Source organism: Eschrichtius robustus, chromosome 20, assembly GCF_028021215.1.
Source record: "Eschrichtius robustus isolate mEscRob2 chromosome 20, mEscRob2.pri, whole genome shotgun sequence".
Classification (NCBI taxonomy): Eukaryota; Metazoa; Chordata; class Mammalia; order Artiodactyla; family Eschrichtiidae; genus Eschrichtius; species Eschrichtius robustus.
In genome coordinates, this window is record NC_090843.1 from 64875680 (window position 1) to 64930898 (window position 55219).

General features: G+C 41.4%; 1 protein-coding gene across 3 annotated transcripts; it reads left to right on the forward strand.

Moving 5' to 3' along the window:
* The first annotated feature begins 1769 nt into the window (after positions 1 to 1769).
* On the forward strand, positions 1770 to 54553 carry AKAP10 (A-kinase anchoring protein 10). Of its 3 annotated transcripts, none has more exons than XM_068529690.1 (15): positions 1770 to 1806; positions 9485 to 9532; positions 14790 to 14972; positions 17460 to 17999; positions 25922 to 26020; positions 30272 to 30356; positions 31170 to 31293; positions 32418 to 32554; positions 34809 to 34953; positions 36710 to 36883; positions 41873 to 41982; positions 44828 to 44910; positions 49211 to 49263; positions 49888 to 49983; positions 53159 to 54553. In XM_068529690.1, the coding sequence occupies exons 1-15, from the start codon at positions 1785 to 1787 to the stop codon at positions 53162 to 53164; spliced, it is 1905 nt and encodes a 634-aa protein (XP_068385791.1). In that variant the 5' UTR covers positions 1770 to 1784; the 3' UTR covers positions 53165 to 54553. The 3 variants fall into 3 exon arrangements, with proteins under 3 accessions (XP_068385791.1, XP_068385790.1, XP_068385792.1); XM_068529689.1 differs by lacking the exon at positions 1770 to 1806 and adding an exon at positions 2286 to 2505; XM_068529691.1 differs by lacking the exons at positions 1770 to 1806; positions 49888 to 49983 and adding an exon at positions 2286 to 2505.
* The last annotated feature ends 666 nt before the right edge of the window (positions 54554 to 55219 follow it).

Sequence of the window (55219 nt, forward strand, 5' to 3'; positions counted from 1 at the left end):
GGCTAATGGAATCTTCTTGCTTATTTTGATGTTGTTGTTTTATTTTACCTCTATTCATACGTGGATTATCACATTCCAAAAGATTAAATAATTCTCTTAAGGCTTCCCTAAGCATATAAACACTTTAACAGGTGGTGATTCAGAAGGCGTCTGCACTGCTAAATATCTCTCATCCCCTCATTCTTGCCCAATAAATAGACATCTCACGCTGGAACATGGGATAAATGGGAATTAGCAGCAGGTGGAGGGAAAGACAGGAGGAAGTGGTACAAGCAAATGGCCTTGAAGTCAGACTGATGGTGATTGAAATCCTGTCCCTACCCCTTACTAAGCTTTGTGATCCTGGGTAAGTTACCCTGAGCCTCGGAGTCATCAGCTGTAAATTGGGGGTAATGATGGTAGCCACCTCACAAGGGCTTTTGTGGGGGAGGTGAAGGATTACCTAAGATTGCGGTTCTAAATCACTCAGTCCCTTGAGAGCATGTGATAAGTACTGTATAAATAATGACGGCTATTATTAGCTGACTGGGATGCATTTAGCTGTCTCGGGAATAAAGGCAGCTGCAGAATTTCTGCTAGGAGGGGCTCCGGAACAGAGATCGCGCTGGAAGGCGCGATAGGACCCTGCTTTTAAGTTGATTCTTTGCGTAGTTGAAGAAAAGAGGAAGGAGATTTAGAGGGACTGGAGCGCTTCTCCCCGCCCCCCCCCCCCCGCACCCCTTGTGCGCTGCTCCCATCCCGGAGATGTTCGGGGCTTGTCTTGCACTCCTCTGTCCCGTCCCATTCGTTCCAACCAATCAACCAGTCAACAAACACGAAACAGCCCTACCAAGGGGTTGTGGACTCTGGAGAGAGGGCGCCGCACTTCTAGCTTGGAGGGTAGCCGCCCCTGCGCTCAGGCCCCCGCTAGATGCCCCTGACCCCTTACACCGACCCAGTGGGAACCCACCGAGACCCACCCCAGCCCCGCTCGCCCTGGACGTCAGCTCCATCTCCCTTTCCAAGGAGCAGGGGCAGGATCCGGGGTTTCACCGGCTACAGACCGCAGAGAGTGGTCCCCCTGAGCCAGGCTGCTGTCAGCGCACTGCTGACCCGGGGGCGCCGCTCGGACCCGCTGCAGCCTCCGCCGTCAGACAGAGGTCCATTCCCAGCACCTGCTCAGGTCGGGGACACACTCGGGCATCCACAGCCGCGGCCGGTCTCCTGTTCCCGCCCGGACACTCTCCCCACCCAGGGAGAGGCTTGACCTTGGCTCTGGAGCCGACTCTGAGGTCCAGGCTTCGCCTCCAGTTAGGACGTGACCTTGGGCAGGTTATGTTTGTGTGTCCGGTTTCCCCCATACCAAGATCACCCCCAAGGACTATCATCAATCTGGAGGGTTTGGCACCTGCGCTCAGAGAACTTTCAATACGCATCAGCTGTGATTACCTTACATGCCCCGAACCCAGACAAATCTATCAACCTGCTCTGATTGTATGGTGAAGACACCCCGGGTTCTGGTTACAATCTCAACTGCAGTCTCAGCAGAGACACGCTGAATAATCTGGGACCAGTTGCCCCTTCCCTCTGGACCTCTGCTGCTCCGTCCGTCACCTGATCGACGTCATTGATTTGAAAAACCCATTTATTGATCTTACAGGCTCCTCCCTGGCAGGAGCGCCCAGCTACAGGGATTACGCAGTCCTGTGGGAGGGGCCCCACGGGTGGGAGGCTGGTCACTCTGCTTTAGGGGCGAGGGCGGTCAGAGGTTCATAGGAAAATGGCATTCGAACGAGGCTGGAAGGATGACCCACTGGAGTCCGCCCGGTAAATAATGGCGAGGCTTTTATGTCGCTGCCCTTTCAGAGCTGAGCGTTCGCAGGGATCGCGTCCTGTAGTAGGCCCACGCTCCTCCTCCACGGCTGAGGTCGCGGGGACCGCGGAGCCGCACAGAGCAGGTGGTGCCCGGACTCCGCATCCCGGGACCTGGCCCGCATCTCGAGGCCCGCTCCGGGGTCCGCTGGCTGGGAGCGCGGGGGTGCGGCCGCTCTGGCCGCCAGTGCCCTGGCCACACTCGGCTGTGGCAGGGGCCCCGCTTCCGGGAGGGTTGGCTCGGCTCGGGCAGCGCCCGCGCAGTCCCAGCGCGCGAGAGCCTGGGGGTCCCGAGCCGAGCGCAGGCCGCGCGCGCGTCACGTGGGCGGCGCGGGCGCGCCCCGCCGCGGGAGGGGGCGGGGTGGGGGCGGGGTCGGCGCGCGGCCTCCCGTGAAGCCCCGCGCGAGGAAGGACCGGAATTCCGGGTGGGCGGCTTGTTGTTAACATGGCGGCGGGAGCTACCGGCACGTCTCCAGGAGGCGGCGGGGCCCACACCCGGAAGACGGGTCTCTTTTCGGCCTAGCGCGGCGGCCGCTGTAGACCCGGAAGTCCGGGCAGGTTGCTGAATGAGGGGAGCCGGGTCCTCTCCGCGCCAGTCCCCCCGCGCCCTCCGCCCCGACCCGGGCCCCGCCATGTCCTTCTTCCGGCGGAAAGGTAACGAGGGGCGCGGGGCCGGGCCTGGGGCGGCGGGTGGCGGCGAGGCCGAGGCCGAGGCGCGGAAGGACGCTCTGTGCGCCGGATCCGCGGTCTTGCGAGAGGGAGCGGGGCCTCCGCGCGGGCGGGCGGGCACCCAGCCGGTTCCGAAGTCTGTGCCGGGACCCGCGCGGGGTGGTGCGTTTTGCGGACACACAGCTTTTCGGGGGCGGGGCGGGGCGTGTGTGTGAGTTTGTGCCAGAAGAAGGGAATTCCTTCCGTACTTTCTTTACGGAAGTCTCGGACTTGTCAGAATATTGAGGGGTTTATGTCTAAAAGTAACACGTGAAAAAATTGGTTTCTTCAACTAGTGCTCTTTTCCAGTTTCCCCTTTTTTCGGGGGGTGGGGTGGGGGAGCGGGATTCTGCTGTCCCTAAAGTGACAGTGCTTAACTTATGGCTAAAAGTCCCCTGACGAAAACGACTCCTTTTGATGAATTAGCAAGTTTACTAAGTACTGGAACCCAAACTTCAGAAACAAACTGCTTATATTTCTGATTTTCAGTAGTAGCTGCCCATTTTTTGAGTAGAGGCAGCTTGATTTTGAGCCTGGGTAAGGTTGTTGGCGTTTCGTTACCGGTACGTATCCAGAGTGGACAAGTGTGGGCCTTCTGGGTTGATTAGTGGTTCTTGTATCGATTCTCGTTGCTTCCGGGAAAATTTACCAGGCAAAAACGGGTTTTTGGGAAAGCACTAAACTAAATCAGGGACTTGGGTTCACGTGACAGCTCTGCTACTAACTCTGTCACCTGGGACAGAAAAATGTTAACCCACTTTCCTCTCTCACCTGAGAATTCAATGATTCCTAAAGGCCCCATTCAACTCTATAAATTAAAGAATTCCTTTTAAGTACGCACAGAGTTTTAATAACTGATGCCACGTGATGAGTGAATGAAACCATGATGAGTGAATGAAAACCACTCTGAATGAATGAAAGCGGTAAAATGGTACAAGGAAGCTTTATTGGTAAGGTACCTTGGTATAGTTAATAGCTCTCTAATTTGTTTGACTGTTGGAATGGTTAGTTGTAGTGTTTTTTTTCGGGGGGCAGAGCATTCTGTGTATAATGAGGCAAATTGCATGTTGCACAATAGACTGTTGTCTCTATTCAACAAATACTTTTGAACGTCCACTGTTTGCCAGGCACTGTGCTAGGCCCTCAGTATTAAGCACTGAACAAGACAAAATCCTTATATCCATGGAGCTTGTTGTCTGCTGGGGTAGATGGACAATAAATCTCTCTCTCTCTGTCTCCCTCTCACTCTCTGTCTCCCTCTCTCTGTTTACAAATTGAATACAGTGTTATGAAAGAGCTTGAGAGAAGAAACATATTTCAGTTTGATGTTAGTCAGAGGCCTCAGCAGGTGACCTTGAAACTTAGAGCTGAAGGAACAGCAGGAGGTAACGTATAGATGCCAGGGAAGAGCATTCTAGGCTCGGGGAATAACGTGTTCAGAGGCTGGGAGGCAAGAGTTTGGTGCCCTTCAAGAGAGAAGAGAAGCCCACTGTGGCTCGGGCTTAGAGAGGTAAACAAGGATCAGATGATTCAGAGCTTTGTAGGTCACGGTTAGGTGTTATTCCAAGTGCAGAAACAATCTTACTTTTAAAATTTTAAAGAGGGGTGATTTGATCTCTTTTTATGTTTTAAAAAGATCATTCTAGATGCTTTTTGGAAACTGGATGTGGCAAGAATAGGAACTGGAGATGGTCTTATTTAGGGATCCCATCCAGTCTCTGAATACCATTTTTAAATACCACCTATCTGTTGATGACTCCCAAATTTACATCCCCAGCTTGGATTCTCTGCCCTGAATCCAGACTGTGTATCCAACCGGTGGTCCACTTTATACCTCTACCTAATAGATAAATCTTTAGCCTACTGTATCTAAAATTTCCCCTTAGATTTAGTCCTCCTAAACCTGTACATCACTTTTTCTCATCTTAACAAATTACATTTCTGGCCTTTTAATTGCTCAGGCTAAAACTTTAATACCTTCTTGAACCTCTTTCTCTCCTACTGTATATCTGATCTGTTAGGTCTACCCCAGAATATACCCAAATCCAACCACTTCTCACCATCCCTGACCATTAACACCCTGGTCTAGGGAGTCATCTCTATTTAGGTTGGGTGGTTAAGGAAGTCCTCTGAGGGATGTCATTCAGATCTCAGGTTAAATGTCAAGAGGAAGCCGGTTTTATGAAGATCAAGGAAGCAGCATTATTTTGCTATAGGCTTCAATTTGGTTTCCCTTCTTCCATTCTTGACGCCTCTGGTGTATTTTCGAAATGCATTCTGCCGCACCTCTGTTCAGATTCCCTCAGTGGCTTCCTGTACATGGCCCTCCATAATCTAGGTCCCATTTCTTCTCTGTGTTCATCTCCTGCTTTCTTTCTCCATCATTCTTCCATTTATATTGGCCTCCTCAGGGCCTTTGCACTTATTCTCTCTGCCTGGAAACCTCTTCCCACAGATGTGTGCCTATTTTGTCCCCCATCTTCTTCAGGTTTTTGATTAATTGACATCTTAGTGAAGCTTTCTCTGACCAGCTTGCGTAAGATTGTAGTTCCCAGGCCCTGCACTCCCATCCCGTCACCCTACTTTATTTTTTCTGTAGCATTTGTCACCATCTGCTGTACTGTGTGTTTTATTAGGATGGAAGATGATTTCTGTTCATGGCTGTATCCCCATGTCTAGATTAGTGCCTGGGATATAGTTAGGAAATTAGTAAATATTTATTGAATAATTAAACTAAGAAAAATATTAGGAAGTAATAAGTGCTGTGCAGGGAATTTAAACAGTGATGTGGGAGCAGATCACCAGATGACAGTTTGTGTTTGGATAGTGAGGGGAGGCTTCTCTGAGCAGATGGTATTTAAATTGAGGTGTCAATGAGGAAGGAGAGCCAGCCTTGCAAAGGTAAAAGGAACTGCATTCTGGCTGGCAAGAACTGGTAATACAAACATCCTGAGGCAGGAAAGAGCGGGGTTTGTTCAAGGACAGAAAGAAGGCTGAAACGTGCTGGGAGTGGAGGGCAATGGGGCATGTTTTAGAGATAGAGATAGCATGACTTGAGTAATGATTGGAGTGAAGGAAAACTGGGAAAGCTTTGGAAAGCTTAGACATGGGGTAGGAGGAGTCCAGAGCTCTCTTCCGGCAGTTGTGAGTTTCCGGAAACTCTTGGACGTCCGTGTGGATATGTCAAGGAGGCAGTTGGATGTACAGGTCTGTAGTTCTGGGAGGGGATCAGAATTTGAGTTCTGAATCTGGACTTAGAAGTATTTTGCATAAATGATGGTTAAAGACACAGGCCTAAATGAGCTCATCTGTGGAGTACATATGGGATATGAATTAGTTGTGTTGAAAGGCTATGGTACCGTAACAAAGAGACACTAAGTACAATGGCTCAAACAAGGTAGGCCTTTATTTCTGTCATGTGTAACCGTCCAAGTCCCTGGTCATCAGGTGGCTTTGCTTCACGATCATTCAGGAATCATTTTCCTCCCATTGTGTTACTCCTCTTTCTCTTAGGGTATAGTCTATGTTATCAAAGCCAGATCATGGTCCCTTCTGTCAGCTTTCTGACTCCTGATAAGGGGAAAGAGAAGCTTTGGCCAGAAATGGCACATACCTCTTCTGTTCACATTTCATTGCTGAGGACCGAGTCATATGGTCACAGTTAATTAACTCAGGGGCTTCTGGGAAATGGACAGAAGCTAGCCAGTTGTGTGCCAGGATACAGCCCTCTTACTAGGAAGGCCAGGTAGAACCCTCTACAACCCTCTACAGTGGCCAGGTAGAATCTCCTGCCATGCTGTAGACAAGGAGAGAGCTCTGGGGTTAATCCAGCTTTTAGAAGTTGAGGAACATGAGTCATTGGCAAAGGAGAATCGACAAGAAAACGCCAGTGATACAGGAGTACAATATCATGGAAGCTAAGAGAAGATAATACTTCAAAAAGGAGGGGTAAACGGGGAAGGGGCTGGAAGGGGCCATTGGGGTAAGGGTGGGGGGTTGTTGTTTTTAAGATAAAAGATGCTAAGCACGTTTGTTCTAGGAAGGATCCAGTAGAGAGGGAGAAAATGATACTGAAGAGAGGTGTTACTTGCAGGAGTGAAGTTCTTGAAAAGACCTTAGGAGCTGGGATTAAAGCCTGGCTGTATCAAGATTTGATTAGGATACACTGCAGCTGGAAATGGCAATCGATACAACCACTTGTTTAAAAGTTTAAAAACTTTCAAACAATGCTATAACTTGTTTATGAATATGTAAATATATTAAAGAGTAAAAATGATGGAAACCATAAACATTCAATTTCTGAAATTTTTCTCTAGGAAGAGGGGGAATGAGTTGAGGGAGGGACTTTAGTTGTAACTGCAGTGTTTTATTTCTTTTAAAAATTCTTCTGAAGCAAATATGGCATAATGTTAAGATTTGCTAAACCTGAGTGTTCCTCATATTAAGGTCTAGTCTTGCCTTTGTCTTAAATGTTTCATACTAATAAGAAATTATTATTTCTTATAGAAGAAATAGTAGTGCAAAATAGGATGACAAATAAACCATGATAAATGTAAACAGAATAAAATCTCTATGGCTAAAAAATCTTACAAAAGTCCATATAAAGATGGACTAAAAGATAAAGACTCAAGTTGGGTAATAAACCAAAATGCAGCTATTTACCAGAGACACAACCAAAACATAAGGACATAGAGAAATTGAAAATAAATGGATGCAAAGATATATCAGGCAAATGTTAACTAGAAGAAAGTTTGTGTGGTAGATGAAATACTTTAAAGCATAAAATACCATTAGGGATAAGAGGGCCTGTAAATTATGATAAAATGAAAAAGTTACTAAGAAGATAAAATTTTGAACTTGTTTGTACCTAAATCAGTTTCAAAATGTATAAAACAAAATGTACAGAATTACCAGGAGAAGTCAACAAATTCGTCATCATAGAGTTTTAAGAATGTTCTTTTTTAGAAATAAAGAGCAGTAATCACAATAAAAAGAAATGGGTTAACCCAGACAATAAAAAGATGGTGATCTTCAGATTGGTTTCCTGTTCTGTACTGTTTAAATGTTAAAAAGGTCATGGGAAAGTTAAAAGTAAAAGGCTGGAGAAGCATATCAGGGATATACAAACAGAAGGAAAGCTAGCATAGTCTTCACAATAGCACACACATGAAAAAAAGATGGAAAAGTTAAGTTTTGTGAGGGAAAGGGAACAAGAGTCATTATTCACAGATAATATGATTGCATACATAGAATATTCAAGAAAATCTAGGCTTCCCTGGTGGCACAATGGTTATGAACCTGCCTGCCAGTGCAGGGGACACGGGTTGGAGCCCTGGTCCAGGAAGATCCCACATGCCGCGGAGCGACTAAGCCCGTGAGCCACAGTTGCTGAGCCTGCGCGTCTGGAGCCTGTGCCCCACAGCAAGAGAGGCCGAGATAGTGAGAGGCCCGCGCACCGCGATGAAGAGTGGCCCCCGCTCGCCGCAACTAGAGAAAGCCCTCGCACAGAAACGAAGACCCAATACAGCCATACATTAATTAATTAATTAATTAATTAATTAATTAATTTTAAAAAATTAAAAAAGAAAAAACATAAGAAAAGTAAAGTGGGCTGTGTCAGATCCCGTAAGTTTCTCACTTGGCTTGAGCTGCCATGCTCCTTCCTTCTTGCATGTGATCTTGCTAGTGTATCTGCATTAGAATTTCCAGTGTTTTGTGTAATAGAGGAGAAATGGTGTAATTTTTTTTAAAACTTATTTATTTTATTTATTTTTGGCTGCGTTGGGTCTTCCTTGCTGCGTGCGTGCTTTCTCTAGTTGCAGAGAGCGGGGGTTACTCTTCGTTGTGGTGCGTGGGCTTCTCATTGTGTTGGCTTCTCTTGTTGCGGAGCACGGGCTCTAGGCACACGGGCGTCCGTAGTTGTGGCTCGCGGGCTCTAGAGCGCAGGCTCAGTAGTTGTGGCGCACGGGCTTCGTTGCTCCGCGGCATGTGGGAACTTTCTGGACCAGGGCTTGAACCCTTGTCCCCTGCATTGGCAGGCGAATTCTTAACCACTGCGCCACCAGGGAAGCCCGAAATGGTATAATTTTTTAAGAGACAGTTGTTAAAGCTTGAGTAGTAGAAGTTTTAGAATGTTTGTAAGTTTAGAATATTTGTATTTGATGCTGTGGCAGGGATACACAGGAAGTCAGAGATGTTACACAACCAGAGAACTCTGTCTTTTTCTTCAGGTTGCATCTAGTAGTGAGTGGCACATGGTAATAATGTTAACTAGCGTCTTAAGTTTACTGTGTCCTAGCTCCTCTTGTAAGACCTTTACAAGTACTTATGTTTTCATCCACAACCCTCTCAGGTAGTCTCCACTGTGGCTGGTGGAGAACCACACTGGGCAAGTACATGTTCGGTTTTGCTATGCTGGCTGGGAGGTGCTCTTGAGATGTCCATTTACACACGTTATCTTAACCACACAGTAATTCTACAGTCCGAGTTTTTAACCAGAGGTAAAAGAGTGATTTTTTTAGGGTCTGGCAGACCAGGGTTGAAATCCTGCCTGTTGAAATGACTCTTGACTAGCTCATAACAGTGACCTAGTTTTGTAAATGAAGGAAATTGAGGCCCAGAGAATTAAAGTAACTTGTCCAGCATCACATGGCTATTGAATGGCAGAGCCCAAATTTGAACCCAGGTGTTCTGATCTTGTCTCTCCTTAAGCTCTGAGCGTACTTGACCAACTGCTGTTCAAAGATCACTTCCTGAGAGAAACTTCCCCTGACAACTGCCCTGCCCCGCCCTGCTCCAGGGCAGCTCGCCCGTTGTTGGGGAACTTTGAACACAGCTGTCAGAATAGAGCTGGTGTGATTTTTACAAGGCCTGGAAGGGGGTTTCTGGTTGTAGAAGTTGGTCATGGTGCTCTCTTCTCTTCCAGTGAAAGGCAAAGAGCAAGAGAAGACCTCAGATGTCAAGTCAGTTAAAGGTGAGTCAGCGTGTTGCAGTGATGCACTCTTTCATCCTGTTACGTTCACCCTTCTTTTGCCATTAATCGTCTCTGCCTTCTTTTATAATTACTGATGACTGTGCCTTAACTTATATACTCTTCAACACCCGCCATGTAATAGGCTGTTACTAAGCGTTTATTGGTTGTCCTAGTGATTCCGGTGAACCAGTGTCATCCGTACTAATCACACATTTGGTTGTTCCCCACAAGCAATTAGTTGACTGTATTTAAAAAAAACAAAAAGCAGAAAATACTCTTTACTGAGCAGTCTGACCACTGACTTAACGAAGCCTGGTTTTCTGTGGTTTATCTGGAAGTATGATTGCTTACAGTTTTCACTTCCTTATTACTTTGGATGAATGGCCTTAGCCTAAAATTTATTTGGAGTCCTGTATTGGAATCAGTATATTGTCCTTATTTATAGGTAAGAGCATGTTTTTTTTAGATTGTAATCTCTGCTGTAGTTTTGACTGATTTCATTATGTCAATGTACAAAAATTGAAATGGGAAAATTATAATGAAAATTACTTTCATAACCATTACGTACAAATTTCATAGATGTAATTTATTTACGTGAATTCTAAAGATTGCCACTTATTTAGATTTTCCTTTTAAATGTTTGTATGTTGTGTGGCTAGTAACTCCCTATGCTCAAATTGCCAGGGGGACACTAATTATAACTTAGAGGTTTGTAAGATTAGGGAAGAAGTAGGGTAGCTTACAGCCTTATTTTCTGCTTATTTCTGATAATTTAAAGCCAGTTGGTTCATGTTGCCTTTTTTAAGGAGAATTTGATTGATGTTGGTAAAGACTTCAAGCCCTCAGGGAGCAGAGGCTTGTGAAGACTAGCCTTGATTGTAGTAGCAAGAGGGACTTTGATGTCCGAGGCACACCAGCCTCCGACAGTGTGACCTGGGGGTACTTTCCTCATTTGTACAACGAGGGGATTGGCCTACCTAACTCCTCAATCTGTCCCAGGCTAAAACACTCCATGCTTGTACTCCATTTATGACAGTACATAGTCTGTGCTCACATTCACTGCCTTAACTTTAGAATAACACAGACGCAGCAGGGAAACAGGCCCTCAAGAAGTTTGCAGTCTGATTAGAAGGACAAACTCAGACCCAGAACAGTAGCAAATAAACCAGAATCATAATAACTATAGTTTATTGAGCACCTGTTCTGTTCTAGGTGTTAGACAAAAACTGTGGCTGTAATGGTGAACAAAAAAGACTTGGATCCACATCCTGCCCTCGTTGAACTTACAAATTGGTGGTAGGAAGAGGAGCATGAGTCAGATGATGCACAGATGGCTTGGGCTAGATCAGCAGTGATGGAGATAAAGAGACCTGGACAGAGCTGTGTGGGAGGTGGAATAGACAGAGCTTTGTTCTCGATCAGGTGTGAGGGCGAGGAAGCTGAGGCTGGCACCCAGCTTTCTGGCAGGCCTAACACTGCGGCTGGTGGAGAATCACACTGGGCCAGTACCTGCTCCTTTTTGCTATGGTGGCTGGGAGGTGCTCTTGAGACGTCCATTTACACACGTTATCTTAACCACACAATAGTTCTACAGTCCGAGTAACCAGATAAAAGTGTGATTTTCTAGAGTCTAGCAGACCGAGGTTGAAATCCTGCCTGTTGAAATGCCTCTTTACTACCTCATTGACTTAGGGCAAAGCACTTAACTTTGTTCTGTTTGTGTATTCATCCCCCAATTAGGTAAATACTGGTCTTGCAGCATTGTTGTGAGAGATAAATGAAATAATGTACCCCAAAAAAAGTACATCAAGAAACCAGTACAGGGCTTCCCTGGTGGCGCAGTGGTTAAGAACCCACCTGCCAATGCAGAGGACACGGGTTCGAGCCCTGGTCCGGGAAGATCCCACGTGCCGCGGAGCAACTAAGCCCGTGCGCCACAACTACTGAGCCTGTGCTCTAGAGCCCATGAGCCACAACTACCGAGCCCATGTGCTGCAACTACTGAAGCCCGCACGCCTAGAGCCCGTGCTCCACAACAAGAGAAGCCACCGCAATGAGAAGCCTGCCTACTGCAACAAGAGTAGCCCCCTCTCTCCGCAACTAGAGGAAGCCCGCGTGTAGCAGCGAAGACCCAACACGGCCAAAAATAAATACATTTATTTTTAAAAAAAGAAAAGAAACCAGTACAGTGCCTTGTACATAGTAGGTTTTATATTGGTAGCTATTACCATTTTAACAGAGTAGGCCCTTGATATGTTGGATTAGTTGTTAGTTATTAGTATTACAGGGAGTTCAGAGGAATTTGAGATCAGCAGATGGTTTCTGGAGCATAGGGAAGCCTTCATAGAAATGAGACTTAATGTGTATGAAATTTGAATGATAAGGATTTGAATGAAAGAGTCAGTTCTTCCTCTTTCCCCTACCAGCCCAGCTGCTTATTTATTTGAGTATATACTGGGCAGAAGGACCTTCAGACTACTAAAAGGAAATTTTTAAGATAGATTGAGGTCAGATAGTAGGGGGTCTTAAAGACCAGAAAAGAGTTGAGACAGAGAAAACAGGGAACCACTATGGGCTTTTGAGCAGGATGTTGATGCTTTACATATGGCATTTATAGAGGTTAGCCTGGAAGAGTCATATAGGATGGAGACCCTAGATGTGCTTTGCTGTGATACAAGAAGACCTGTACTAAGGGTGTGGTGTTGAAAATAAACAGGTCAGTATCTTGAAGGAAAAGTCAACAGATCTTGACAAGTAAACACGTATAGTGAGGAAGAATGGGTCCAAGATCTTGAGCTTTAGGGACTGGTGGATTGACAGAGATAGGAAAATTAGAGATAGGAGAATTAGTCTGGAAGAAGATGTTTTAAGTTTGACGTTTGGAAAAATTGGTCTTGAGATGGTAAAGATGACAAATGAGAGGTTGGTTAGTAGCAAATAATTAGAGCCACAGGCTGGAAGCCGAGCTCAGAGGTCAGCCTGAGATCAGGTCAGGGTCCCGTCTGCCTCCAGCTCTGCAGGGGTGAGCCCTTGGAGCTGGCGCTGGGAGGGCCCGAATCAAGCGCATGTGTGAGACTTTCCCCTTGAATCAGCCAGAGTTACAGTTAACTCTGTTCTGTCTATTTTAGATAACAATTTAGATTTTAGATATCTGTTTTAGCTAAAGTTTTATCTATTTTACAGACATATCAAGGTCCCACTTAAGTTTATTTGGGTGGGGGGAGCTTACAGCTAAAAAAAAAAAGTTTGGAAAAGATTGCTCTCGGGCTTCCCTGGTGGCGCAGTGGTTGAGAATCTGCCTGCCAATGCAGGGGACACGGGTTCAAGCCCTGGTCTGGGAAGATCCCACATGCCGCGGAGCAACTAGGCCCGTGTGCCACAACTACTGAGCCTGCGCGTCTGGAGCCTGTGCCCCACAGCAAGAGAGGCCGAGATAGTGAGAGGCACGCGCACCGCGATGAAGAGTGGCCCCCACTTGCCACAACTAGAGAAAGCCCTCGCACAGAAACGAAGACCCAACACAGCCATAAATAAACATAAATAAATTAATTAATTAAAAAAAAAGATTGCTCTAGTAATAACTGAAGGTTTGAGAATAAATGTGCTTTCTAGCAGAAGGATTAAAAGAAGAACAGAGAACCTTGGGAAGCAGAGGAGTGATGGATGGGCGTTGATATGTGCATTAAAGAGAAGGGGAGGGAGGAGCACTTGAGAGAGGAGAAGAGAGGAGAGTGCGGGACCACAGAGGCCTCAGGGAGATGGGATGTGAGGAAGGAGCATGTGAGGGAAGTTGTTCTAACAGAGAAGTTAAGAAAGAGAGAAGAAGGCTTGCACAAATGAGTTAGTATTATTTCACATCATCATACACGTCTAATTAGGAAACAATCAGAAAGTCTTACTGTTTTGTTTTTTTTTTTAAACATCTTTATTGGAGTATAATTGCTTTACAATGGTGCGCCAGTTTCTGCTTCATAACAAAGTGAATCAGTCATACATATAGTCTCACTGTTCTTGATGCATGGTATTTGTAGCTTGTCTATACAAAAAACTAGATATTATTGTTTATAAACCTACCAAAATGATTCTGCTCCCTTCAATTTATCCTAAAAATAAAAACAAAAAACAGCTTCCTTCTAAAATTGAAAAAATCATTTGAAGACAACTCCATTGCATAATTCTCCCAACTCTTATTGAATGACTGATAAATACATTTTCCTCAGATAAACATTCTCATCTGCTTTATCATGTAAACACATCTCACAGTAATAGATTGAATTACAGTACTATGTATTCTTCATAGGAGGTATTACGTGGTGTCACTCAGATTCTGTGTCCAGGAACCGTTTGCTAAGATTGAGAGCACTTATCTGTTGACCAATTTATCATAAATTGACTGCTCAATAAAATAAGTGGTGCTAGTAGACAGAAGTTTAGTCATCTGAGAGTATATTGAGGGTGTGGAATGCTCAGTGACCTGTATGTTTCTAGCCTTCTTGCTATAGCAATGCACTAAACCAAAACTTCTTAAAAACCTTTCATGAGAGTCTTTGATATTTGTGTAGAATAAATGGGATAGGTGGAATGTTAATTCAGCTGCAGCAACAAGTTCATAGGGTTACCTTGACCATATTATAATATGGAGTTGATGATTTCCTATTAACACATTTGTGACTAACCTCTTTATTCTGAAGTCAAAAGGATGATATTAATATTTCTTCAGACTACTAAAGAAAATATATTTTGTGAATTTTTAAGTATGCTTCATCTTTAGGCAGCTTGAACTTTAATCAGTTTTTATTAGATGGTGGAATTTTGTTACTCAATTAAAAAGTAAAATAAGGATCCTGAAGAGTATTTTTCTAATTTTTTTCCCATAAGCTTTTATTTTGGAATTTTAATTTTGTTCCTTCAGCAAGCAAGTATTAAGGAATTGAAAAGGGTCCATGTTTCAGAATGTTTGCTACCTTTGGTACTTTCTGTCTTCAGAAGAGTTCTCGAAGAGAACTCAAAGATCTCTCTTTTAAGTTACATTTTTGGCACAGTATTTTGAGAATTACAAATAATAGTAGGACATTTCTTTCCAATTTTCTGCTGCTTGGTTAACTTACCGTTTCCCCAAGTATTTTTGTTGAGTGTATATACTTAAGAGAGGTGTTACAAAATCTAATTTTTAAAGTTCCCTTAAAGTCCTCTTAGGAGACAGTTTTTAGACTATCAAATTGTGTTTAATTTTTAACAATTTTTTGAAAAATTATAGCTTCAGTATCCGTACATTCCCCACAAAAAAGCACTAAAAATCATGCCTTGCTGGAGGCTGCAGGACCAAGTCACGTTGCAATCAATGCCATTTCTGCCAACATGGACTCCTTTTCAAGTAGTAGGACGGCAACACTTAAGAAGCAGCCCAGCCACATGGAGGCCGCTCATTTTGGTGACCTGGGTAAGTGACTTTCAGTTTTTGTTGACTTCCTAGGAGGAGGGAATGAGTATAACATGTGAAATTCCTGCCAAAGGATACCGAACTGTGTAATTGGATGGGATTTTGAAAAAAATGTTTTAACTGAAATAACAGCTATAAGTGTAATTAATGGATGACTCCATGTTGTGTTTCTGTGAATATAAAAAGCATGCCCAGTAGAAAAATGGGCCATTTCCAGAAGAAGAAATACATTTGGCCACTAAATATATGAAAAGGATGCCTCACTGCAGTAATACTAGTGAAATGCAAATTAAAATAATGAGTTAATGTTCCCCCTAACACACTGGCAAATATTTAAAGTTTGATAATTGGAATGTTAATGTAGAAGCAGAGAAATAACCACTCCTGTAGAGCGGAAGTATAAATTGGTAAAGATTTTTTGGAAGGCAGTTTGCAAGTATTTATCAAAAGATAAAGTATAAGATGTAGCCCTCAGATATGCTCCCATATGTGCACAAAAATGTATGTACAAGTATGTGTGAGGCTATTCATTGCAGTAATGTTTATGATAGCAAAAAATTAGGAGCAACATACAAATATCCATTAATAGAGAAGTAATCCAATTGTGATATACCCATACTCTGGAATACTGTGTAGCTATATGAAAGCCTGCAGAAGACATTGAGAAATGTCTAAGATATGTTAAAGTGAAAAAAAGTGGTCACATAGTGGTATATATAGTAGGATCTCTGTTATGTTAAAATAATTCCTCCCTCTCCCCACAAAAAATGAAAAGATGTGCAGGAGATCCTTGTTTTATGAATATTTGTTGCCCAAAATTCTGTATTATAAAAATTGTATGTCAGTTTATCATAAATTGAAAAAAATCTGTGAATGGATTGACTACTAAAATTAGTCCCTCTTTTGATACCTCTCTCTGCTTAACATTTGTGTGTATTCAGAGCTGAGGTGTCAAAGTCTTTGTGGGTCACCCTCAACAGTGCACTGCAAATGACATTTGTGTTGGTCACAAAGTAAAATTGTAAGTTTCACTGGATTACTCGTACGTCTGGTGGGAATGTAAAATGGTAGAGCCACTCTGGAAAACAGTTTGGCAGTTTCGTATAAAGCTAATCATGCAATTACCATATGATCCAGCCGTTGCAGTTTTAGGCATTTATCCCAGAGAAATGGAAACTTATGTCCACAAAAAACCTGTACACCAGTGTTCATAGCAGCTTAAAAACCAAAAACTGGATGTCCTTCAACAGGTGAATGGTAAACAAACCGGTACATCCATTACCACAGAACACTACTCAGCAGTAAAAAAAAAAAAAGAACAAACTCTTGATACATATAACAGCTTGGGCGAATCTCAAGGGGATTATGCTGAGAGAGAAATGTTACTCCGTTCTGGGGATGGCGGAGAGGTAGAATGGGAGACAGAAGAGCGCTTGCCATTGCCTGGGGTGGAGGAGGCAGCTGTGAGAGGCCGCATGAGGCACCTTTGTGTCACGCGGCTGTTCCGTGTCTTGGTGGTGTTTACACGAATCTACACATGGGACAAAATTGCACAGGACTAAATACACAAGTGAGTGCTGGTAAAACGGGGGAAATCTGAATACGGTTGGTGGATTGTGTCAGCGTCAGTATCTTGGTGTGATATATTGAACTACAGTTTGAAAGGTGCTACCATAGGGGAAACTGGGTAGAGGGTGCACAGGTTCTTTCTGTGTTACTTCTTCTACCTGCACGTGAATCTGCCAGTATCTCAAAATCGGAAGTTTAATTTAAAAAAGTGCTTTATGTCTTACAATGGATTGGGATTTCCTGAAGTTCATGAAAAGAGATGTTGGCAGAGATGGACTAGTTAACATTGCCAGTAGGATAGTTAGCAAGGATGGTGATACACGAAGTGCTTCAGAAGAAACATCAAAGGGTCAAGAAAAGCCCTTTTGAAAAACTGATGAAGCCCTCAGTGAATTTTATGAAAATGAGCCTCTTTATGTCATGCTGTGAAAGTTAAAATTTTTTTATTTTTTTCTTTATTCTGATAATTAGCTTGTGGTTGTAATCAACCTAAATTTAGTTAACTATAAAATAAACTTCTACTAAGTTTTATTAAGTTTGGTTTTATTTTTCAAGATAAAATCGCAGAGCTAGCTCTTTATTTTGTTATAAATAATGCTAAGAGTTCATAACATCTTTCTAGCTATATCCACACATCCACAATTTTTCCTCAGGATAAGTTCCTAGAAATGGAGTTACTGGATTGAAAATCCAAAGAGGTCTTGCCATTTTACATTCTCATCATCCGTTTTGCTATGCCCTGGTTAGTGCTTGTTATTTTTTAAAAAAAGCATCTTTCAGTTTGACAGGCAAAAATGTTATCTTCTATTAATTTGCTTTTCTGAGATTTTTAATGAGGTTGAGTTTTTAAATATTTTTATTGTGAGTTTTGGCGGTTGTTGTCTGTTACTGAACTGCTAACTCTCCTGCTTCTTTTAGGCAGATCTTGTCTGGACTACCAGACTCCAGAGACCAAATCGAGTCTTTCAAAGACCCTTGAACAAGTCTTGCATGACACTGTTGTCCTCCCTTATTTCATTCAATTCATGGAACTTCGGAGAATGGAGCATTTGGTTAAGTTTTGGTTAGAGGCTGAAAGTTTTCACTCTACAACTTGGTCCCGAATAAGAGCACACAGTCTGAACACGGTGAAGCAGAGCTCACTGGCTGAACCTGTCTCTCCTTCTAAAAAGCACGAAACTACAGCAGCTTTTGTAACCGACTCTCTTGACAAGAGATTGGAGGATTCTAGCTCAGCCCAGTTGGAAGGAATTGACCTGAATAATAGAACTAGCAATACGCAGAATCACTTGCTGCTTTCCCAGGAATGTGACAGTGCCCATTCTCTCCGCCTGGAAACGGCCAGAACAGGAGCTCATCGGGGTTCCGTGGAAACCCAGGAATCCTCCAGATTTATAGTAGCCGGTAGAAGTAGTCCCTCTTCTCCACTAAAGGAACTATCAGGAAAACTAATGAGAAGTAAGTGTGTGATTTCTGTCTCTCTTTATCCTGTTTTGTTGTGTGTTTTTTTTTAATTTTTTTGTATCTGTTTACAGAGTGAAACTTGAGATGGGGAATAAAAGGGTTGGAATACTTTTCTCCCACACTCACTTGCAGATTTGGGAGTATTTGGGTAGTGCCCTGGAGTAGGGTCGGTGTATGAAAAAGGAACAGAAGGGCTGTCGACAGTGATTGGTTCCTCTAAGAAAGACGTTGGCAGAATTAACAAATGAAGAAGGGTCGGGGTCATCCTGCGTTTTCCCTTCCACAGAGTTTGAAATCAGATCCTTACCCAGATAGGCTGATTTCAGCCCTGTCTCAGTCTTAGTTTTATTACTATTTTACAGTAGTGTGCAGATAAAATTATTTTTTAATTGCCAGCAGGTGACATTGAATTGAGTTCTGTGCTAGGGGTGTACTTGGATTTCATGGAATAATCACAGCATCCCTGTGAGGTAGGCAGTTACCCTGTTTTACATGTGAGAAAGCCATGGTTTAGGAAGGTGGAGGAGCCTTCCGGGGTTACACATCGAGTGGGAGCTGGGATTAAAGCCCTGGCATCTCGGCAGCAGCACCTCTTTCTCTTTTCCGTTAGTTTGGAAATTACAGGCTCTTCACTTTTCAATTCTCACCTCCTGGAATTCTGATTAGACAGCTTCCAATCCATGCTTGTCCTCTTCTCTTTTATCTTTTCTTTTCTCAGAGGTCTAGATGATTTCTTTTCTGGTTTTTCCTTGTGCGTTTTTTTCTTTTCTCTTTTCTACGAAGACTTTATGAGGGCAGTTTTAAGGTCCACAGCGTAATTGAGGGGAAGGTACAGAAACTTCCTGTATGCCCTTCTGCCCCCGCACATGCGTCGCCTCCCCCGCTGTGAATAACCCCCACCAGGGTGGAGCACTTGTTGGCATCAGTGAACCTGCCTGGGCACATCGTAATTACCCAAAGTCCGTAGTTTACTTTAGGGTTCACTCCTGGTATTGTATGTTCTCTGGGTTTGGGCAAATGTATAACAACATGTAACTGTCATTATGGTGTCACACAGAACATTTTCACTGCCCTAAAAATCCTCTGTGCTCTACTTGTTCATCTCTGTATACCTGCTAATTTGACCCTGGCAACCACTGATTTTTTTCCTCTCTCCACAGTTTTGCGTTTTCCAGAAGGTCATGTAGTTAGAATCATATATAGTAGCCTTTTCAGATTGGTGGTGACTTCTTCATATCTTTTAGTTTATTGATTCTCTCTTAAAATGGGTCTAATCTGCTACTGAGTCAATCTTTAACATGTTATTTTAATCTAAAAGTTAGTGAATTTTTCATTTCTAGAAATTTTGTTTCTTCAGATTTGCCTGGTCGTTTTTTAGTTTCTTAGTCCTTTAGCCCTCCATCCCACTTCTGAGCCTATTTCTTATTTATTTAAATTTATTAAACATATATTCATTATCTGAGAAGCCCAGTATCCCAGTTTTTGTGTATTTGAATCAGCATTTATTTGTTTCTTCAGATTCACACTCTTGGTAGCCTGTGATTTTAATGGGTTTTGGCTGTGAATGTATGTCTTAGGATTTTTATCTTTGGTAATTCTTTGAGGACTCTGATTAAATTGCGTTATTGCAGAGTGTATTTACATTTGCTTTTTTTAAAAAAATTATTTATTTATTTATTTTTGGCTGCACTGGGTCTTCGTTGCTGTGCGTGGGCTTTCTCTAGCTGTGGCGAGCGGGGCCTCCTCTTCCTTGAGGTGCACGGGCTTCTCACTTGCAGTGGCTTCTCTTGTTGCGGAGCACGGGCTCTAGGCGCGTGGGCGTCAGTAGTTGTGGCACGTGGTTCAGTAGTTGTGACTCGCAGGCTCTAGAGCACAGGCTCAGTAGTTGTAGCATGCGGTCTTAGTTGCTCTGCGGCATGTGGGATCTTCCTGGACCAGGGCTCGAACCCGTGTCCCTGCACTGGCAGGTGGATTCTTAACCACTGCGCCACCAGGGAAGCCCCTGCATTTGCTTTTGCCATGCTTCTGGGGCCAGCTTCATTACCATCACATTACCACTTAAAACTGAATTTTTGTCTTGGGTTTTTCAGGCCCTAAACTCTTAAGGCCTTCTGCCTGGTTTTGGTCTAATCTACCCTGTTTGGGCCCTGGGCAGCTGCCCTTGAAAGTGCAAGCCTCAAGTCTCTTGGAGTTGGTGGATTTTCTCAGGTGAATGCCCTCTCCTCTCTCTTGTACTTTTGCCCGTCTTGATTTGTACTGACTCCTACAGGTCCACAATAGCTTGTCTGCAGTCCAGAAATCCAGAAAGCTTTGCCTATCACAAGTTATTTTTTAAATGAACAAAACTTGACCTGAAGGGATGTGAGCTTATTGCAGAGTCATGAATGTGATCGTCTCACATGCTGCTGGGGTATTAAAATGGTATATATAGGGAGTTCCCTGGGAGTCCAGTGGTTACAACTTCGGAAGCAGTATTCTAACAAATTCAATAAAGACTAAAATTTTTTTAAAATGGTATGTATGAACACAGTGCGTTACCTCTGTAAAAACCTCAAATTCCGAATTCTACAATATTAGTGGTCCCAAAACTTTCAGATAAGGAGACTGCTTGTACTTGTTTCTGTTTCTCACTATTTCCCACAATCTCTGATGTAGTTTTCAAAAGCATTTTGGGAGAATTCAGTATTAGGAAGTGTTTCTTTGAACATCTAGTGAGGCCTGTTTCTGGAAATGAAAGTCCGAAGTCTGTTTCTTTGATTGTAATACAGTTTATTGTTTCTGGAAACTGTCTTTGTTTTGGTGTTAATTTATTTCAATAGCAGTGGAGTCATTAAAACAGTACTAGTTTTTCATTTTTTGTTATTTAAAAATTTTGCATGCAGTGAATTTGACACCTTTTGATGTGTACTTGAGTTTTAACACATGCATAGATTCCTGTAACTGTCATCTGTTAACTTTAATATAATAGCCAGTCTTTTTTTTTTTTTTCTTAAATTAAACCTTTCTTACAACACTTCTTAATTTTATTTATTTATTTATTATTTTTGCTGTGTTGGGTCTTCGTTTCTGTGCGAGGGCTTTCTCTAGTTGTGGCAAGCGGGGGCCTCTCTTCATCGCGGTGCGCGGGCCTCTCACTATCGCGGCCTCTCTTGCTGTGGAGCACACGCTCCAGACGCGCAGGCTCAGTAATTGTGGCTCACGGGCCCAGTTGCTCCGTGGCATGTGGGATCTTCCCAGACCAGGGCTCGAACCCGTGTCCCCTGCATTGGCAGGCAGATTCTCAACCGCTGCGCCACCAGGGAAGCCCTAATAGCCAGTCATTTTACCAGCAGAAGCAAGTTTACTTGGAAATAGCCAGAGGAATTGCAGTTTGAGATATGCGAATTGTGGTGGACCATAGGCAAATCCAGAGAAGGGGAGCTTGCTTTTTTTATATGGAAAAGTGGGGGCGCCGGTAGTAACCGGAGACCATCGGAGGAAGCTGGGGGGTCCAAAGCGTGGAGCCTTCTCATTGGTTGGGCTGCTACAGTGTCTGATTGGCTAGGCTGCCCTGGAGCAGAGGAAAGTTTTCTTCTTCCTGCTGGATGATAGAATAGACAACACCTTCCTGTTGAGACGTAGGTGCTGGTCTCTTCCTGTTTGGGGTAATGAGGATGCCTCGCGGGGCGTGAGCGCTCACCCTGCAGGCCTGTCCCCACTCCAACTTTAGCTGAGCTTTCTTTAATTCCGCACATCACAATCAGGATAAAGAGCAGTTCTGTCACCTTTGTAGTTAAACCCTCTATCCCAGCACTTGACAACCACTGATCTGTTTGTCTCTTTTTTTTTGCTTTTTCTGGAGGGCCATATAAGTGAATTTATATAGTATGTAGCCTTTGAGATTGGCTTCTTTCACTTAGCATAATGGCTTTGAAGTTGACCCATGTTGTTTCTGTCATTGCTTTCTATAGCTAAGTTCCGCTGTATGGATGTTCTGTCCATCCACCTGTTGAACCACGTTTGGATTGTTTCCAGCTTTTGATTATGAATAAAGCTGCTATAAACATTGGTGTACAGGTTTTTGTGTGGACAAAAGTTTTTATTTCTCTGGACAAATACCTAGTAGTGGATTTATGTGTTAAATGTGTGTCTAATTAGATAAGAAACTGCCAGACTGTTTTGTAGAGTGGCTGCACCATTTTGCATTCCCAGCAGCAATATATGAGAGTTCTAGTTGCTTTATTTCCTTGCCAGCACTTGGTGTAATCAGCTTTTTGTTTATGTGGGGGTTTTTTTCGCCATTCTAATAGATGTGTGGTGGTATCTCATTGTGGTTTTACTTTGCATTTCCCTAATGTCTGAGGGTATTGAATGTTTTTTCATGTGCATATTTGCCATCTGTATCTTCGGTAAATTGTTCCAGTCTTTCCCAATATTTTATTGTTGAATTTTGAGGTTCTTTATATGTTCTGGATATAAGACCTTTATTGGCTATGTGACTTGCAAATGTTTTCTCCCAGTTTATAGCTTGACTTTTCATTCTCTTAACAATATCTTTCAGAGACCAAAAGGACTTTTTTGATTAAGTCCGATTTATCAACTTTTTTCCTTTATGGATTGTGCTTTTGGAGTCATGCATAAGAGCTCTTTGCCTAATCAAAGGTCATGAAGATTTTCTCCTGTGTTTTCTTCTAAAAGTAATATGATTTTTTACTTAACATTTAGATACATGATCTATTTTCAGTTAGTATTGTATAAGCTGTGGTGGTTAGGTCAAGTTTTTTTTTTTTCCTTTTTTTCTTTTCACATATGGATCATTCCGTACATTATTAGTTAAAGACTACTCTTATGCCATTGAATTGCCTTTGTACCGTGGCCATGTTTTTGTAGGTCTACTTCTGGACTCTCTGTTCTGTTCCGTTGATGTATATGTCTGTTCCAGTGTACCACACTGTCTTGATTACTGTAGCTTTGTAGTGAGTCTTAAGATTGAATAGTTTGAGTCCTCCAAGTTTGTTCTTTTTCAAAATTGTCTTTTCTATTCTAGGTGTCCGCCCCCCACCCCCACCCCCAATATAAATTTTAGAATAATCTTGTCAATATCTACAAGAAACCGTGCTGGGATTTTTATTGGAATTGCGTTCAGCCTATAGGTCAGTTTGGGGAGAATTTACATCTTAACTGTATTGAGCCTTAAAATCCACAGATATGACGTGTGTCTTCATTTACTTGGGTCTTTGATTTCTTTCCTCCACGTTGTATAGTTTTCAGCATACAGATCCTTAATGTGTTCTGTTATTTGGTGCTATTGTGAATAGTATGTTTAAAATTTTTTTGTACACAGAAATATCAATATGATTGACTTTTATATGTTGACCTTCTATTCTGTGGCCTTATTACTCACTTGTTATTTCTAGGAGCTTTTGTGTAGATAGCTTGAGTTTCTTGTCTTGTTCCTGACCTTAGAAAGTATTCAGTCTTTCAGCATAAATTGTGAGGTTAGCTGTGGGTTTTTGTAAATACCCTTTATCAGGTTGATGACATTCCCTTCTCTTAATAGTTTACTGAGAGTTGTTGCTGTGTGAATCATGAATGGTGTTGGATTTTGTCAAATTTTTTTCTGCGTCATTTGATATGACCATGTGGTTTTCCTTCTTTGGTCTGTTAATATGATGGATTACATTGATTTTTTTTTTTTTTTTTAATACTGAATAAGCTTGCATTCCCAGGGTAAGCCTCATTTGGTTGTGGTGTATTAGTCTTTTTATATGTTGCTGGACTTGATTTTCTAATATTTTGTTGAGCATTTTTGCATCTGTTTAGATGGATATTGGTCTGTAGTCTTCTTATACTGCTTTTGTCTAGTTTTGGCATCAGTGTAATTCTGGCCCTATAAAATGCGGTGTCATTTCGTGGAAAACAGCTGACAGTATTTGTTGCCCAGTGGTAAAGTTTAAGTTTTCAAGTGAAACTTAGAATTTGGAAAACTTCTATTCACCACTGTGTGCTCTAACAGCTTTATGGAGTGTTCTGATAAATAAGATCATTGTGATATTAATGATGTGATTTCTTTTTTTATACCATATGATGCAATGCATCAACATTTGTAAGATCTTCATAAGTCAGCAAACCAATATTTTCTACAATATTTGAAAATGTATGATGTTATAAAATCAATCATGAGTAAAAGACTCTTTAAACATGGGAGATAGACCAATAGATATTAATGTAACAATACAACAAGTTCATTATATGGTTTCAGATTCTACATTCTAATTAAGCGTTAAGAAACTACCACTTTTCAAGTTTTGGTATAATATCAAAGAAGAATATATCCACAGTTATCTCAGAAAGCTATTAAAATACTCCTTTTCCCAATTACACATCTCTGAGGCCAGCTACTCTTGATATAAATAAAAGAAAACCATTTCTCTATTCATAACACTTATGACACCAGATACGTGGGTTTCTCACACTAAGCAATGCTCCAGTTCTCTGTGGACAGGAACTGGGTACCCGGTAGTTTAGTTCATTCTGACACTGCCCGGAGTTATTGCAGACCCCCCCCCCCTCCCGTTAAGGGCTCCGTCCAGAAGACTGTCCCCCCACTTCAGATGCCAGTCACAGGTCCCAAGTTGTCACCTGTACTTCTGGCCAACCAGCTATGCATCAGGGGTTCCCACTACCCCTTCCTCTTTCAATAATTTGCTACAACAGCTCAAAGAACTCAGGGAAACACTTTATTTATGTTTATTAGTCTATTATCATCACGTGGGCCCAGTTGCGTAAATCATAGGCCATTGGTGATTAGCTTGGTGGTCCCCAATCCCTCCACCCTCCCCAGAGGCTGGGGCGTGGGGTTGAAGTTCCGTGGTTGCTTCTTTGGCACCCAGCCCCCACTCTTGAGGTGCAAGAGTCACCTCATTACCATAAACTTTTCCCCTGGTTGAAATCAGAGACTTATTATAAGTAACAAAAGATGCTCCTCTGGCCCCTGCCACTCAGGAAATTGCAAGGGTTTTAGGAGCTCTGCGCCAGGAACCAGGACAAAGACTATACATACATATACACACATACACACACATGCGTACTATATATATACACACACACACACACACACATACATTTCTTCTCATGAGAGCACAATATATTTCAACCAAAACAGAAAAGCACAACAGATGGAATGCCAAAGCAGATTTGAGAATCTAACAGTTTGTTATCCAGACGAATAGAGATGCAAAAATGTAAAATGATGCCCTCTTCTCATTAATTTTTTTCAGTTTGGGAAACAGTTATTTTCTGTAAAAAACGGTATTTATGTTAACTTTTAACAGATTTCGTATTGTTAATTTAAGCTGAATAATTTTTTCTCACTTGAATGTTGAATACCTTTTACTATCTATGGATAAAACTCACATAAACAGAAGCTCTTTAGGGTCCTCCGTAGTTTTTAAGATTTCAAAGTCCCAAGACTAGAAAGTTTGAGATTCACTGTTTTAACGTTCCAGGGTTGTTGAAGGTTAAATGAATGTATTCATGAATATGAAATTTGGTAGAATATATAAAATGTAGATTTAAAAATGATTTTTGAGTTCCCGCTATATAAGTTCTTCAGGTTAGGACTTTGGAGAGGAGAGATGGAAAGAGGATGTGTACAGTGATTGCTGTTACTCATCAGCTCGTCAGCTGAGGGGAGGAGGGCCACGGGGTCACGTGTAGCTCCTCTGCTCCAAGAACCAAGCAGCGCAGGAGCAACGTTACCATGGAGGCTGTTTTGTCCTAAGTATATTTACAAAGATGTTTATTTGTAATAAAAGATACGTTTGTGTGTGTGTGCCTGGGCACACAGCAAACAAACCCTGCTATTCATGAATATGGTCCGTTACTGGTCCAAGTTGCTTTTTGATTTTTGAAGTTGTCCCCTTCTTCCCTTGCAGGTATAGAACAAGATGCAGTAAATACTTTTACCAAATATATATCTCCAGATGCTGCTAAGCCAATACCAATTACAGAAGCAATGAGAAATGACATCGTAGGTAAGCAGTGCTTGAAGCTGTGGCACCAAAAAAAAAAAAAAAATGCCTATTTTTGGTTATTATTAAGAGAATTTTTCATGAACATGTAATTCAACATATACCTTTCTTGTCTGTTTTCAGGGTACTTTATTATACCTGATTGTAGCTCACTTCAAAAGTTTCCCTCTTACTTGTTGGACCCAAATTATGAGACTTTTGACTTGAATAATAGTAGCACATGTTTACTGAGTACTTAACTGTGTCCCAGACAATATTCTAAGCATTTCCCATTGACAAACTCATTCAGTCTTCTAAAGAACTTTGCAGCATAAATACAGTTATTATTTTATAAGTGAGGAAGCACAGAGAAGGTAAGTAATTTGCCCAAGGTGACAGCTCAGACACGGCAGTTAGGACTTGAAACCAGACCCCTACATGGTAACTAGTACACTATTTGGCAGTGTTTTTCAAACTCTGGATTGGGACCAGTCTCCTCATAGGTCCTCACCCCCCTGCCAAAAAAGACTAGACTAGAAAAATCAAAGAGCTTAACAGTCGTAAGGGCAAATACACACCACTTCAGAAAATTGTTTCCATCATATGTACATATATATACTGAGTCACATAAATATATTTTTCTGTAGGTCATAATAAAAATGGTTGAAAGCTTTGACTATGTTGTATCAGAAAGACTTCAGGTACACCTGTAATCACAGATACAAGTGGTTGATTTACTCATTGAACAGATATTTATTATACTCCCATCAAGTCCTAGCACTAGGTTTTGAGTTTTTAATACAAAAATTAAGTGTTTTTGATTTCTGAACGAAAGCCTATTATTCTGCTCCTAGCAGAGTCGTCCCAGCGTGGGGCTCTTTCGGTCTTTCCTCGTCATTGGGGACAGCAGAGCCCCTCCCGGTCTCAGCTGAGCCTCTTGAACTGGCCGTGTACTTCCAGGGCACACCTGCTGTCTGCCGCAGGCTGCCGGGTGCTGCCCGCATTGTTTCCCTTTTCTTCTCCCTCGCAGACGCCTGTGACACACGGGTCTTGTGGCTGTTGGTGGCTGTCCCTGTCTGCTTGTATTTTGGAGTTTTCACCCAGTTTTGTTGCAGATGTTGTCATGGGATTTTGGTTTTTCTATGTAGTTCCTCTATTTCTATCTGAAAATTTGTTGCTACCATCTTTTAGACTTTCCTAGACCAACTGTGCCTAATAATAACTGGTAGGTGTCCGAACAGATTAGAATTTGGCTATTTGAGGAATGGGTTGGCTAGTAATTCCACTGGGTGTTTGTACCAATTGATAACTAAACTGCCTGGGGTAGTGAGAAAAGGAGAGAGTTTTGAGTCACATTTTAAGATGAAGTGTCACTGCAGTTCTAATTTTCCTTTCCTTAAACTTTATCAAATTAACGATGTAATCCCATGAGGGGAAAAATCTGAAGGATCAAGTTGATAACATTTAGTGATCAAGAAGTTTCCATTCCAGTGTGTATTACTATGCATTTTGAAATGTTAATTACCTCTATGTCTTTAGACCACTCAGTTTTCCTCTTTGGACCTCATTCTTTTGAATCCTGCCCTAATTATTTGTCTCCTCTTCAAGCTGGAATATTTTAATATAGCTGTACTTCAAGTTAAGTTATAGTTTGAAGAAACCTCCACTTAAGCTTTTATTGTGTATCCCACCTGCCTAGTTTTGTTGTAGATGTTATCTCTGGGTTTTTGGAGTTGCTATTTAATTTCTTTGTTTTTATGTGGGGAATTAGATTGACCTCAAAACTGTGCTTCCACTGCCTGTTCCATCTTCCACAAATCCTTGAAGTGGTGGAATTTTCAAAATATTTTGGAGGTACAGTTGACAGAATGTGCTGATGGTTTGGAAGTGAGTGGTGTGAGAGGAAAAAAGGAATCAAGCATGACTTCATTTTTTTTTTAACAATATATTTTTTAGAAGTTTTATAGTTTTATTTTTATTGATTGGTTGATTGCTGCATTGTGTCTTCGTTGCTGCGCGCCGGCTCTCTCTAGTTGCGTCTGGCAGGGGCTACTCTTGGTTGTGGTGTGCGGGCTTCTCATTGCGGTGGCTTCTCTTGTTGCAGAGCATGGGCTCTAGGCATGCAGACTTCAGTAGTTGTGGCACACGGGCTCACTAGTTGTGGCTCGCGGGCTCTAGAGCGCAGGCTCAGTAGTTGTGGCACACGGGCTTATTAGTTGCTCCGCGGCATGTGGGATCTTCCCGGACCAGAGCTCTAACCCGTGTCCGCTGCATTGGCAGGCGGATTCTCAACCACTGCGCCACCAGGGAAGCCCTGACTTCATTTTTTTAAAACCTGAATACCTGGGGGAGTATTTGTAAGGTGAAGTCGATGCAGGAGTAATGGCTGACAGGGAACATCAGGAGTTTGGGTTTCAGACATCCAGATGCTGAGCACCAAGTAGGCAGTTGGATGTTAACGTCAGGAGCTTGGGAGAGAGGTCCGGGTTGGAGATGTATGTTTGGAAGTGATCAGCCTGGGGTTGGGTTTAGAGCCATGAAGCTGAGGAGCATCCCTGGGAGGAGTGTGGTGCGTGAGGACGCGAGGTCTGAGGACTGGGTGCTGCGGCAGGTCTGACGTCTGGAAGGAACAGCCAGGAGTGGAGGCCTTCCTGCAGCAGCTGTGTATCAAGAGAGCAGTTTTTTCTGGAAGCCAAGTGAAAAACTCTTTCTGGGAGGAAGGGAGTGCTCAAAGATGGCACGTCGTGCTGATAGGTTAAGTAAGGTGAATACCAGGAATGGGATGGACTGGGCAGTGGTGGGCATCTTAATTACAGTGGACCATTAGGGACAAAACTTAAGTGGAGGCGTCTTAAAAGCAAATAGGAGGAGCGGAGACAGCAAGTATGGCAACTGTTAGAGGCATTTTACTCAAAGGTGAGCTGGCAGGGGGTGTTAGTCAAGGGACAGTGGTTTGGGGTTTTGTTTTTAAGGTGATGTGTCACAGCATGTAAGGTGTATGACAGCATACAAACACACATATATGTATAACATACAAACAGTTCATAGCTGGTGAGAATGAGGCAGTAGGAGGAAGTTGATACAGTAGGGAGGGGGGCAGTTGCTGTAGAAGAGGTGCCTTGAGGAGGTAAGAGAGGATGGGACCCAGTGCTGTTAGAGTTTTCCAGATAGGAGTGAGGACAGTTTGTCTGTAGTAGCAGGAGAGATTGCAGAGGTAGTGATGCTGGTGAGTTGGTAGAGGTGGTGGGAGCGGATGGAATTTGTTTTCTGGTTGCTTGTTTTCCAAGTCATCAGCAAAGAGGATAGAGCAAGAGGCGTTAAGACATCTACAGAGAGAGGAGGTGTGCTGTAATGGACCAGGTAACTGTAGCGTGATCCTTGGGTTTCATTAAAGTCCCACTGAGGTCCTGAACTTTTTCCAGCCATGTTTAAGAGCTAGCTAGTAAACAGCTTTTTGATTTGTTGCAGTTTATTTAGGCAGTTCCTAATTTTAGCCCATCTTATGTTTCAAAATGTCTACCAAATAACATTTTGATAAACAGATAATTCTTTCACAATTCCGTAGTTCCTTAGGTTACAATCCTAGAGATCGAATTGCTGATTGCAAGGGTATGTTCATTTTTAAAGCTTATGCTAGAAACTGCCAGATTGCCCTCCATAAAAAGATACACCCATTTATATGCCCACTAACACAAGTGTCAGTTTTCCCATGCCCTTGCCCAAGCATATGTATCATTAAACAATTAAGCTTATGGATTGTTAAAACAGTTTGGTGCCAAGCTACTAGACAAAAGGTGGTGTGCCTCCTCATTCTAATCTATAATTATATTTACTTGGTTACTAGTGAGCACACATATCTTTTTATATTGGCCATTTTATATTTGTTCTTTAGTGAATTTTTTTTCGTGTCCACTGTCCATTTTTCTCTCAAGACTTTCTTGTTAGTTTGTAAGAGCTCTTGATACATGAATGAAAATAATCTGTCATTCATAAACTGTCATATATGCTGCACATTTTTCCCCCCAGTTTACCCTTTGGTTTTGGGGGTGTTTTAATGTATAGAAATTTATTTTATATTGTTGACTCTTGATTTCTGCTTTTGCATTTATGCTAAGAAAGACCTTCCCTACCTCAAAATCAGCTGTTCACCTGTATTTTGTCTTAATTCCATTTAAAACCTGCTAATCTTTATGCCTTTACAGTTACTTCCTACTTTGATTTACAAATGTGTATAGTTTGGATTTAGAGAAAAATTATTTACCATTTCTTTTACAGCAAAGATTTGTGGAGAAGATGGGCAGGTGGATCCCAACTGTTTTGTCTCAGCACAGTCCATAGTCTTCAGTGCAATGGAGCACGAGTACGTCCATGTCATATTTCCACATTGTGCATTCTTGGGAGTTCGGGTTCAGTCTCACGAGTAACTAAAACCAAACTATCTTTGAGGATTTAAATACTTTGAATGTTTACAGGATCTTATAGACATTCCCTAAGACTATCTTGGGTAATGGTTTCTTTTAAATATAAATTATGTGAGTTCTAAAAATAAAACAGATTTTTATTTTTAATGTTAGTATTTCCTAAGTTAAAAGAATTTATTTTTAATTCCAAAGTCGTTAGAGGTGATTGTGACTGTAGTGTGACATAGTAATTGGTTTATCTGTTTAAACGATGCATGTCTTCAGGTGGATATCCTGATTTGTTAGTGCATGCTTTAAGCTTAATGGATGCCATATTACTAAATCCACATAGATTTGTTTAAACTGCCTCCAAAGTTTTCTTAGATTAATTATTGCTGCATGCCCTCAAAAAAAAATCTCCATATTCATTCTTTCATTTAACATTTATGAAAAGGGTGCTATGCACAGTTTGGATGTAGTGCCTGCTTTGAAGGAAATTGCAGCCTAATAAGAGAAATAGGGCATGTTCTTTGGTTACTGTAATAGGAGGTAGCGTGAGTTAGCTATCAGAGGAGAGCTGCACGTCATTACGAGGTGGGAGAGATTACTTACAGGTTACAGGGAGAGGAATCAGGAAGGCGCCATGGGAAGGGAGGTCACGTTGACCTAGGCCATTAAGATGCAGTAGGCACAGTGGGCAAAGAGTGTGTTCTTCCCAGCTGAGCTCTTTCCTTGGTCGGTCCCTCAAACTTTACCTTTTTGTCCACGTGCAGGCACTTTAGTGAGTTTCTACGAAGTCACCATTTCTGTAAATACCAGATTGAAGTGCTGACCAGTGGAACTGTTTACCTGGCTGACATTCTCTTCTGTGAGTCAGCCCTCTTTTATTTCTCTGAGGTAAAGTCTGCATTTCCTTTCACACTCTGTTAGAGCATTCCAGCCTTTAAGCTGTACATGCTGGGCCCTGTCTATAGAAAATAACATAGAAGAGACAAATCATTTCCAAACTGATCAGGTGGATTTAAGTACTGTGATTACTGTTTTAAGTTGTATCTAATGTCAAGAGTACTTGAATGGCATTAGTCAGATTAAAGAGAACATGAAAATTCACAGTAAAATAACTCTAATTTTGAAAAACCTAATTAAACTACTTATAACAGAATGCAGATTTTTACTTATTTAGAGCTGTTTTAAAACCACGAAATTTGATACTTGATTCCAGTGCATAAGTGTTTGCAGAGCAGACTTCAGAAGAGAGAAGGAAAAGTAGTAAATTTTTTCCTACTGTCTTCATTTTACTTTAGCCACTTGATAGGATTGCCCTTGATAGGACTGAAGCGTTTGCAACAAGCAATGAGTATATTCATCTCTTTGAGGCATACAGTGTAGAGTGATGGGTTTTGTTAGGCTTCAGCAAATGAAATTATTTTGTTGCAAAGCAAATGACTATTAAGTCGAGATAAGAGGATTCCCAGTCTCACAAAGCAGTAACTTAGACTCGCACTTGCATCTTGCCTCTTGACAAGGATACAGTTATTCAGCTGATTTGTGTTTTCACTCCCTCTCTTTGCTTAAGTTTAAGTCAGCATTTGTTCAGGTTGGCATGGCCACGTGGAGTGGTGGGAATGATCAGGTATAAAAGATTTGGTCTGGTTGCTTTACCTTTTGTATGTTTGCCAGCGAGGAACCACTAATCCATCTTTAATTTTTACTCCAGTTCACTAAAGTTTGCATTCAGCTGTGTAGTGGTTGCTTTTTGTTGTTGTTGCTAGTTTTTTTTTTGTTTTTCTCCCCCTAAAAGAATATTTAAAAATTATTCAATCTCAAATGACTGTAAGTTGCAGACTGGCATTAACTGAACAAGTGGATCTGTTTTGGGGTGGGGGGGTTTCTTTTGTGGGTTTTTTTTTTTTTTCCTCTATGTCCTGTATTTTAATAGTTGGGGCTTAGATATAGACGAGAGATAGTGAGAGAAATCTGTGTATAGCCTGATTTTCCTCTTTTGTGTTTTTCCTTCCCAGTACATGGAGAAAGAGGACGCAGTGAATATCCTACAGTTCTGGTTGGCAGCAGACAACTTCCAGTCTCAGCTTGCTGCCAAAAAGGGCCAGTATGACGGACAGGAGGCACAGAACGACGCCATGATTTTATATGACAAGTGAGTCTTAGTGATAGACGTATCCAGCTTTCCGCGAATATTGAGTACTTGATGCGTATTTCAGAAGTCACCTTGGTCTCTTCCGCCAGGGAGCTCACAGGGAGCCGCATAAGAGCTGCCTTTCATTGGTGTGTTCAGAGTAGGGGGTTCTTAGAATAAGTTGCTGGCGGGGCAGGGGGAGGCTTGTGTGTGGCAAGCAGGACGATGTTTGTTGGTGGAGGTCACTGAGGGTTTCACAGAAGGGAGATTTGACTGGCGCCTGAAAAATGGATTGAATTCTGCTAGCGGAGAAGGACACTCTTGGCAGAGTCATCGGTACGAGCAGTGCCATAGAAACTTTGCGTAATTGACACTTGGTCAAGGGAACAGGAGAAGATGAAACTAGCTGGAATCTATTGCAAAGGGTCTTAAATGTCTGTGTGGGGTATACCATGTTTTCTGGTGCAAGTCTGCTCAGCCAGATTAACTACTTGGTGAAGAGTAGTTTTTCATTAGTTTTCACTGAAAATGAGAGGGCAGCACAATCTTAGTGAACAGAATTGAAAACTGTGTCTTGCCCCCCCTTTCATCGAACTTTTCTCGTTCTGTAAAGAAAAGTAATGTGTTATTTGTATCTGTGAGCACTTGCTAAGAAGATAACTTGAGAGGCAGAGAAAAATCCATGGGATATTAGGGTTGGAGGAGAGCTGAGAGCATCTAGGTCAGTGGTTCCCGAACATCGCCGGGCAGGTCCGTGCTCCTGTCGGCATGAGAGTCACCTGGGAGCTTGTCAAAAATAGGTTTCCAATCCTTTTCCCTAAGAGATTCTGATTCAGCAGGTTTGAGGTGTGATCCAGGAATCTGATTCTGACGAATAGCCAGATTAGGGAGCTGGTTTGATTTTCCCATTTTGCAGATGAGGAAACTAAGGCCCACAGGGGTGGTGACTTTCTCCAAGTCACAGGGCAAATTAGTGGCAGAACTTGGATGCAGTTCTAATGTTTGTCCAGTGTTTATTTTTGTGCAATATATTTGTGGGAAAATATTATATAAGAAACATTGTTATATGGATGTTAATGTAGCAAGCATTTCCATTTAGAAATTTGAGGGAATTCCCTGGTGGTCCAGTGGTTAGGACTGCGCACTTTCACTGCCGGGCCCTGGGTTCAATCCCCGGTTGGGGAACTAAGATCCCACAAGCCGCACAACATGGCCCCCCAAAAAAAAAGGTCTGGGGTGCCCCAAAATTCAAATCGTGGAGGAATATTTGCCAACTTAGTTGTTGCAAGATGGGAGACTCACTTTTTGTTAAGAAAATACTGATAGCAAGAAAAAAGAAGAATTTTTTCCTGCCGGAATAGAAGAGCGGCAGTAGTACGGTCCTGGCCGGAGCTCGGTGCCATGCAGAGCAGAGACCTTGTTTTCCCACTGGATCCCATTTTCAAATTGGGAGCCATTTTTAAATGAAAATTACTGTGTGACATCCTCCCGGCACTGTCATTTTACCAGTTCCTGCTTATTTGTTTTTCTATTTTTACTTTTTAATATCATGCCTCATCAGCCTGTCTGTATTTGTTTCATGCACAGGAGTTAGAAGCCACAGAATGCTCAAGAGACAACATATGTGGTTTTCTGCTTTTAATGCCTTTTTTGTATTCAATTTATAACCAGTTTACCAAAACACTAGTTGCTTTATATCCTATGAAGTTAGAAATCTTTGAGTTATCATTGATTACTCCTTTTCCTTTCTACACCAAATCATTAGCAAATCTCGTTGTTCTACCTAAATACATCAAATTCATCCACTTCACCCTCAATGCTATTTTGTTTTGAATTCCTACATGTATATTATGTATGCCACATAGTTATGCTGGTATGTTCTCCTTTGTACCCTGTACAGGGATCTTTTCTGTTCTCTTTCCAGGGGACATGTCCATGTCTTACCCTGTTTTAAATTTGTTTCTTTCTCCCAAGCGCTGAACAGAGCACTAGGTGCCCATTAAATGTGTGCGATTGGTTCCTTTGCCTCAGTTGTAACCTGACCTGGAAAATCTTAAACAAGAACCGAAGACGGTGGCAGGCAGATAGGGAGGGTCACGTTGGCTCAGATATATCTTCGGCGGTGGGAATACAGGTTGCAGCAGGGCTGTCATCAACCCAGCTCTATAGTCCTAGGTCTGCAGGAGCCTCATAGAAGGTTCTCTGGTGTAGGTGCCAGAAGTTGCTTATGATTGCTGTGGAGTTGGGGTTTACTTTGGCTGTCTTTCTACCATAGGTACTTCTCCCTCCAGGCCACACATCCTCTTGGATTCGGTGATGTTGTACGACTGGAAATTGAATCCAACATCTGCAGGGAAGGTGGGCCGCTCCCTAACTGTTTCACCACTCCGTTACGTCAGGCCTGGACAACCATGGAGAAGGTAACCAAAACTTGAAAAGCGTTAAACTACAAGAAGTTTTTAACTGGTGGAACTCAGAAAATAGAACATGGGAAAAAGCAAACAGAAAAGAACAGTGGAAAATTGAAGCAGTGCAGCAGTGATGAGAGCGGGGGCTTTGAGTCTGACTTGGTATGTATCAAACTTAACCTTCATAGGCTGAGTGACCTCAGGCAGCTACTGAAGTCCTTTAATGCCATTTTCCTCCTCTGTGAAATGGGGCTAATACAGACACTTAGAGTTATTTTGAGGATAAAAATGAGGTACTACGTGGAGAGTGCTTATTAGTAACGTAAGCATTAAAAAATGTTAACTGCTATTATTACTGTTATTATAACATCTTTTAGATAATTAATATTGAGCAAAGTTAGCTTAGGGATGATCCAAATATTTCACCAAAACCCTCCAACAGGGGTGGAGCACTAGTTTTCTGTATCATGATCACTTATAGGGTATCACTAATAGCTGCTTAATAAAGTGTTGGGATTTGCGACTCAGTTGTTCTTCTGATGAACTAAAGCAGATTTTACTAGGAATTGCAAGAGCCCAGGATAAGCCCATGAGGTTGTTTTGCTCATATATGTCCTGTGCATCTAGGTGGAAAGGGATTAAGTAAGCACTGCCACATGATACCACACGATACCACACATAAAAACTGAATTTCAGGAAAATGGAAGAGTTACACATAAAAATCAAATCATTGAAAGGCTGGTGGTAAACTGGATAGACTATCGGCTATTGTCCAGGGTTGATAATTTTTTCATGATTAAAATTAAAATTTTCTGATCTTAAAGGAAAAGTTCAAGATATGTATCATATAAAGAATGTAAACTTTCTGGGTAATAAGTTAAAATACAGAGAAAAACTAAATGTAAAAGTATTTCTCACTAACTGTGTATCTAGGGAACTTATACTAATTTTAATTTTTAAGAGTACTATCAAGTAGGTAAATGGGAAAAAGATATGTATGCTTCGTTCCCTAATACCTTGAGTATTTCTCTGCTAGGTATTATTGTTATGGGGTAAGCAAAAAAAAGAAACATAGCTTCTGCCCTCCTGGAGCTCTGTCTATAAGAGCACATATTAAACATAGACGTAAATATTTACAGTTGTGCTAAATGCTGTGAAGGAAAAGTTGGTAATAGGAAATGCCAATAACAAAGATGGGAACTTAACGTCATTAATAATTTTTAAATAGAAATAAAAGCATCCATGTACCATTAGACATTTATTTAACAACTATTTGAAAAGACAGAACCCAGTGTTAGGAAGCCCGTGTCAAAACAGATGCCTTGATAATGCTAGTGATGCATCCTCAACATTTATCAAAGCTAAAATGTTCGTATCATTTAACTTAGTAATCACACTCCTGGTAATTTATCTTAAGGAAATCAGATCGAAAGTGAAAACCAGTATATACACAAAGACTTCAATATTTATAACAAACAAGAAAAATCTAGTTTCAAATTAGATCCCTCCCTGGTATCTAAGAAGTCTAGATAATCAAGTCCATTCAGTAGTTTCATGGCAAGTTTTCTGGGGGAAAAAAATCTATAAATTGTACACATTGTAGTTTCAGTTACAATGTAAACTGTGTACAAAGGGATAATACTTGGAGTGTAAGAGGAGGAGTAAAATCATGTGTGCTAACTGGTAGCATTGAAGGTAAAATTTTGTTGTAAAATAAAGTTTAGTGTATTTGATTTCAACTTTAAAATAAATTGTATCCTCTCTTCAGGTCTTTTTGCCTGGCTTTTTGTCCAGCAACCTTTATTATAAATATTTGAATGATCTCATCCATTCGGTTCGTGGAGACGAGTTCCTGGGAGGAGGTGTCTTGCTGACGGCTCTGGGCTCTGCCGGCCCCACCGAGGATTCCCACCCTGGGGCGGCCGACAGCTCCGCCGTGCAGGTAGTGACCCCTGTGCCCCTGTGCCAGGATTGTTTCGCTCAGATCTTAGCATCAGATCCCGTTTGTAGCTTTTAGGTGGTAGAAGAAACAAAGGAGAGAGAAAATTAGCCTACTTACTATATATGCTAACCAAAGTCTTTGTGATGATTAACAGTGTGTCATATTGTAAGATGTCCTGCTGTTTCATTCAGACCATTATTCTGCTTGACACTGCAGCTCTTGCTTTATTTTTTTATTTTTTAAACATTTATTTATTTACTTACTTACTTATTATGTATGTATGTATGGCTGCATTGGGTCTTTGTTGCTGTGCTCAGGCTTTCTCTAGTTTCAGTGAGCAGGGGCTACTCTTCGCTGCGGTGCATGGACTTCTCATTGCGGTGGCTTCTCTTGTTGCAGAGCATGGGCTCTAGGCGCCCGGGCTTCAGGAGTTGTGGTGCGCAGGCTCAGTAGTTGTGGCGCACGGACCTAGTTGCTCTGTGGCATGTGGGATCTTCCCAGACCAGGGCTTGAACCCGTGTCCCCTGCATTGGCAGGCAGATTCTTAACCACTGCGCCACAAGGGAAGCCCAGCTCTTGCTTTAAATAATCAAATCACATGACATATTTATAGCCTCCGAAAAGCTGTTTGTATAATTATTTGGGAAATCTTAGTAACTAAATTTGGAATGCTTCTTTAGAGAATAATTGAGTGAACTCCTAGATTTATTAATATTTCACTGAAGAGCTTTTGGTTTCATTTTGAACTATAATGCCGTTGTACATTTCCTTAAACTTTTTTTGTTTTTTTGGAGTGCTTTCATATATCAGGCCTTCTCTGACTGTCTGCAAAATCACAGAAAGTGGGTTATGCCCAAGAACAGAGTAAGGAGGTAGTAAAAAGTTAATTGATTTTATTGAAGTCACACAGTAAGTGGCAGAGCCACGAATATATTCTCTGTCTAGTTTCTCACCATAAGTTTAATAATATAGCATAATTATTTTCTCATCACTATTGGCAAATAATTTTTGACCCTGGGCCTTGGATAAATTTTCTTAATTTTTAGGACAGTACAGTTTTATTACCATCAACAAGGCTGTCTGTCCTCAGTACCTTTTCCTCTTATTGAGGTTGCATAGGAGGTAACCTGCTGAGTGTGGTTGCCATTTCGTTTTTTGATACAAGCTGGAATGCTTTGTTTTTATTTAGGCACTTAAAAGGTGTAGGTGCTAACTGTAAAGTGTATTTTTTTACATATTTGGTTGAAGTATAATAACATATACAGAAAACTCTACATTTCATAACTACGTACAGCTCAAAGAATTTCGAAAAGCAGACCTAACCCATGTAACCAGCATCCAGATCAAGAAACAGGATGCGTCACCAGTATGTCAGAAACTCTCGTCCCCCCTTCCGGTCACTATCCTCCTCTTTTCTTTTTTCTCTCTCTTTTTTTTTTTGTAGAGCCTTATTGAGATATAATTCACATACCATACAATTTATCCATTTACACTGTATAATTCAGTGGTTTTTTAGTATATTTATAGAGTTGCTTAACTCTCACCACAATCAATTTTAGAACATTTTTTCACCCAAGAAAGAAACCCTGTATCCTTTAACTATCACCCTCCTAATCCTCTGTCCTCCAGCCCTAGGCTACTGCTAATCTACTTTAACTTTATGTCTCTATAGATTTGCCTATTCCAGACATTTCATATAAGTGGAACCATACGATATGTGATCTTTATGACTAGCTTCTTTCACTTAGCATGTTTTCAAGGTTCATCTATGTTTTTAGCATGTATTAGAACTTTGTTCATTCTTATGGCCAAATAATATTCCACTGTATAGACACACCACAGTTTGTTCATCCATCAGCTCATCGACATTTGGGTTGTTTCCACCTTTTGGCTGTTACGAACAATGCTACTGTACAATTTTTGTGTGGGTTTGGGTTTTCATTCCTCTTGGGTATATACCTAGGAGTAGGATTGCTGGGTTGAATGATATCTGTTTAACTCAGTCTTGATAACTGTTGCTTTGTAATAAGTTTTGAAATCAGGAAGTGAGAGTCCTCCAACTTAGTTCTTCTTTTTCAAGATTGTTTTGACTGTTTGAGGTCCCTTGCAATTCCATGGGAATTTTAGGATCGGCTTGTCAATTTCTACGACAAAGCTAGTCAGGATTCTGATAGGGAGGGAGTACTTTGACTCCATAGATCCATTTGGTGAGGATTGCCATCTTAACAATATTTTGTAGTTTTCAAGTATAATTCTGTATTTCTTTTCTTAAATTTTTTTCTAAATGTTTTATTGTTTTTGATGCTATATTATAAATGTAATTGTTTTCCCAATCTCACATTCAACTTGTTCATCCTGTTTAGAAATACATTTTTTTTTAATTGAGGTAAAATTCACTTAACATAAATTTAAGCATTATAAAGTACACAATTCTGTGACATTAGTATATTCACAGTATTGTGTAGCCATCACCACAACGTTTCATCATCCCAAATGGAAGCCTCGTGTCCATTAAGTAGTTACTCCCCATACCCACCTGTTTTCTTCTAAGAGTTTGGGGCCTTTGATCCATTTTGAGTTAGTTTTATGTATTATGTGAAGTAGGATTCAACTTTATTCTTTTGCATGTGGATATCTGGTTGTCCCAGCACTATTTATTGAAGAAACTACTCTTTCACCATTGAATGATCTTGGCACCCTTGTTGAAAATCATTTGACCTTAGATAGATGGGTTTACTTCTGGACTCTCAGCTCTACTCCATCATCTGTGTGTCTGTACTTAGACCAGTGCTACATTGTTTTGATTACTATGGTTTGCAGGCTCTGTTTTGAAATCGGGAGCTGTGTGTCCTCTGACTTTGTTTTTATTTTTCATTTGCAAGATTGTTTTGGCTATTCGGGTCCCTTGTAATTCCGTGTGAATTTTAGGATCAGCTTTAACATTTTGGTCAGGATTACATTGAATCTGTAGATTCCTTTAGGGAGTATTGCCATCTTAGCAATATTAAGTCTTACAGTCCATGAACATGGAATGTCATTCCATTTATTTAGGCCATCTTTAATTTCTTTCAGCAGTGTTTTGTAGTTTGAAGTGTACAGTTCTTACACCAGAATAAACTGACTCCTGGAGTCAGTTTATCCCTGAGTATTTTATTATTTTCAATGCTATTATAGATAGAAATTGTTTTCTTAATTTCATTTTCTGATTGTTCACTAAGTGTATTTTTGTGTGTGTTTATCTTGTACCTTCAACTTTACTAAATCCATTTGTTAGCTCTAATAGTTTTCTTGTGGATTCTTTAGGATTTTCTATATGTAAGATCATGTCATCTGCGAATAGTAATAGTTTTCTTTCTTATCAACTTTGGATGCCTTTTATTTCCTTTTCTTGGCTAAACTGCTCTGGCTAGAACTTGCAGTATGGAAGTGGTGAAAGAGAGCAATCTTTGTCTTGTTCCTGATTTCTCGGAGAAAGCTTTCAGTTTTTCATCATTTATTGTGATGTGTGGGATTTTCATAAATGCTCTTTATCAAGTTGAGGAAGTTCCCTACTATTCCTAATTTATTGAAAGTTTTTTATCATGAAAGGCTTTTGGATTTTGTCAAATGCTCTTTCTATATCAATTGAGGGGATTATGTGGGTTTTGGGGATTTACTCTGTTGTTACGGTGTATTACATTAATTAATTATCAGGTGTTAAACCAACCTTCCATTCTTGGGATAAATTCCACTTGGTTGTGGTATATAATTATTTTTATATGTTGCTAGTATTTCGTTGAGGATTTTGCGTCTATACTCCTAAGAGATAGTGGTCTGTAGTTTTCTTTACTAGTGATACCTCATTTTGGTATCTTACCTCAGTGACCTCATGGAAGTATTTCTCTCTTCTTTTATTCTGGTGCCTCTTTCTTTTTTTTTTTGGCTGCGTTGGGTCTTTGTTGCTGCGCGCGGGCTCTCTCTAGTTGCGGCGAGCAGGGGCCACTCTTCGTTGCAGTGCGCAGGCTTTCTCATTGCGGTGGCTTCTCTTGTTGCAGAGCACGGGTTCTAGGCGCACGGGCTCAGTACTTGTGGCTCACGGGCTCTAGAGCACAGGCTCAGTAGCTGTGGCGCACGGGCTTAGTTGCTCCGTGGCATGTGGGGTCTTCCCGGACCAGGGCTCAAACCCGTGTCCCCTGCATTGGCAGGCGGATTTCTTAACCACTGCACCACCAGGGAAGCCTCGCCTCTTTCTTTTTAATTATGTGCCCTTCTCAGCATGTGAAGACAGCCCTTTTTACCCCTACTATAGAATGTTCTATAAGTGTCTGTTCAATTATTTTTTTTAATTTAACCTATGCTTTAGTCATGGATGTTAAACGTATTCCTGTCTTTTGTTACTTGAAACAATACTGCACTAAATACTCTTGTGTATAAGTCATTTTGCATAAGTGTGAGTCTGTCTATAATTGAATTTTTAGAAGTGGAATTTCTGGGTCAACCCATGCCTCTGTATTTCACAGAAGTACCAATTCTGACTTGCTTTTTTTTTTTGTGGGCATGAGGAATAGGAGGTAGAATGCTGGTCCTTTTAGAAAGTTTCCTTTATCTTCTCTTTTGTCACATGGCCACACTGAGAATCAAAAGCATTCATGTTTATCCTGTAAAAGTTGGGCTTTACATTTATTAGGCAAGATACATACGCCTGGAAGAATGGGAGTTTTGCACGTTCGGGAACGTAAGCACGTTTGTTGGAACTTCAGTCATTAAGGAAGATAACGTTTGCCACACAGACGCATGTGTTGTACGCTTTAGTATTGTGCTTCCCTCCTGTAGTTATGTTCAAGATGACATTTCAGAATCATTGCTGTTAAGCATCTCATTAGTGACAGGGTTGAGTGAAAAGCGCATGTGTTTGAAACACTGAAGATTTTGTACGAGTCTGTCATTCCAAACCCAGGACTGATTTGACTCCTGAATAACATACTACTAATTTCACAATTTCTGTTGTAGTCTAGTGTGAAAAAAGCCAGTGTTAAAATTCTGAAAAATTTTGATGAAGCGATACTTGTGGATGCTGCAAGTCTGGATCCAGAATCTTTGTATCAACGGACGTATGCAGGGTGAGCATCTTTTTTATTTTTTAATTTAAAAATTGTTTTCTACTCTCTTGAATATACCTGCAGTGCAGTAGAGCATGGTTAAGGGTGAAGGCTCAGGAGTGACTTCCTGAGTTTCAATCTTGGCTCAGCCGCTTATGGTAAGCTACCTAACCTCTTTGTGTCTCAGGTTTTTCATCTGTAAAATGAGGATAATATTCCTGCTTCCTTGGGCTGGTGAGGGGATTAAATGAGATAATACGTGAAAAGCATTTAAAACATTGCCGGATGTCAGTGAGCACTCGGTAAATATCATTGACATCATTATTCTACCACCATATACGACTCTGATGAGTGTCACATTTACATAGTGTGTTTTAGGCTATCTCTTCCACATTTCATTGGATTCATATGTTAGCTATTTCAAAGTCTCTGTCTTAAAACCAAAACTAAACTACAAAGAGGCCGATATCATTTATCATGGACTGTATAACTATTACTGTCATCCCTCAGTAACTGCAGGGGATTGATTCCAGGACCCCCTCGGATACCAAAATCTGAGTATACTCAAGTTCCTTATAGGAAATGGCCTAGTATTTTAAGCCTGTATAAATCATCCCTGGATTGCTTATAATACCTTATAAAATGTCAGTGCTGTGTAGATAGTTGTAAATACAATGTAAATGCTATGTAAATGGTTGGAATGCACAGCAAATTCAAGTTTTGCTTTTTGGAACTTTCTGGCTTTTTTTTCCCTGAAGTTTTCAGTCGGCAGTTGGTTGAGTCTATGGATGTGGAACCCGCAGATACGGAGAACCAACTATACTTGGAAAAATGGAATAAAATGATTCCTTTGTATTTAAGAATTAACTTGGTTGTTCATTTTATCCTGTAACAGAAAGACAGTGATTCCTGTGTTACAGCACTTCTTGATCCTTACCACAGATCAAATCATAAAATCACTTCCTCTTCCCTAAAGATGGCTTGAAAACACAGAAACCTGTGTAAAGACATGATTACTGTACCCCAGTCCTGGCAGTACCATAAAAAGGGGTTTCAACATGTTTAATTGCTTTTACCAGAGAGTAAATTGATATTTGGGAGACCAAGAAGTCTGGAAAATACTTTGAAGTAAATAGAAGGTTATTTTGACCACATTGTCTTCAGCTGTATCAGTGTTGTAGTAATCTTTATTTCTTCTTTTAGGAAATGGTGGACAGTAAGCCTAAATGAGTTAATTCCCAAAGATGATATTTATCCTTAAGGAATGGTTGGTTCATTTATTTCAAACCTGACTTAAGAAAGTCTTATCAATTGCAAGATGTTTTACTTCTATAGTTTTGTGTGTGTGTAAAATAAATATATAAATATATTTTAATTTATAAAATTTAAATTTGTAAAATATATAGTGTGTAATATGCATATTTTTTAATTTATAAAATGGGTCATAAATAGAGAAATAATGATTTTTCTCCATCTTTAGAGATACTTTTCAGTGTTTTAGTTTTATGGTTTTAGCATCTTCCTGAAATTTTTCTAAAGGCAAACAAATTTGTATCAGTTGCTATATTGGCACCCATATATTCATTGATGACTTATTAGGAAGGCTGTCTCTAAAATAAGATTCACTTTGCCAGAAATGAAATAATACATAGGCATAGGATTCTTTTTTCTTCTTTTAACTTTTAATTACAAATATATTAATCTCTTCTTATAAAAATTAAATTTACAGATAAGGCTTATGTGCCCCTTGATTACACACCAATGCTTATTTTCCCCCCTTCCTTCTCAGGATAATCACTGTTACGTTATGCTGTATATTTTTGTTTGCTTATTTTTATGTAACTGATATTACACTCTATGCTGTATCTTGTGCTTTCACTCATAGTGAGTTTGGAGATTTTTCTATGTTAGTCTGTGCATATTTACCTCATTTTTAACTATGTTGTAGTATTCCATAAATAATATTAATTATAGCTCATAACTGTGGCAAAATCTTCCATAATGTGGTATGTTACTATTTGGCTATTTTGGTATTAAATGGGTTATTTAAATTGCTTGCAATTTTACTGTGATACACAGTATAGCAAAGACTTCCTTTTTATATTTCCTTGTACCAAGAAGCAGAGTTAAAATTTTCGTAGCCCTTAACCAGTTTACAGTTTACCTTTAAAAGCATCTGTACATTTTACATTCTTACCAATCATTAATAAAGATACTAATTTTCCCCACATCCTTGTCAACAATAAATAATATCAAACTTGAAATGTTTTACCAATCTGGGTTTGTTGCTTATGAGATTGAGCTTCTTTTGTCATGTTTGTTGGTTGTTCAGGTTTTTCTTCTGTGAATTGACCATCATCTCTTTTTCACATTTTTCTGTTGGGTAATTTCTTAGTGGTTTGTTGGAATTCTGTACGTTTCTGGTTATTAATTATCAGATACTGCATCTATTAAAAATAAGACCTGTCACTGTGTTCTTTGCCTTTTAACTTTGTTTTCTATTACTATAGCTTTATAATGTATATAATTATATTTTTATCTTGTTAGGGCAAGTCTTACCTTTTTGTTTCTTTTACAAAATTATCTTGGCTATGCTTGTGCCTTTTCTGTATGAATTTTAGAACTGTGAATTATCTGTTAACTCATGTTGCATAAACTTTCTGAGGATTTTGAATGGAATTGCATTGAATTAAAGATTGCTTTCTGTGGAGACAGTTCTTTTTGAAATTAGCCCCACTTTGAGTAACATGGGATAGCTATAAATTGTATTTCTAGCTTTCTAGATCTAGATAAGATGCTTAAAAATTAATTTTTTTAAAATTTTAAATTGATTTTTAGAAATTATGTTCTTTTCATACTTATTTAGGAAGATGACATTTGGAAGAGTTAGTGACTTGGGGCAGTTCATCCGAGAATCTGAGCCTGAACCTGATACAAAGAAATCGAAAGGTTTGTGGTGTTTTTATACATTTTATCAAGCCTTTCCTCACATTAGTCATTGACTGTAAGTAAAGGATCCTTGAAGATTTAAACTGTTTGTTTTGCAAAATAACTGCCATCTCTTTGACCTTGTGTTTATAGTCACGAAGGAGTGCGAGGTGCGAGGGCCTCGTGTAATCAGGTCTCAGTACAGTCTCTCTCTGAATCAGAAGTTACTGAACTTGCTTTACCATTACAGAAGGCGCATCTACATGAAAAGATACTCGTCACCTTTTGATTTAAAGGCAAAATACCCAATCCAGGTTGGACTTGAGGTTTATCTTGAGACCCTTTGTTTTACTAAATTTCCTCTAAATCGCTGAAAGTTATTGTGAAATATGTGTGGAAAATATTAATAGGTTGAAATTGAAATCCTTTGTTTAATCAGCAAAAGAGTGCTTGGTTAATTCCAAGAGTTAAACACAGAAATACTCTTTGTGACCGAGCTCCGCTTCCAAACAGTTGGTTTACACAGGAGGATTTAGGAAACCAGTGTGGGTCCATTCAGATAATATCTAGAAAATTTTCAGTGTGATTGGATTGACAGTATTGTCTTGAGTAAGATACTAACTTTTGTTAGAAGAAGATGTTCCATTTTGATAAGTGTGTTTAAAATTAAGAGCTATTGGCAGTCTTCCTATTGAATTGAATAGGACTTCATTTCTATTCTGTTTATCTTATTTTTTAATACACGAATTGTTTAGGTAATGATTTGCACCACTTTTTTTTTAATAGTTAGTAACTTTAGATTTTGTTTGTTTATTTATTTATTTTTGGCTGTGTTGGGTCTTCGTTGCCACGCGGGCTTTCTCTAGTTGCAGCTGGCGGGGGCTACTCTTCGTTGCGGTGTCACGGGCTTCTCATTGTGGTGGCTTCTCTTGTTGCGGAGCACGGGCTCTAGGCGCACAGGCCTCAGTAGTTGTGGCACGTGGGCTTCAGTAGTTGTGGCTCACAGGCTCAGTAGTTGTGGCTCACGGGCCCTAGAGTGCAGGCTCAGTAGTTGTGGCTCACGGGCTTAGTTGCTCCGCGGCGTGTGGGATCTTCCCAGACCAGGGCTTGAACCCGTGTCTCCTGCACTGGTGGATTCTTAACCACTGCGCCACCAGGGAAGCCCGGCACCACTTTTATGTTGATGAGTAATCTACTTTGGGGTCAGATATAAATTAACAGAGTAAGCAAAAAGTGCAACAATTGTTGAAATAATTTAAACCGGAAAAGGGCCTGTTGACCTATTTGTCTTTATAAGTTTATGCAAAATATTGATTTTATTTCCTATTTAGCCAGAGAAGTCTGAGGTACACAGTTGGGAAAGTGTGAAGACCGAAGGACGTCTGCACAGCTCATTCTGCAAATAATTACTGAGTGCTTCCGTGCACTCAGACTCACGGGGCAGTTAGAAGATACAGAGCCTGTTGTTAAGAAACTTACAGTCCGGTGGTGTCTTTTATTGGGTAGAAGCTGGATACTAGGAAGAGGTCAGTGGTGGCCTAGGTGCAAGGAAAATGCTGGACCACCTCTGGAGGTATCGGTCAGGAAGGACTCCACTGTCACCAGGTAGCTTCTGTCAGAGAGGGCAATGGGGTCTCCAGTAATAACAGAGTCTCTGAGCTGTTTGGGTTTTTTCTGGAGCTGGTCTTACTCCTTTGACAGCTCATGAAGACGTGCTGCTGCTCCAGAGGATAGGTGTTGGGTGTTTGCAGTTTATACGAATTAAGATGTATTAAAGATATATGAGTAAAGATGAAGATCAGGCGTACACAACGCTTTTCCCCAGATCACTGTCTCTGCTTATCCTATGCATTCAGTCTCTTCACGTTACTCATGTGTTCATTCATTCTAACATTCGAGTGCCTGCTATATGCATCTACTGCTCTAAATACTGGGAAGAAAATAAGGTTCCTGCCCTCATGGAACTACCATTATAGTGGAGGGACAGTAAACAGATAAATACAGTGTGTGTGTGTCTGTCTGTCTGTCTGTGTTTATACACAGACATGTAAGCAGAGTGAGGGACTGGAGGGGTGGTGGGTAGTGCTGTCTTAGAAGTGGTTGTCAGGAAAGGGCTCACTGAGGAAGCAGCATTTTGAGTAGACGCCTGAGCAGAATGGGGGGCTAAGCCCTGGCTCATTCGAATCTTAGATGATAACGTCTGTGGGTACCGCCTCCTTGTTCTACAGGTGAAGAAGTTGGGGGTCAGGGAAAATGTGACCTGTCAGGGATCACAGCAGGCGGAGCGCAGCCTCGCGCTTTGGTTCAGAATACCGCGTTGACGGCGGTCGTTTGCAGCTCAGCTCTGCTTCCTCCCCCTTCCTCTCCTTGCTGAGGGCAGCTGCAAAGAACGTTTGTCGTTAACCGACCTGTAGTTTCATTTTGGATTTTAAAGCTCTGACAGTAGAGCACAGAAGAAAGGGCTCCGTTTTGGGGCAGCTGTATCTCAGAAGCTTCTGAGACTATGAGAACTTTGCTTTCAGGGCAAGCAAGGTAATTTTAAAAGTTACCTTCAAATCATCTAGGAGAAAGTGTAACAAGAAGGCATCGTAGAGGATGTTGTGAGAAGGTGGTCCCTGCAGTGGCAGCCTCCTCGTGCCCCGGTGCAGCGGTGGGAGATAGAGCCGCGTGTACACTGTGAAAGCCCGCGCGCGTCAAACTAAGAAGCCTGCGGTACTGTCTGTTGAGCACCAGAGATTTCTAAGCAGCGTGCAGTGAGATGCATTTTTCTGGCCGTAGTCTGCGAGTGAATTGGAGTTGGGGAGAGAGTGGTATCAGAGATTCAGGTAGTATATATTTGCTAGGAGTGTAGATAGAAGAAAAAGAGGATCCGAGGATAGATAGTGGTAGCAGGAGTTAGAAGGTCAGATTTATAAGACCTCCAAGGGGGAATTCAGGAGACTACATCCAAGGGGGAATTTGGTGACAGATTTCATAGGGAGAGCAGATGAGGAAGGCAGATGAGTTTTCTCATATGGGTTCTCTAGATGAAGCATTATGATGTTAATTTTTAATAGAGGATTAAATTAATTTCTGAGATAGAGGCTACAAGAAAAAGGGTACATGGGAGATAGAAGAGCTCGACTCGGAACATGTTATGTTTGAGATGCCTTAGGACAGTTTGTAAGTATTGGTTTGACACCCAATGACACGTTTTTGAGTTATTTGCATTTTGAAGGAAGTTAAAGCCGCAGGAGGGGATGAGATGCCCCAGAGAGAAAGTGCTGAAGGGAGTGGAATCCTGATGAAGGAGTCAAAGACAGGGCATTAGAAGAGGAGGAGGGAGCGTTAACAAGTAGGAGGAGGCTGCCGACAGGGTGACTGCGGGGAGCCCGAGGACAGAGCAGTGCGGCGGGGGCGAGACTGCAGGCAGAGCATGTAGTGTTGTGGCCCTGCTGGCTCTGCTTGGCTGTAAAATTTAACTAGATCAGTGTTCAGACTTTCAGCTAATAATACAAAATATTAAGGGAAGAGGATCCAGGGTTTGTTTTCTTTTCATGAGTGCTGCAGTTTACTATAGAGTATCCCAGTCATTGAACTAATCAGGATCTTGCCTAAGAGATAATCTACCAGCCACTTGGTTTAAGGCAAAGTTAGGATGTGAGCCTATATGTATTAATGAAAGGATAAGCTGTGTATTTAATACCTGGAAATAGAGGCTAACCTACGTCCTTGGCGACTCCTCAGCATCTAGAGTACAGATGGAGATAGGCTTGTGTGTCTCCTGGGAAGCTGAGGTGTATTATGGCCTGGACAGAGCATGGCTGTTTAAAACTCTGATCCTACCCAGCAAATTAACACAGACCGGAGATCCAGCCTGTAGCAGCATAATCTGCACTGGAAGCCCTTTTGTATAGGAGCTGATCTGAAAGATTTACATACATGACACCTCCTGATGTATTGCTAGATTCTTATCTCAAGACCAGATCCTGGTCATGGTTTTATTTGCTCTTTGAATGTTTACTGCAGAGTTAACACTAGATGATAGTTTCTTTCATCAAGTGAGGAGAATAGAAGAAAAATCTAGAGCTCTAAAACAGCTTTTCAAAGTTTTTCAAACCGTAATATTTGCAAGTTAAATACTCTGTTATGGAGCCAGTATCATTAGTTTTTATTAATGGTAATATTCCTTAATTTGGGGGTGAGGTTGTACCCCCAAAATAGTATCTTTTAAAAAAAGAATATCTTTTAAAAGCTGGGAAATAGATGTTTAAGTAAGAGCATTTTTTTTAATGTAAAATTATGCATGAGGTCTACATTCAACTTTGGCTTTGTTTACTAGGATCCATGTTCTCTCAAGCTATGAAGAAATGGGTCCAAGGAAATACTGATGAGGTAAATTCTGCTTTTAGTGTAAAAAGATTCCTGTTTATAAGGGGCACTTAACTCTAAGCAAGGTTTCGAGTTTTCTCTTTCCTTAGTTCTCTTGCTTAAGCAGCATGGTACATCACTGCTTCCTCATCTACGAGGTAACAGGAAAGGGGTGGGCCCTTCCTAGCATCTCACAGTTGCCTGGTAGAGGCAGTGGAGGTATCCTCCGTCCAGAGACTCTGGCCACTGAAAAATAGCCAAGCAGCCAGGTTTCCATTAATCAGCAGGCACCAGTAATCGGTGTAGAAACAAAAGCTCAAACGTTTCCTTCCTCACTGTCAGTTATACTTTCAGAAGTAGAGACTTGCTTTTTTGAATAGTTAAGTACATTGAAAGATGAGAGTGGAAAAAGAAAGACGTTTTGTTTTGACCGCCTAACATGAAAATAGTCGTGATGTCGGATAGACAGTGAAGAGCATGTTGATATATCACAACCAGAGGGCGGCCCGGGTCCTTTCATGCGTGGGAACGTGCTTCCTCCCAAGTACATAGAAATGCTATGCATATACAGCTGTGTTTAGAACATTAATAATGTTTGCTGATTCTTCTAGCGAATAACCATTATCAACAGTTTAATTACTTTTATAGGCCCAGGAAGAGCTAGCTTGGAAGATTGCTAAAATGATAGTCAGTGATGTTATGCAGCAGGCACAGTGTGATCAGCCGTTAGAGAAGTCCACAAAGGTAAGGATGACTTGTGTTCTGATCTAGCGTGTGTGAAACTGAAGAGAATTAGATCCCAGAGATAAAAATACTTAAAAGGACGTAAGGGAGCTTCTGCTTCTGCCATGGAAGGATTAACTGCTATAGGAATTGCCCTCTCATTGTAAACAACTAGAAAACTGACAAACTAAACGAAACAGCTATTTCCAGATATCAGACAACAGGCAGTAGAGGGCTTTAGTCCTTGAAAGGAAGGTAACATTGAGGTGATCCCTAGCTCACTTCCCAGAAGCAGTTTCCAAAGTGTAGGGAGGACAAACTGTAAGCTTTCAATGAATTTTAAAGGATTGAAAGCATACAGTTTGTTCTCTGACCATAAGGGAATTAAACAAGAAATCAGTAGCAGAAAGATATGTGGAGGGAATTCCCTGGCTGTCCTGTGGTTAGGACTCTGGGCTTTCACTGCTGAGGGCCTGGGTTCAATCCCTGGTTGGGGAACTAGGATCTCACAAGCTGTGTGGCACAGCCAAAAAAAAAAAGAGAGAGAAAGAAGGATACGTGGAAAATCCCCAAATATTTTGAAATTAAACAACATACTTCTGAGTAACCCATTAGTCAAAGAAGAAATCAAAAGGAATATTAGAAAATATTTTGGACTGAAAACACGACATAGTAGAATCTGCCCTCCCTATTCGTGGGCTCCACATCTGAAGGTTTCACATCCATGGATTCAACCAGCCACGAATCAAAAATATATCTAAAAAAAAAAAAAAAAAAAAAATTTCCGTAAAGTTCCAAAAAGCAGAACTTGAATTTGCCGTGGCCTGGCAACTATTTACGTAGCATTGGCATTGTATTAGGTATTATAAGTAAGCTAGAGGTGATTTCAGATACACAGGATGAAGTGTGTAGGTTATATGCAAATACCGTGCCATTTTATGTAAGGCACTTGAGCATTCTCGGATTTCGGTATCTGCAGGGGTCCTGGAACCAATCCCCCACCATTACTAAGGGGCAACTATATTGGCGGGATACTGCTAAAGCAGTTCTTATAGGCGAATTTATAGCGTTAAATATTTATATCAGACAAGAGGAAAAGTCACAGTCTTCTATCTTAAGAAACTAGAAAATGAGTAAATGAAACCCAAAGAAAGCAGAAAGAAGGAAGTAATAAAGATAAAAGTGAATATCAATTACTTTTTTTTTTTGGATCTACTAAGTCGGTTACACTCTTCCATTTTGTCGTTGCCTGTTCTCTCACTTTTCCCTTTCTTGTGACTTTGGTTGTTTTGTTTGGGGTATTTTTTAAGTACTACTTTAGGAAGGAGTGAGTTGAATGGGTGTGATCCATCTTCCATCTTTACCTGGAGGTCACCGGCAGTAAATCATTAGGAAATCCTGACTTGCCCCCCACCGAGTACTCTGTTTTCCTGTGGCTTCACCAGCTGTGCCCACAAGAGCCACACAAATAAGCCAGCAGATTGGAGGCGGCCACTTAGCACCCCCAGTTATCTCTTCAGGCAAAGACCCCCAAGTTCCTCCACCAGCTTTGCTTTCTGTAACCTGAGTTGACTCGCAAAGACTTCATGTGATAGGCGAACCTCTGCTCAGACTCTTTGTGAAGGTGTTAAACTACTCTTCTGTCGTCTGGTCTGCATTAGCAGGAGTTGGGAACACTATGTTTTAGTTACCTGTGTTAGTTACCTATGTTCAGACGGAGGCGTGAACTTAGATTTGGGTCCAGCATCACCTTTCCTTGCTAACTTTGTAGCCAACTTTTTACTCTGTTATTACCAGAGCTTGGTTTAATTTTGAACTTTTCACTGAGCTGATTCATACCAAAGCTCTGTTTACTTTTGCAGACTCCATCCTCTTTTCTATGTAAAGGTGATAATTTTTGCCTATATTCACTGGCTCAGTCAAACCCAGAATAGCAAATAACATGATGAAGGTGTATAAAGAAGTGCAAGGTAGTTATTTTTGTGATTCCCCGTTATCATGTTGATGATCAAATATTTGACAATATGAAAATGTTCTTTAGAAACCATTTTGGAAAGCAGATGTTTAAACTTAAGGCTTTTCATTGGAGTTGTGTGTTCAGATTTTATTGCCATATGCTTTTCATTTCTAAGATACACAGATATATTTTGCTTTGAACCTTGCTAGACCTTCTCTTTGGCTGGCCAAGATGACTGTCCTGTCTGTCCTTTAGGAATCAGCAGTGTATTGGTATGGAAAACGCAGTAGGCTGGCAGACCTCATTGAGTCCGTTTCTAGTCAGTATGTGTGACCTTTTGCAAGTTAATTTTCTCCGGTCCCTTCATTTCCTTATCAGTAGATCAGAGAAATTGGACAAGAAAATCTCGTAAGATCCCCTGTAATTCTCATTCCATGAATGTGTGAATGTGAGAAGTCCTGCACCCACAAAGGAGTACCCAACCCCTCTTTAACCCCTGTGGATACCTCTCTGCTTTGAATCGCCTACTCTACGTTTGTCTATAGAAAGCACTTGGGCATTTAACGTAAATGACCTGACAGCATTACTGAATTGTTTCATGTGTTTATGTCCCATCTCACAAATAGCAGGGACCACGTCTTCTGTGATGTTTGTTTCCTCCCCAGTGCAGTGAAAAAGAGGACTCAGCCTCAGAAGCTTGGTCTTAGGAGGCCAGAAGATCAAAGCTCTCTGTTTTCTTTCTAAAGGCTTTGGCGCATTCCATATTATGGCTCTGTCTTCATCTAATGAATCCCCTGTGGATGGTCACTTAGGTCGTTTGGGATCGTTCCCTGTTACAAACAATACTTTGATGAATGTGTATGTAAGTCTTTGCCCTCTCTTATGAGTATGCTTTAGAGTTAATTCCTAGAAGCAGAATTATCTGTCAAAAAGTAGATATTTCGTTCTAATATCTGTTGCCAAAACGGAAAGATAAAAGCAAGTCTGGGTGCCAGTCCTCGTTATATAACCTTCAGGTGGGTTGCTTGGCCTCCTTAGGCTTCCATTCACTCAGCTGTAAATGAAGATAATTAGGGCTATTTACCTCCCATGATTGTAGTCAGGTCCTGGCTGTCATGAGCGCTGGTATGTAGTAGGCGCTCACTAAGTGTTGGTGCCCTTCTTCCTTAATCTGTGATGGTAGTGTGTCACTGGTTGTAGAAATGTACCTTACCTTTTTCTTTTCCTTTCTTTCATCAGCTATGACTCAAGACCTGAGATAAAGGAAATCTGCTTTTGGAGAATAAGAGAACTTTTTTCCTTTGGTTGGATTCTTCCCCACAGCCAGTGAAAACAGAGCACTGTACTTCTTCTCACTGTTGTTCCCAAGAAAGAATGGCAGACAATCCTAGACTTCCACCGTCGGCAGAGTGTCGCGTAGACACGTCTGCACACGATGATCACGCAGTGAAAGTCGTAGAGACAGAGTGGTGGTGTTTACATTACTAGAGAATTACTAGTTTTCCAATGGCAATAACCCACGTGTGGAAGAGTTAGTCCACTGGGATAGGCGGGGGCCACACGCCATGGGAGACGCAGAGGCGTAGGGCCAGTATTTGATGCACCTCCCGTGGCGGTGACCCACCCCAGCAGCATCAGACGGCGGGTACCAGAGGGGCTTCGCTTGGTCTCCTGAGCAGGCAGGGGAGTCGGCCCCTCGGGAGCCAGGCGGTGTGGTGCCAGCAGGTGGCTTTTCTTCCAGGGAGCGGGGTCTGCACAGAGGCGTTAATTTGGAAGTGGGTCAAGTCTTGGTGACGTTGTCCTCCCCTCTGGTGACAGTGTGTGGTGTTCACGTTGTAATTGCTCCTGAGACGCAGTACTCTTAAAACCAGCTCCCCCGCGGCCGGAAGGGCGAGCCTCTGCGCCGCAAGTGGTAGGACTTGCTCCTCCGAGATTCTGGGCTCCGGTGACGTCACCTCCCCTCAGAGTACTTGTGGAAAGGGATGTGCAACAGCCATCACTCCAGTTTTCCCCTGTGGCTCCTTGAACAAAATGTTTATTCCCAGATGGTAGAGTTTTTAAAGAAGGTGGGCGGGCAGGCGTGGGGACAGAGAGGCACTCAGTTCTGACTCTCTCCTCTTCTTTGCTCTGCGCTGGGAAGTGTGCAGGTTGTTGGCCTTTTTCTTCTGTCTGTGGGGTAACGAGAGGCCCCTCCCTGCACTTCCACTCGGTCGGCTTCGGGGTCTGGACCTCGCTGCCATGGGCGGGGCCGCCCCGTCGGCCGCACACTCCATGCCGGCGGTGCCAGCGCTGCCTCACCACACGGACTGTCGGAGGGAAGGAACGTTCTCTTAGGTGTTACTGCTTTTGCTCAGACTTTGCAAAAAATACATATATACACATATGAATATATAATTATTAATCACCTCTGTCCTTGAGAAAGTCTTGAATGAATAGAGAATTTATTCCACTGCAATATTTGGTTGTATAGACGCGCACTGTTTCATCAACAGAAGAAGCAGAAAGGCTGTGTATGAGTTTTTGGTACTATGTACCACCTCTGTTATTCTTCTAAAGTGAAGTATTCATGTACTTAAACCATATTCTATTTAATTGTGTTTGATTTTAAAATATATATATGAATTATATTTAAAATTGTGTCAACTTTCTGCTTTCAGGGCATTTATGGCTCCTCTGTTGAGATGTGTTGATTCTTCCCAGTATTTCCATTTGCTTTTCCAGAACCCAGAACATGAGCCACTCCTGGACTCAGCCTTGTGTTTGGAGCATATGGCATAGACCTGAGGTGTTATTAGATGCATATGCTGTGATTGACTCACTTTGTTCTTTTAACAGAATATTTCCATCCGTTTCACTTTGCTTCAACCTTTAAATAACAGAAAAGCAACGTAAAGGTCATAGAATAAACTGTGGTTTTGGGTGACTCTTGCTGCCTCTGCATGGTTTGGAATAACATTTTCTGTAAGACTCTAGGCTATTTAAACTAGTGCTTTCAGTTAAGATACTGTCCAGTCATGTCTTTGTGTGCGTTGTGTGCTTCTGAGCTAGAGATGTCAGTAGGTGTAAGGTTCTTATAAGGAAAAGAATAGCAAGTTGGAGACGGGGTTACTTTTTCTGCCCCGCCCACTGTAGGACACAAGCAAAGTGTGGCCTGAGACTGGTAGCCAGACGAGACGTATGCTCTCACGGAGCTCCTTGCGCTTATTTTCAGATTAGGATTGGAATCATCTGACCTCGAGTGCCAGGCTCTGTGTGGTGTGCCCACAAAATAGGATTCCCTGACAGGGTTTTTATAGGTTC

Bases quoted from the DNA above. Each gene is read 5' to 3' on its own strand.
- AKAP10 (XM_068529689.1), top strand. From the start codon at position 2,418: ATGAGGGGAGCCGGGTCCTCTCCGCGCCAGTCCCCCCGCGCCCTCCGC. The intron at 44,911-49,210 runs GTTTGTGGTGTT...TTTGTTTACTAG, and splicing joins TGATACAAAGAAATCGAAAG to GATCCATGTTCTCTCAAGCT. The intron at 49,264-49,887 runs GTAAATTCTGCT...TTACTTTTATAG, and splicing joins TCCAAGGAAATACTGATGAG to GCCCAGGAAGAGCTAGCTTG.